Here is a 62,593-nt window from a genome sequence, read left to right on the forward strand (position 1 = left end):
TGCAATGTTTTTTCACAAAATAGTTTTGTCTTGTGGATTGCGGTGTATAAAGCGGACTCTATGAGCATTTTTATTTTATTTTTTCAGTTCGAGATTTTCTGAAAATGAGCATTTTTGTGTTACGCTTACTGAAACAGTTTAGAGGGTCAACTTTTTAATGGTTTACAATATGAACCCATAAAAAAACAAAATTGAAAAATCTCCACTGTTTTCTTTAATTTTTTATGAGTGAAAACGTCAAAAATCATCATTTTCGACTTTGTTTACATTTTTTGATTGATCACCAGCACCCGTCAGGACCAAATCACCAGCACAGCACGTTCTCTCGCAGGACAACCATACCCACCGTGACATAGGTGCCATATTACGCTAGCTGATATATGTCATGATAGAGTCATTTTTGGCATCGATTTTCAGAATTTGGCATTTTTACATGAATAAGTATCTAACAGATATGGAAAATGCAGTTTAAAGCATTTCACTGTAGGTGTTAAACATAACTTTACATCAATTATTCCATTTTTTTACACGCTTTTTAGCACGGCAAGTACTAAGATTGTCTTCTAAATATGATCAGCAATCTTATATAGAAATTTAAACTTTCATAGAAAAATTTACCCTTTCAAGACCCTGTTTAACATTTTATTTAAAGTTATCATCTCTTATGAGAATTGAGTTTGTGGGGATGAATAAAACGTTTACTACGTTTGTTCGTCAGTTTGCACGGTACATACATGTATATATATAAAAGTGGTATGCTTGCCAATGAAACAACTTTCCACAAGAGACAAAATGACATCACAGAAATTTTAAACAGCTAAACGGCCACAGTACGACCTTCAACAATGAGGAAAGCCCATACCGGATAGTCAGCTATAGAAGGCCCCGAAATGATAAACGAAAAATATTCCTAATTTATGTACAAACAAACGATCGAAAAACTAACATGTATATAACACATTAATTAACAAACGACAACCACTGAAATAAAGGCTCCTCCTGACTTGGGACGGCCACATATATGCAAAATGTGGCGGGTTTTAACATGTTAGCGGGATGTTGGTATCCTCCCTCTAACCTGGGACAGTGGCGTAACAGAACAACGTAAGAACGAACTATGCAAATCAGTTGTAAAAGGCTTGTTAGTTTTCTCGTTTGAATTGTTTTACATGGTCGTATCGGGGCCTTTTATAGCTGACTATGCGGTATGGGCTTTGCTCATTGTTGAAGGCCGTACAGTGACCTATAGTTGTTAATGTTTGTGTCATTTTGGTATTTTGTGGATAGTTGTCTCATTGGCAATCATACCACATCTTCTTTTTTATATTAACTCATTAGATGGGTACAAATATAAATACATATATGATCTAACAAGAAAATAGAGTGAACGTGCATGTGGGCGGGTACTTGTATATCCCAACAATAAAAAGACACTATAAGTACTGATCTGAGAGTATATATATCTAATATAGTACCATGCTGTTGATTAAAAATAACATCACTCCAAACCCTTTTGTTTTCCACCTAATTAATATTGCCAATAATTAAGAAGTTCCGGGTCGAATCGATACCAATAATATATTCACCTGTTAACTATTACATTATTTGTACGTTCCGCATCTGACAGGATCTGAAATTCGGCAGTTTATTTATTTCAAAAAATATTCGTGTATTGAAAAATTTGTGTAAATTAATTAGAATTATCAATATAGAAGTATGTTCTCCAGGTTGATCAACAATCTGTCATTCTTGTTGCTCGTTTTTGTGCAAACTTGTCATGCGCAAAATCTGTATGTTATTGTATGTAAAAATATCTTTCTTTGTACCATTTACTTTGTTTTATAAGAAATAAAGAATCTTGAATCTTGACAGGAGTACCACGAAACGCTGTATTTAAGATTTTGCTATATACACGGGTCGTAATCACAGGGTTGAAACTACTTAATTCAATCATTGTCACATTGTTCCCGATTGTAGTACTTTAATCAGTATGACTTTCTAAGATGACAATACGAATAATGAAAATCTGGACTTAAAATAAGGCGTATAGGTACAGCATGTACAGTTTTCAATTTGTTAGACGTAAAACAGCGAATCAAAGATTCAATTTTATTCATAACTCATAAAGGACAAAACTGTTGATTAAAAAATACTCCTTTCCAGAGACTCTTGTTTTCCAAACAAAATCAATAATACCAATATTAAATTGACAAGTTCCAGGTCGACGGGTTCAAACAGAAAGATGTTAAAAGCAGAGAAAACTTCATCTTATAATCGGCATGACTTTATCAGATGACAATACCAATATTAAAATAAGGCTTACGCATAGTTATATTCTTTAATTCAGTCCACAGACCCGCGATATCACGGATGTGTTCTAGTAAATATATATACATATTAAGTTGTGAATATGGTGAAACTAATCCTCAAAATAAGTTTTAAATGCCCTGGTGTGGAATAAACTTGGGTTAAATTGATCATACTTCTTAATTTACTTATTTCAATCCGTTTTAAATATTGTATACTGCCTTAATGATCACATATATAATAATAACTGTTTAAATTTGTTTGCTGGGCATTAATTTACCGTAATTTACCAATTATGGATTCGGTAATTTCCGCAAAAAAACGAAGTTTACCGAATGATCTCATCATTCATAAATCTCATCAAACATCAATCTCATCATACAACAAAAAACGTATAATGTTGTGAACACTTAATATAATGTTGTGAGCACTTAATATAATGTTGTGAGCACTTAATATAATGTTGTGAGCACTTCATATAATGTTGTGAACACTGCATATAATGCTGTGAGCACTGCATATAATGCTGTGATCACTTCATATAATGTTGTGAGCACTACATGTAATGCTGTGATCACTTCATATAATGCTGTGAACACTGCGTATAATGCTGATTATTAACATAAGGCAGTCGTGGCGTTCCATAAAAAATGGTTACCCTTCTATCGATAATTGTCATGCCACAAAATGACTTACATGACCCCGTCTTTGTACCAACAATACGGTAAGGTCAACGTTTAATGGTCGCACATGTTCTTTAAATTTTGAAACTGATATTACTTGAAAAACAAACAGCATTATTTTTACTCATATGAAACAAACCGGGATGCGGTTTTCAGTACGTAGGTGAAACTGGACGATATTTATCTAAACGGACGCAAGAACACCTGTATCGTTTTAAAAGACCCAATAAATTCTAAAGTATCATTTATCAGCATCTTAAGAAACACAATCAATCTATTAAATATTTGACAGTTCAACCTTTAGAAGTAGTAAATAAGCAGCCAGCTGGTGAATCTCATTCAAAGTTTGTACGATCACGTAAAATAATTGAATTAAATTGAATTAACAAATTACAGTCTACCCTCTCGGTCTTAATGATAATATCATGGGAATTGGTAATATATCAAGAACCGATTCTGTTAACATTTTGGATATAGTTTCTAAAACTGTTTGTAAAAATCGTTCTCATGGACGTAGAAAAAAACGCAATAAAAAAAAAATTCAGACCAATCATACAAATATTTCGGACATAACTTCTATTTCAAAATACAACGGCAGTCATTATCTGTTATTACCAAGCTCCGTTCTTTACCTATAAATGAATTAAATTAAATTATAGAGGTAATCAACACAATTTTATATTACAGTCCTAATCGTTCAAATTCTAATGGCATATTGTTATTCGAAACAGTTTCCCAAAATTGATCGCCCTAAAAATCATAAAAAAACATTTTTTTAAAATACAGTATGTCAATAAAGGTTTTTATTTTGTAAATATTGCCGGTATTTTTAACGACCATTCTGTTAAAGACCAAATTCCTGGATATTGTGATTATACTGAACTCCCTCTTATTTGTTATATTTACAAGAAATCTACCCGGAAATATATGTTTGATTATAGCCAATTGTGTAAAGATGTAAATATCATTGAAAATACACATATGTCATGTAATTGCAGTAATTCCTAATACATTTTTGGCCCCATTTCCCATGTCATAACAGGAGACATTAACATCGTTCGCGTCCGAGAGTTAAAATCATTCCTCAGTCAACTATTAATTGGAATGAGCGTCGTAATATCATCCACTACTCACTCCGTACCTACTGTTTGAAATGGGTAAAACGGAGAAAAGCTGACAAAAAATCTTTGGACTCTTTTTTTAATTCAGTAATGAAGATAGTTGATATTCGAATACAACATTTTAAAGAACATTTGACTCTTAACAACAACCATAAAACCCCTTTTTTGCGTATCAAACATAAACTTAAAGAACTAGCCAAGGAATTTATTTTTGTTCCGGCTGATAAAGCTGCTAATAATATCATTATTATTTGACTTAAATTTTTTATTGAGGTTCTGCAAAAGGACATGACCATTTCGCCAACATTCCTACTGACTTAATTTTCAGAAAACGACATCTGTAACAAACACAAACTTTTAGCTACTTCTTTACAAGCAGAACCAAATACAATGAAAGTCCCAACTATGTACTGGCTTCCGAAGCTACATAAAAAACCTTACAAATTAATATAGATTTATTTAATCTTCAAGCCATTGTTCCAGTACTAAATTATCTATTTTACTTACTATTACACTTGGTACATTACAAAACCTGATAATGAATTGTTCAAATAAGGCCTTTGAAAATAGTGGAATTAATTACTTTTGGAGCGACAAAACCTCGTTGGAAGTACTTGATAAATTGCGTGCATATATTGGTAATTTTACATCTGTTCAAAGTTTTGATTTTTCTACCCTATATACCACTTTGCCCCATATTCTTATATTCCTAAGAAAAAATCACATTCCTAATTAATTGGCATTTAAAAAGTCAGAATGCGAGTACATATGTTCAAACTCTTTTAGGTATTTTTTAAAAGCAATAGACAAAAGAACTGGCAATTTGGGTTACAATTTATGACTATAAATTAGCAAAGACCCATCGAAACAACATTTGATACAAAAAAATAATAATACTTTAAGATATTTGGATGATATATGGGTGCTCAATAATGACGTATTTATTCTTAAAAAATTTATCCTGTTGAACTTACTCTAAATAAAGCTAATACTATCATTGACCACTGCCCTTTCCTCGATCTTGATATCTATATCATTAACGGGAAGCTTACTACAAAAATTCATGATAAAAGAGATGATTTTTCATTTCCTATCGTAAATTATCCATTTTTAGATGGTGACGTTCCCTTGTCACCATCTTATGGTGTTTATATATCTCAACTTGTACGATTCATGTATCGTTCACGCTCGTGTATGTAACAAAGTATTAGATTTTAGCAAGAGAAAAGAAAAGAGGGACGAAAGATACCAAAGGGACAGTCAAACTTAGGTATTACTGAAAAATTATTACACCAGTGTTTTCGATATCACAAACTAGTCAAAAAAATTACTAACTTTTATCATCGGTATAAGGAAATAATTCGTAAATATAACTCAACATGCAGACATCTTATACGTTCAGGTATTTCACATCCCATCTTTTATGGTAATATACTTTGCACAGCACAACGATGTCAGTTTTCACCTCAAAAGCTTACAAAACCTTTGAACAGAATTATTAAGAAAGGGTATATAGTTACAATTCTGTTGCCAGGTCATTAAAGATTGCATATTTTGGCTTTAATATTGATAATAATAAAAATAAATGTATAAACAGAATATTTGTTTTCTTATCCCAGGCAAAGATTACCTTATAGCCGTATTTGGCACAACTTTTTGGAATTTTGGATCCTCAATTCTCTTCAACTTTGTACTTGTTTGGCTTTATAAATATTAAGATTTGAGCTTCACTGATGAGTCTTATGTAGACGAAACGCGCGTCTGGCGTACTAAATTATAATCCTGGTACCTTTGATAACTATTGTAAACGACATTGAAATTATGTCACAAGAAAAAAATTCTAAACGAAGAGAGACATTTCTATAAAAATGTGTACTCATTAAAAGAAGACCCTGATTAATTCAGAATCTGAGTGGGTTAAAGTTTTGAAAACATTTTAAAATAATAAAAGCCCTGGTACAGACGGGCTTTCTGCTGAGTTTTACAAACTTTTCTGGATTGATATAAAAAAAAATGTTTTAGAAAGCTATGAATATTCCTTCGAAACCAAAACCCTCTCAATAGACCAAAGACGGGTATTCTTACTCTTATTCCAAAGAAAGATCAAAATAGACCATTCCGAACTGGCGTCCCTTTTCTTTTTTTAAATTTTGATTATAAATTATTAGCCAAAATTATTGCGGAATGAATGAAATCATTTCTTCCAAAACTTATAGATTCGGACCAAACGGGATATGTGGCTGGTAAATACATTGGTGAAAATTTACCACAACTCATTGCTGATATTGTATTGTTAACTACTTTAAAGAATTATCCAGGGCTTATACTACTTGTCGATTTCGTATAGGCGTTTGATACGCTAGAATGGAAATTTATTCAAAAAGCATTGGTTTGTTTTAATTTTGGTAGAAATTTTCGGAAATGGGTCTTAACTTTATACTCAAATATATCTAGTCTTGTCGTTAATAATGGATTTAGTTCTAGTCCATTCACAATTAAGAGAGGTGTTCTACAAGGGTGTACTTTGTCTCCTTTTTTATTGATTTTGGCCGTTGAACTACTGGTATTCGTAAGAACAATCACTTATCTGGTATAAAATTTGGGGATACTAAATTTAAAATTTCACCGTTGGCTGATGATACCACTTGTTTTTGAAAGATGTATTTTCCGCGCAAATTTTATTAGATTCCTTTAACGATTTTGAGAAGTGTTCAGGATTAAAAGTATTTTTTTCTAAAACAGAAGCAACATGGATTGGAAGAAATAAATTTAACAAAGAAGGTTCCTTCCTATTAAATGAACTGATGGTTTTAAAACCTTTGGTTTAAAATTTAATGCTTTTGAAGAAATGGTTTGTTCAAATTTAGATCCATGCATAGACAAATTGGAATCAATAATTAAACTGTGGAGGATCAGAAACCTCTCCTTGATTGGTAAAATTGTAATTCTTGAATCACTTGCAATATCGAAGCTTATTTATGTCAATGCATCTACACATGTACCAAAATCTTATGTAATTAAAATACAACGTGATATTATTAGTTTTTATGGAATGATAGGACTCCGAAAGTTAAATCGGAAGTTATTCAAAAGTCTCCTAGCGAGGCGGGCTGAAAGCCCCAAATTTTTAAGTACAGCTGTTATCCTTTCGTATTATGTGGGTAAAAAGATTTCTGTCAGAACATGACTCCAAATGGAAACATGTTTCCAAGGTATTTCTCCCTTTTTGATTTAGAGGGTTTATTCATGAGCAGATGTGAATTTGAGTTTTTAAATTTGAAAGCACCTCTTTTATATATAGAAGTGCTATCTGCTTGGAAACGTTTTAAGGGTATTTTCATCCCTTTAAATGCATTTTTTGTTAGAAAAGGATTTGTTTGGTTCAATTTGTTTATCAAAATTGATCAAAAGAGTATTTTTTACAGATCTTGGTACGTGATAGGCATAAGGCTCATCAATGATATTGTAGATGATAAAGGCGAGTTTTTGTCTCATGACGCTATTAACAAAAAATATAACCTGAATGTCACTTTTGTAGACATTCTATCTATTAAGCTTGCTATACCAAATGACTGAAAAGATTTGTTATTACAACAACACATGTCACCTAACAGCAACTTATTTGGATTCGTTTTTGAGCATGAAAAAAAAAAAAAAATGCTTATCAGTAAATTATTTGCTAAAGATGAATATTCACTTTTTATCGATCGGGAAGTGTTTCTCCTATTTCACAACAAAGATGGGAAGAAAGTTTAAATATAGAAATTAGTGACAAACAATGGAAAAATATTTATTCACTAGCTTTCAAATGTAATATAGAAAGCAAACTACAAGCTTTCCAATATAAACTACTACACAGAATAGTCTCACATAATTATCTTCTTGAAAAATATAAACTTTCCTAACCTAATGAATGTGCCAGTTGGTTAGAAATAGAAACTATAAAGCATAATATTTTGAATGTACAGAAATAAAACAATTTTGGAGAGATTTATCTAATTGGTGGTATTCAGTTTTTGGAGTAAAACTATTTCTGAATCAACACAGTGTCATTTTTTGGCGTATTGAATTCTGATAATGAAATTTTAAATTAGTGCATTTTACAGGCAAAATATTACATTAATTATGTACAGAACACACAACTAGACAGACTGTTCATATCTGTGCAAGCTTTTCTTAAATTTTTAAAAAGACGTCTGGAGATATAAGAATATTTATATATTTCTAAAGACAAACACGAGTCGTTTGTCAACAGATGGGGGAATTTATGGAAGCTATTTAATAAAAATTATTTTCTAATATTGTTATATTATAATGTATTCCAAAGTATTCTTAATACGTATCATATACTCAATTCACACCACTAACTTTTAAATTTTTATTATGTCTTATTTGCATAATATCAATAGTATAACAATGCCATACATGTCATGTCATTCCCTTATGTCTTGTAAAAATGTATGTATGCACTGTAGTTTAAACACCAAAAATATCCAAAAAAATTTTTTAACACAGATAGTCTGGCAGTTCCCCGTGTAATAATTAAATCCCCACTACGAAGCATATCAATGATCATGATCTCAATACTAGCATATCCATGATCATGATCTCAATACTAGCATAACCATATTGTTCAATGGAGACCTGACCAAGTGTCAATTTCTTAGTAAACCCATCTGTACGAATTTGGTTAACATTGCCGATGTCAATTGCGTGCCTGCACTCTAAGAAGTCTAGGGGGTTTGGCCAAACAACGACTGTTATCTTACGGACTTTCTTACCTCTTACACTCGAGTTTTGCAGTTGTAACTAATTTATATGTTCTTTGACTTGTTCTGCCACATCAGAAGATGGCGAGGTAATTTTACGTTTACTCATTTATTTTTCCAGTCGAAGACGTTCAATTTCATATTCACGGGAATCATATTTTGACTGTAAATCTTTAAACATTTTTTTCCATTGCCTTTTATGGACCATGATCTTTTAACGGCCGCTGACGACTGAACCTGCCACTGGCAATGGGCTAGAAATTTCCCTTTTGCAATAGACGGGGCCTTCAATGATGATATGACAGTATCTAGACTATAAATTGCCTGTTGTTGCCCTACTGCTCTTCTTGACATTTTTTATGTTAAATTTAGTCCAGTCAAACTAGGATTTAACCTCAAACTAATTGCAACAGAAAAGGTTTTAGTTCTTATCTATAGCATTATGCCCTTTGTATACACAGAAATAAGTCCCATCAAATCTAACTTGAAGAAAACTCAAAATCAGCATTTATAATTTCCTATGGAAATTAACATTGGAAGGGGCGATAACTCTTGCAAAATTGGTTGTTTTTTTCTGGAAATTTATGTAAAGTATAATACTTTGATGGGGTTATAAGTTCGTATTTGACTAAATAAAATAATCTTCTGCTCATGAAATGTACAAATCCGAAGTGTTACGGGTAGTTTTATTTTTTTCGTTCATTTTTCATTAAAGAAAATGGAAATTTGAAGATTTGTGACCATTTTGAAAAAATAATTTGAAAATTTGGTATTGTTTATATCTGTATATTATATTTTTTCAGCAACTTACTTATCTTAAGAAACTTTAAACCACAAAAAGAAGAATACATGTTTAACTATTTTGATTAAATTTGAGATTCTTTGCATTGACTTGTTGAAAAATTCAATAAATGGTCAACTAATGTATTACGAAATATAGATTATAGCTTGTTAAAAGATATGAAAACACCTTTAGAGTTGTTTATTATACTCTAAAGACTGCTAAAAAATCAAGAATCAATACATTCTGATTAATAAAAGCCATAAAGTTATAATTTTGTATCAATTTTTATTGATATTTCTGCCTTTTTTGCAAGAGTTATCTCCCTTTTCAATGCAAATCTCCTTAGGAATTTTAAATAGTGATTTTTTTAATCTTCATCAAGTTAGATTTTATGTGACTTTTTTCTTTGTATATTTGGGATATAATACTGAAGATTAAAACTTTAAAATCTTCTGTTGCAATTACTTTAAGGGTCAAATTTATGCTAGATTGACTGGACTAATTGTCAGAATGCAAAAACTGTGCAACACGGCTGCTTATATCATTTATTAATAACTGCATATGCCGCTTACATTATTTATTCAATGGTTTAACTGATTACCAGATTATAAAAGTTACAAATAAGAATGGAGTACGTAGAAAGTACCATTTTGCATCAAAGTCGGTATTCACTGAATCCCTTATTTTGTCTAAATAAGGTTTGTCAGATGTGGTGACTACCGCTTGTTTAACCAGCGATGGCTACGATCAAATATACCAAACTGATAATTACATATGTATGTATGTCAGACGCTCTATTTGTCAATTTAAGGCTTGTCAGACGTGTTGACTATTGAGCTTGTTTGACCAGCGATGGCTACGATCAAATATATCAAACTATAAGTGTGTACGTCAGTAACAGTATATCCTGGATATCTATCAAATAAATGTTCCCGTGTGACACTTAAAATATTTTTATTTTTTTATCGAGAAATTTTGAAATCAATCATAGAGAAATATCACCAAAGAAAAGAACAGAAACATCAGATATTCCGCATGAAAATATTAATATAATCTAGGAAAGTCTTACTATACAAATCCTTGATTTGATGCAACATTTCCATATTATGGGATATACATCATTCCTCCAAAGAATAATCCCGAAAAATTCCATTTTTTAAATCGATATTTGACAGACTTTGACTTGCAATTAAACTGTTTTAAGTAGTATTTTCGCCAGGTTTATGTTTTAATATACTTAATCGATTTGCAAAGTTTGTTTTCAATGTACGGAATTTCTTTATTTGTTGTACAAGTAGACATGGGTATCGGTAATTTAGCATGGAGGCAACGGAAAAATGACGAGAAAAGTGTATGTTTTTACAAGTCTAAAATCACAGACTTTAATCAAAAATTAAACTGTTACATGTGTTAGGATCAACATTGTTTGATAGAATATCAAGAATTGGTTTGCAAAACTTAAAAAACGGGTCAGGTTTATGAGAAAATTAAACTTTATCGAAGCATTAATGCATTTTATATGGGGAAATATATTACAAAATGGCGGCAAGAATGCGTCACAAAAGTCACGTGATGTCTTACTTAGTTGGATATGGGCTTGTCAAATAAGTATGAATTAACATGAATGGAATTCGAAATCAGAAGCTAACTTGAAAGGTAAAGAAATGCATTTTGACGAACACGATTGAGGCGATATTAATTTTTCCGTTTGGGAGAACGTAATTTAGTATTCGAATAAAGCAAAATCATATAAGAATCTGTCAAGAATTTTTTGACACCACAGAAGCGCTGAATCCTGGGGTTGTGACATCAGCGGGTATGCAATGTCTGTCAATATAGAGACATTCACCCAGTGGTTGTAAAAACTCATCAAATGTACTAGGTTTATGATGATGTTAGAAGGAGGTGCGTAATATAACAATAGGCGGATTTTCAACTCATGAAAGAGTATGTACATGTCAATTATCCAAAATACTGTTTTGTAACCACAAATCAGGCAGGTTCCTCAACATGATCGGTTTTCGTTTTTTGCCATGGCATATTTTTTTTCTCGACTTTTCGGTTTGCATATAGATCCTTTTTGTATTTTCTATCCCTCTTTTGTAGTCAATAACACAAGTTCTGTCCAGCTCATTTTATTAGTTCATATCCAAAACTCTTAGCTGTCCTTAATGTGACGTAGTTAGGCTTTGTGTATTCTTAAGTTAGCAAACCCAAAATATATGGTGTCGTTTCACTGGCATTTATGGATATGTTAGATCTATTCATATTGCTGAAATCACGAATATGTTCCAATTGCCGGAACGACAATCTTTTTTTTCCTAATGTGTACTTACCAGGAGTAACACGACAGCGCCTACAGCAGAACCCAGAGGACTTATGATAAACCCTAGGTATTGTTGGGATTCGTGTGGCTCAGTCCTCAATGTAGTGTATTGTGAATTTGTTTTTTCGTCAAGATAGGTATTAATTCGTCGATATCAGTTTCTCTTCAATTAATTTGTTATGTTCCCTTGGTATCATCGCCTCTTTTAGAGTTGTCAGTTATCTTAAAAACCTTACTTGATGGGGAAAAACATACAAACTGTAGAAATATAAAACATGGATGAAATATCCCTGAACAAATGAGTTGATAGTCATCTATAAGGGATGACAGTGGTCAAACCGATGTTCGAATATTTCAAATCAATTTACAAACCAAATAAAAACTGATGGAATCACATACACTTTAAAAGAAGCGAGACCGAGTCTGTCGTTGAATAAGTCTCTACCTTTGTGCAATTATAAAAGAGCATGTATCAAACTCCTTTATTACATAAAACGAATAGTAAACAACAGTAATATTCCAGACTTGGTACAGGCATTTCCTCGTGTTGGAAATGGATTTAATGGGACTATGCATTTGTAAGTAGTGTCTGTGCGTACCCCCAACCTATTTTATAATAAACTGTCGCATGATCAGGAATGAAATGTGACAGATTCACGTCATTATAAATGCACGTTAAAAGGATAAAACTATACTGAATTTGAATGAGTCAACGAAGGCCAGTTTGGCTATGCATATCGCATGCGTGTACGGGGCGGGCAGACACTGTCGCACTTAATCTATTAGCAGTCTTTAAGCAATTTAGAATTGCGGTTAAAAAATCAACAAAAACCATTTTATTTCTAAATACAGGGGATTTCTTTGACTTTGCCCATTGTTGAACGACTTTCCATTTTGTATTATCCATGGAGTTTGATATTTTTGTTTTTTTTTACTTTTTATCATTATTCATGGGTAACCAAATTGTGTGGATTTCACAGGTTAACGTTAACCACAAATTTAAATGTTCAACACAGTGTACCATTTTTTTTAAATTTGTATGAAGAGGTTGGCAAAACCATGAAATCCAATATCTATAAAAAAAAAATAATAATAATAATTCCTTAATCACATTCATTGGTACAACTGTGAAAATAAAGGAATCCACAGTAGATCTAATTTAAAAAGATTAGATACCTGAAGATTCGTGGATAGAAATATTTTCAATCTGAATCTGAATAATGAACTATGTGGGTCATGTTTATGTCAAATAAAAACAAGAGTGCATACAATGAAATGTCTCGTCTTCTTTACTAATCATTGATATTATGTTGATAGTCCTAAATATAAAGCTTTATTACAACTGTCACATAAACTTAACATTTACCAAGAAAACTAACTATTGACCAATGAACCATGAAAATGAGGTCAAGGTCAGATGAACCATACCAGGCAGGCTTTAACAGCTAACACTTTTTTCATACATTATATATAGTTGACCTTTTGCTTATAGGTCACGAAAAACAGACCAAATCACAACACTTAATTATTCTTCCCCACTCTATTCTATTGATTGAATCATTCACAGTCGAGTCACTTCGGTTGGAAAACTGTCACACACAAAGATCAATGCAAAATTTAAGAAAACAAAAGCAATAAACTTTAATTTCCTATCAATGTTATCACAAATCATGGATATAAGAAAAGTTTTTGTTAAGTTAACATATTCACATTTTTAACACAGAAACTGTTCATTAATATTTGTATTTATGCTCTACATTTGTTCTAGATCACTTTAATATATTAAACAACCACAGTGAGCATCAGTGGCAGATCTGGAATTTTTCACAAGTGGGAGCAATTTAACTGCCTGAGAAGGGGGTCGCTGCAGTCATTTTCAGTGATTCCATATATAATCAATTAATTTTTCACCACAAGTGGGCGGGCTCCCTACCCTCTCCCTCTAAATCCGGCCCTGAGCATAATAAAAGTGAAATAGTCAATGTTATACTTACTCATTTGATAATTTAGCGAACATAGACGAAAAAAGATACACGTGGTGGAGACCAGGCGGCAAAAAATATTAGAACCAAAGTCATTCTCTTTTCTCTTTTATGGTATTCATGAGTTTGTTTTACAACCGCTTAGTCAATGCCACTACTCGTCGAGTTAATATTCCCGAGGGTATCGGCCCAGCAGCCAGCACCTCTGTGCTGACATGAATTATCATTGATATGGTCATATTTATAATGGAGGTGCGAAAGATACCCAAGCTAGGGCAGTTAAACTCATAGATCGAAAAATAAATTGTCAACGCAATGGCTAAAAAATAAAAAGACAAACAGACAAATAATAATAGTACACAAGACACAACATGAAAAACTAAAGACTATAAATCAACTGTTTACACAGTTTAAAATTTTTGAAATACTATGGATTTTCTACCTCACGAATATATAATAGATTAACTTTCCTGTATTTTTAAAAACTTTTAGGCATTTTGATCTTCAATGCTCTTCAACTTCGTATTTTATTTTGGATTCGAGCGTCACTGATGAGTCATTTGTAGACGAAACGCGCTTCTAGTGAATCCTTGATGAGTTTATTTACAATTTTTTAATAAATAAAATTGTGATCAAGGACACATTATAAGTAATGGCAAAAACTAAAATTGCAAAATGTAAAGTAAGCCAATGATGGCAAAACCTCAAATGCCTCAATGGGCAAAGTAAGCCAATGTTGGCAATAACTGAAATGGCCCACTGTACAAAGTAAGCAAATGCTTGTAAAAACTAAAAGCCAAATGTGCAAAGGAAGCCAATAATGACAAAAACTAGCATGAGCCAATGGGCAAAGTAAGTCAATGATGGCAAAAACGAACATAGCCTAATGTCCAAAGTAAATGATAGCAAAAAATAACATGTACCAATAGGCAGAGTAAGTCAATGATAGCCAAAACTTGCATTGTCAAATTGGCAAAGTAAGCCAATGGTGGCAAACACTAACCTGAGCCAAAGGGCAAAGAAAGCTAATGATGGAAAATACTTAAAATGCCTCAATGGAGAAATTAAGTAAAAAATGGCAACAACTAACATGGCCTAAAGTGCAGAGTAAGTCAATGATGGCAAAAGCTGAAATGGCCCAACAGGCAAAGTAAGCCAATGATGGAAAAAACTATCATTACCTAATGTGCAAAGTAAGCCGATGATGACAAACACTGCAATGGCTAAATGGGCAAAGAATGCCAATGATGGCAAAAACTAAAATGGCCCACTTGTGGAAAGTAATGCAATGGTGAAAAATAGTTAGCAAAGGTACCAGGCTAATGATTTAATACACCAGACGTGTGGTTCCCCTTACCTGGGACAGTGTTGAAACAGTACAACATATAAGAACGAACTATAAAAGTCAGTTGAAAAAGGCTTAACTCATCAGATGGATAGAAATAAAATACTACAAATAAGTGGACGAGGCCAGGTACTTGTACATCCCAGCAACAAAAAGGCTGAGAGTACTCGCATTTACTAACAGCTAGTTCAGAGCCACTAACAACTAAAAAAATTATGCATCTAAGACTAAATTGTCAATCAGTACACATCCAACATCCAATGGATTTAGTCACAAGACGTCAGAAATCGTCAGAGAAAACATGACCTTGTGCAATGCGAAGATACAGGTATCAACAGATTGCAGATTTATGAATGTGTATATATATGTATATAACAGTAATATTTAGTTTGCTTTTAATTTACTGATAACAAAATCAATATAAAGACCAATAAAAACAATATTCAGTGATTTAACTACAGTGTTGAATTGTAAACCTTTACAAAAAAGTTTATAAAAAGGATCGATAAGTTTACCAGGATCGTTTCTAAATTTCCGGGCACTGTTAACAACATTTCGGAAAAAGATCCTGGCTTAATATATTTTTAGTAATACAAAGATTACGATTGTTTAAATCTAACAAGATGCTCTCAAGAGCCTGAATTGCCCACCTGTTGTTCAGAGGAGATTTTTAAATGTTAGCAAATTTGATGAACAAATTGTGAAAAATTGTCTTTAAAGGGCCATAAATCCTTAATGGGTCAATTGACAATTGTGGTCATATAAACATTTTTGTAGATCTTACAGATCTTTGCTAAATATTATTGATGTTTACATGTTATATCTATGTATAAAAATATTCAAAATAATAACAAAAAAATGCAAAATTTCGTTAAAACTACCAATTCAGTGGCAGCAATCCAACAATGAGTTGTTCGATTCGTCTGAAAATGTAAGGGCTGATAGATCTTGGCCAATTGTACAAATTTACCCCATGACAGATTTGCTGAAATAGCTATAGTTTTGAGATATAAGCCAAAACTGTATTTGACCCCTATGTTCTATTTTTAGCCAGGCGGCCATGTTTGTCGATTGATCAAAATTTCGGATAAAATTCATAAACAAGGTACCCTACGGAAAATTAGGTTAAAGTTTGAAATTGTTTGGCCCAGTAGTTTCAGAGATTTTCGAAGTAGTTTACGACGATAGATGACGACAGACGACGGATGGTGACAGACGCAAAGTGAGGACATAAGCTCACATGGGGACCTTCGGGGCCTGGTGAGCTATTAAAACGTCACAACAAACGAGCATAGCGAACGAGTTGTGAAATATAAACACTGTAAGATGGTTCCAATGTAGTGAATTATTTGAAGAGAAACTAAATCGTTGGCAAAACATGTACTAATTACTTCTTTATATTTCTAAAAAAAAAAAATTACAGAGATTGAAATAAGTCCCCATTTGCCATGTTTGTTTTCTATTTGAAAATTATTTTATATTAGAAACTTGTATATTATTATTACAAGCATGATCGAATAAGGAAACAGACAAAAAATCATTTCCACAAATACATATATCAAGGTTAAAACTAAGCATTCTAAGGTTTATCATAAAATCTTGGAAAACAGGAAACTGGAATACTTGTCAAATGTAATCTATTTGAAACATCACAGATATGACTATACATGTAAAGGGAAACTCACAAAATCTCGTTCTAAGAAATAAATTAATTGAACCGTAAAATATGAGATGTTTGTCAAGTCTCAAAAACAGGAAACCAGAAAATATATCGAATACAGATAAACTTACAAAATATAACAAAATTTGAAACGACTGTCATTCAAGTGCGAGGTTTGGCCAGCTATAAAACCACATAACAAATGTCTGTAACAGTCAGGAATATGACAGTTTTTATTAATTCGTTTGATGTGTTTGGGCTTTTGATTTTGCCATTTGATAAGGCACTTTTCGTTTTGATTTTTCCTTGGAATTCTACATCTTTGTTTTTTTACTTTTATGTATCTAATGTTTCATATTCAATAACAAGTTATTTTATTCCTTTCGTTCATTCGATTGTTTTAAGTAATGTTGCCATTTCATCATCAGTAATAGCCAATGCCTTTGTCAGCTTCATTGCCTCAGATAGTTTTATAGCTAATACATGCTTACACTGTAAAAAAAAATGTATACAATTAACTTTAATATACATAATTATAAATAAGCTATAAACATGAATAATAAAAAACAAATAAACTAAATCTAACATGTCTGTATCTCTCGTTTTGAAACAAAGTGGTCAATTGATTAAGTGGTAACCTTACCAATCAAAGAGCTGATAGCTCTGAAGTGGAAGAAGGTGAATAAAAGGTAACTTGAATTACCATAAAAGCAGCCCCACTTACCCAGGCTGCTTTGTTCCATTATCGTTAAAATGTATTTTTTTTCTTCAAACAAGAAAAGGTCATAAGTACATGGATTTCCCATCCGTACAATAATTTTCTATGTTCAGTTGACTATGAAAATTAGGTAAAATCTTTAATTTGGCAGTAAAATTAAGAAGATCATATCAAGAGGAACACATGTGTACTAAGTTTCAAGTTGATTGGATTTCAACTTCATCAAAAACTACCTCGACCATAAACTTTATAACCAGAATCATGACGGACGGACAGACTAGAAAACATATTGCCCATAAATTGAGGATAAAAATAGTAAGACTTGTTACATACCCGCCAACTTTTGAAAGTTCCCATATGGGTTTTTACTGCACAACAACAATTTTAAAGGTTACAAATTTTAGCGACGTATTTTGCAAGATCTGGATTGTCTAGAAAAAGTGTCAAATTTGTATGATGAACTTACATGCCTTTTCCTTAAGTCTGTTTGCATGATTCTAGTTATATATTAAATCGGTAGAAAAAATATACATGGAGCTAGCAGACCAGGGTTTATTTTCCAGATTAAGAATATTAGATGCTTGTTGAAATTTCCAATTTTGAATTATGCACAAAGATGGACCTTTAACAGGTTGGGAACAACACTCCAAATGAGGGTAACCTAACTGGAAGATCATCACAACCCACTGTAAAAAATGAGCACAAAAAAAGTCATTTATATTCATAATATTTGATGAAACTTTTCCCCAAGAACTATGCATCTATTAAGTACTGAATAATCAAAACATCATGTTTTTTTATCGACATAAATTTTGTCGTAAATGTAACCAAATGATGTAGAAATTGTGTTTTTTCTTCAAATTTGCATCAAATTGGAATGTTTATAGTTCCCTTATTGCCTCTCTATTTGAATAAAATAAAATAATAAGAAGAATCTGTTTCTTGTTTTGTTTTGTTTTTGACAAATGATTGTTCACTGCTTGCAAATGAATCATTATATTTATATATCTTATCTGTATATGTTTTTGTTCATGTCTCCATCTCCTTATCATTTGTAAATGTATAGACAAATAAGAAAGAAATAAGCTCCACATGTATATTTGCAACATCGTAAATTAATTAAAAAAATAACATACACTAACACTTAAGTACTGCATGGATTTTAAGCATTATGAAAGTCATATTTATAGAAAGCTTAAAAAGACTTAAAAACAGTGTAAAATGTCTTGCTATTTCTTAGCTTACACAATAAAATCTAATATATACTAACATTTACTAATTTAAATTTCAAGATTTTACTATGATTTAATCTATCTACTAAACCTTTTATTAGTCTAGTTGCACATATTGTATGTTGACTACTATTCAATAATAAACAAATTTATGATATAAACTTCAATTTAATCCTTGAAAGGAGGTCTAGATTGCTAAAATAATTTATAAATTTTAATTTTTTAATTGTCCAAAATCATTTAAATTCATTTAATCAACATGTTTTTATGATTATTTGATTAAAATATTATTCATTTATAGTCTTTTTACAATTTACATTTTTAAAAGCAAAATAACTGAAAACAGGATAAAACAAAGGGAAGTAACAAAAAAGTATTTCAATATTCCCAATACACATCGTTTTGATAACACAACGGCAGTAAGCCGGAGGTAAACATCGTTGATTACCAGTATGTTTGACACCCAAGCTGTCAAGTGAAGCCATATAATTATACATCTTCTTTGATGTTCAGGTAAAATTTAACACAGGTGTCAATTACACCCGTACAGTAGTAAGAAATTATCAAATATGGCGTCTGAAAATTTTCATTCATGAAATATTTTATACACGGGAGTTTTTTCTCCTAAACTGGAGGACGGGAGGAGACCCCTGAAAACGGGAGGTTCACATGTTTGTTACGAAGGGCATCTAATTCACAGGACAAAACCATTAATAAAGACAACACTTTATATATCCTTTTTATTTATATAAAAACAAAATCTTCTTGTCTGCAGGATTGCAAATTCGTAACTTCAAGGGCGAACTTGTAAACAGGGCGAGTTGTCCCGATACCAAATTCACGCATGCGTAATACAAATATTTATAGTTAAAACATCCTGTTACAAGTAAACAAATAACGTTCATGTGGATGAGATGAAATCTAATAATTTACATAAATAAAAGGGTCATATTTACGATAGTGATTGTTTTACAATCATAATTTACAAATTAAATGATTCAGATGCCTAATCATGTGTAATAAGCGGTGTCAGGAATCTTAAGTTGTTTTGAAATTGTAATACACGAAATGAATGCGGCATACGGAGACTCAATGCCAAGGGTCAGCCCCTTGAGTCTTCAGAAGACTTGACGTCTTCTTCCACTAAAAACTGTTAAGTTTAATAATGTTATCTTAGATGTTTCAGATTTTCGTTCTTACTCATTTCTGGGAGATCATTGATCTAGTCTTTTTCTTATAAAATGTTTTCATAAAATAAAATATTGAAATCATTTGAAACACTAAGGTATACATAGCCTGTTATTCATGTTATTCATGTTATTGAAAATCATGTCTTCTTCATTTTTGTTTTGTTTTATACAACGGAATTATTAGTTTGATTTCGACATATTAGTTTAAATATTCTTGGGATATTTTCCAAATCTCTTCTACTAGACATATAAACGTACATGATATATACACATATAATCATTGTTAATTAAACTTACCATTAAATGATCATCTTTCATCAGAACTAAAATAAAAGATAAAGAAAGATTTTTGATGAACTTTTATTTTATTCAAATTGTCATTTCACAATATCAAATCAATCTGGGCTAAAAATAATAATGTTTAGATCCTTAGAAAATAATTGGGCAGTGATTCCCCTGATTTTTAAATGTACTGTGAACAAACTAATTGAGTATCTGAACTCTTTAGAGGAACAACACAATCTGGTAGTAAAATAGGTACATGTGTACAAGTTGTTCCAGAACTGGCAATAAGCTATGTATGTATGTGAATGTTGAATAGTATCAATATAGGTGAAATATGTGCGAGGAGTTCAAGAAATGCCTATAACCTACCTAAATATTTGTAGACTGGATAGAGTAATTTTAAATTTTTGCGCACAGGTTTCAAGTAAAAGAACTGTCAATAACCTCATCTTCTGAAACTTGGAATGGAACAATAAAGGCTTTCATTATTACTTTATGCACATTTCTTATACCATCCATTCATTTCATTTTGAACATGTGGCAATTGTTAATTTTTACTAACCTTTCATAAGGTTAGCTTCGACAACCCTTAGCCAAGTGCGTTAATGTCTAAAATTAACACTGTTATGAGCTAAACAAGGTTTGCCGATTTTGAATATTTAACACCCACTACAACCGAGGTTTACTGATCCTTATTTCTACATCAATCCATCGTTTTTCTTCTTATTGAAATAACTTAGACAACAAAAAATGACATTGGAACATATATCAGCATCTATATAAGAAAGCATAGCAAAGTGAACTTCATTAATTAATAGTATATATGCTTGACACAAAAGCTGTCAAGTGAAGCCATGAGTGGGTCACTTAATTTGACATTTTACAGAGCTATTTGAAATCTCATACATTAAGAATTACAAATTTCCCGGTAAAGCACTGAAAATGAAAATAAAATCAGTCTGAAGGCTCAAGAATCCCAGAATGGAACAATAAAGTCTGGTTATGAACCATGTTAGGAATAAATAAACTGCCTGTAACCCTGCATTTTGAATCCTAGAATTTTTTTTATAAAGGCTGGTAGTGAACCAGGTTTAAAATTATTACCTGTAACCTACACTTGTGACCCTGGAATGGAACAATAAAGGATGGTAGTAAACCAGATGGAGAGTTAATGACTGCCTGTAACCTACACTTGTGACCCTGGAATGGAAAAATAAAGGGGGGTAGTGAACCAGGTGTTCTGTAAATAAACTACCTGAGTATCTGAACGCTGGACAGGAACAATAAAAGCTAGTAGTAAAACAGGTATAAGGTGTTCCAGAACTTCCAATAACCTACAATATATTTTAATACACTAAACATGAATCTAATATTTTAACATCAACAATACAATTTCACTGCAACATGTTGGAAATATGTTGTATAACTTTTGAACTAATAAAATGTATTTTGAAATCATAACATCTTCGGACCCACAGCTAAAATTAATTCATGTTGGACACAAAGGAGCCGTTAAGAAGTTACTGATATAATTAATATTTTAAATATTTTCCCAATACATATTAAAGTCATAAGAAACGAGTGACCGGTGAAAAATAATGTTCTTACAATTCTTGAACTAATGCATACAAACATGATAAACTTAGTCTTCTGTGCACGAATTTATTATTTTTTTCGTGTAAATTTTGTATAATCGTCAATTTTTTTTTCAATCAGTCAGTGTTGTTGTGAAAATATGGCAGGTAATTAAAGTTCGTGTTTTGAAGCCGGAGTTTAACGATGGTCACCTGTTTGTCAACAATCGACAAAAAATAAACAAAAAAGCATGGAAGAGAGCATGTGTTTAACATGTAAATTCAGATAATAGTTTATTTTAAGGACATCCATGCGTATTGTGATCACCGGATTTTTACGAGATGGGTCACACTGAGGTCACTTTGCATACGGAAAATATGTCGGGGGAATAGCTTGCTGGAAGGAAGCAATTAAAATAAAGTAAACTTCTTCTAAATATGAATAAATTAAAGAATTTTCTTCAGAAAAAAGTATCTGTACATAAGTTTTATAATGAAAACTATCCATTAAGTTATAAAGAACATATGCATTAATTTTTTTTATTTGAGGTTTCTTATGACTTTAAAGTAGATGAAATGAAAGCTCACACAGAAACAGAATACACTGATTGATTTGAAAAGCTGGCTCCTCGATCAAAAATTAAGGGCAGGAAATCACTGATTCAAATGAGTACAAGCATACGTTGGAATAAAATTACAAGCTAATATATAGACCAATAAGCAAATCCAACCAGTCATTAAAACAAACACTTCACTTCACATGACAATGTTGATCCTTTGACAAGCATACTTATCACAAACCTTTATTGATATACACATCTGAGGTCAGAGTTGATTTGAGTTCATGCGACTGAAATTTCTATTACATTACTACTGCAGAGCTTACCTGGTATATAGACCTACCACTAGGTGAGGTCATGTGACTGACATTTCTATGATCCACTAAATCCAGAGCTGGTAGCAGAGAAGATTGGTATACAAAACTTAATCTGTAGATGATAAAATTATCATAGTTATCTGAAATAGTTAGAATGTTAGTACAGCTTGACATATATTGCTTGTGTCAAATCTTTTGTGTTTGTCTCTAATCTTTGTCATCAGTCTCTGATTTAGGTAGTCCATCTTTAACATCTATAGCACTGATCTGTTTTTGATATCCTACTAGTGTGTTAACCAGATGCTCCGCAGGGCGCAGCTTTATACGACCGCAGAGGTTAACCCTGAACAGTTGTGGCAAGTATGGACACAAAATTCAAACTGGATTCAGCTCTAAATTTTTGATTGTGATTAAATAGTTGACACAGCATAGGTTTCTGACACAGAATGAATGTGGTCTAATGAACTTAAAATTTTTGTTTTGCCTTTGAGCAATTCACTATGCTGTTGAATATTGATACTCTCAAAAAAATGTTTGATATTTTCTTTTTATTTATGAAATTTCAAGTGATAAAAATTGCACCCCCCCTCCCCCAATTTTTTTTCACATCCCCCTTTCCCTTATTCCAAAACCAATCTCAATTCAAATTTGTAATGGAGTTTGCAACAATAATTACTCATTTAAATACATCATAAAATATTAAAATGTTAAAAAAGTGCGTTATCACTGAATGGTAAAGATTGTTTTAATTTATCATTTGGTAGTAAAAGTGAATATACATTGTATATTGTATAAAACAATGATTTAAGTTGATTCAACTACTATTCTGGACAAAGAAAGATAACTCCAATTGAAATTTCTTGCTATTGCACAATATTGTGCAATTAGATATTTCTTGCTATTGTGCAATACTGTGCAATTGAAAATACTTACTATTACACAATACTGTGCAATTTAAGATTTCTTGCTATTGCACAATACTGTACAATTGAAAATTTCTTGCTATTGCACAATACTGTACGTGCAATTGAAGATTTCTTGTTATTGCTGAGTACTGTGCAATTGAAAATTTCTTGCTATTGCACAATACTTAATATAATAATTTTTGATCCTGATTTGGACAAACTTGAAAACTGGGCCCATAATCAAAAATCTAAGTACATGTTTGGATTCAGCATATCAAAGAAGCCCAAGAATTCAATTTTTGTTAAAATGAAATTAAGTTTAATTTTGGACCCTTTGGACTTTGATATACCAATTTGAAAACGGGACCAAAAATTAAGAATCTACATACACAGTTAGATTTGGCATACCAAAGAACCCCATTTATTCAATTTTTGATGAAATCAAACAAAGTTTAATTTTGGACCCCGATTTGGACCAACTTGAAAACTGGGCCAATAATCAAAAATCTAAGTACATTTTTAGATTCAGCATATCAAAGAACCCCAAGGATTCAATTTTCGTCAAAATCAAACTAAGTTTAATTTTGGACCCTTTGGACCTTAATGTAGACCAATTTAAAAACAGGACCAAAAATTAAGAATCTACATACACAGTTAGATTCGGCATATCAAAGAACCCCAATTATACAATTTTTGATGAATTCAAATAAAGTTTAATTTTGGACCTTTAGGGCCCCTTATTCCTAAACTGTTGGGACCAAACCTCCCAAAATCAAAACCAACCTTCCTTTTATGGTCATAAACCTTGTGTTTAAATTTTATAGATTTCTATTTACTAATACTAAAGTTATGGTGCGAAAACCAAGAAAAATGCTTATTTGGGCCTCTTTTTGACCCCTAATTCCTAAACTGTTGGAACCTCAACTCTTAAAATTAATACCAACCTTCCTTTTGTGGTCAAAAACATTGCGTTTAAATTTCATTGATTTCTATTTACTTAAACTAAAGTAATTGTGCAAAAACCAAGAATAATGCTTATTTGGGCCCTTTTTTGGCCCCTTATTCCTAAACTGTTGGAAGCAAAACTCCCAAAATCAATCCCAACCTTTCTTTTGTGGTCATAAACCTTTGGTCAAAATTTCATAGATTTCTATTTACTTAAACTAAAGTTATTGTGCGAAAACCAAGAAAATGCTTATTTGGGCCCTTTTTGGCCCCTAATTCCTAAAATGTTGGAATCAAAACTCTAAAAATCAACCCCCACCTTCCTGTTGTGGTCATTAACCTTGTGTTAAAATTTCATAGATTTCTATTCACTTTTACTAAATTTAGAGTGCGAAAACTAAAAGTATTCGGACGACGACGACGCAGACGACGACGCCAACGTGATAGCAATATACGACGAAAAAAATTTCAATTTTTGCGGTTGTATAAAAAGCATTGACAGAAATCCAAGGTACATTAAATAAGAGGATGTCCATAAAACCTAACAAAATTAAACACTCATCTATGTCAGGTATAGACATTTTCTGAGGTTTGGAGAGGTAAACTACATTACAAAGCCATGACAAAATGTGTGGTTAACTCTGATTAAGTAAGGAATAGACAGCAAATATAGACATATAGACTTATCAAATGATGCGTGAATAATTACATCCCTAGCCAATTCATTCCATCATGTCCATGTTGTGCATTTGTTATTTTATTTCCTGTTTTCTGACATTTTGAGACTACTTACAAATCTTAATGTTAAAAATATGTTGATTTATTTAAGTATAGTAATTTGAAATTAAATGCAAGTAGTGTAGTCAATTAAAGATTGTGAAATTGGTTTCATAATGAAAATAAAACTTACGCTGAAAGGATTTCATCTGTTACTGTAAAAAACATGAAAAAATAATTAAAAATATCAGTATTAAATGAGTGTACAGGTCTGAAAATGTTAGAAAAAGTAAAAAAAACAGCTGACCACTTAAGCCTAGGACTGACATATATGAATATCAATAATGTGGTCATTTTTATAAAGGAGTAGGGCAATAAGGCCCTTATTTGGCCCAAAAATTACTGCAAATTTAAAAGTTATCATATGTATTCTTAAACAACTAAAAACCGTACTACAGTACAAGGTACTCAGAGAAACAAAAACAAATTTGTCATTAAACAAGCTTCCCTGGCAACAAATCATGATTTATTTTGCATATTTTGTAAAATTTCGTGATTTATTAATTTCCTTGTTTTTCACCAAATTTTATGTATATTTTAGATTGAAAAAGTATGAGCGCACCCAAGAAACAACTAAGGATTTTCTTATTCCAGGCTTAGATTACCTTAGACGTATTTGGCACAACTTTTTGGAATTTTGGATTTTAAATGCTCTTCAACTTTGTTCTTGTTTGGCTTTATAAATATTTCGATATGAGCGTCACTGATGAGTCTTATGTAGACCAAAGTCGCGTCTGGCGTACTAAATTATAATCCTGGTACCTTTGATAACTATATATCCTACATAAACAAATGCATACCATATATCATTCTAATGCAACATCCTTTGTAACATTCCTTTTGATTGGATAATACCACTAAGTTATGTGGCATTAATTCACAATTGATGTTAACGAATTGACATGCAAGTACAGACGAGGTAAGGCAGACTTAAAATGTATGTTTTAATGTTGTTTTCAACCCGTTTCATTAGAATGAAGATAACAATATTATATTTTAAGCTCCGGGGCATCAATTGGTGATTTGATGGTCGCAAATACCCATTAAAATAAATGGCAACCTGTTTTAAATTGAATTTGGGACCATCAAATCACCAATTGATGCCGTCAGAGCTGGATTTGTTTCTTTTTAACGATTATTGAGTTTTGAACATTGGTATACTAGAAGAGGGACGAAAGATACCAAAGGGACAGTCAAACTAATGTTGCGGCTTTTGTTGCCTTTACTGAAAATACAAAACATTCATCTTCTAACTGACATGGCATATATATTTACTGAAGAGTGACATCCTGTTTACATGAAACTACAGAAGGCTCATATAATGCAAACAAATCCTACCCACCACTGAACATACAATATATTACTGACTTATATTGTTTAAATATGTCCTGAAGAAAATATGTGGCCTCCAATAAAAATTAGAGGCACAGCTGAGCCTTTATTACTCCCCTGTTGAAAAGTGTATGTCTGCTTATTGTATATATAAGTTGTTTTTTGCTGCTGAACCATTTTGCAATTGATAATTTTAATGTAGTTACAACAGTTTATGAGAGAAATATGAATAACCATGATAACAGCAAAAAACAGTAAAATTTTAAATTTATGGGGCAAGAACTCCAAATCAGGGTGACAGTTTTTATGAAATATTAAGTGCATATATCATGTATATATTTCTAAAGAAAACAGCGTAAAAACATCATTCAAAATGAATATATCAGGGACAGTAGCTCAAAAAAAGAAGTAGTAGTTAAATACATAGATGGATTTTTCACAAATTTCCAGGGTAGATTAATCCCACCTAGATGTCTTTCATTAATTTTCAGTAGCACTTTTATCCACGATTCTACAGGAAGGTCTAAAACGCTGAAGAAAAAAACAGGGCAGTGAAAATTGGTATATTATGATTAATATCTCTGGAACTGCTAAAGATAAATAAATAATGAAAACTGATTTTAGAAGCTAATAATAGTCTCTTAGCATGATAAGATCAAATGAAAAAGAAATTTATTTAGATAAGCATTATTATCAAAATGTGACTAGAAGCCTTGATAAACGTGACTCTGGCAATCCATTTTTTAACCTTAAAACTCAATTGCATGAAAAAGCATATGCATATATCCAGGTCAATAGGATAATAAATAATAATCCCCCAGATCAATCCTAATCTTTTTATCATGGTAAGAACATTGTTCTAAAATTTCATAGAAATCACTACACTTACTTCACTTATACTCAAGCTATTGTCTGGAAACCAAAATGTCTTTGGAAAACAACACAGACCTCACCATACCATACATGATATAATACATGTAATATGAATGCTCAAATTTAGCAATCAATTTTTTTTTATAAAAATTGTATGACTATATGACTATGTTATATGCTATGTTTGTGTAGATCACTGACACAATGATTGATTCTGGTTTGTTAATACATAAATGTATGACTTACTTTTACCAGAATCTGTGTAAGAATTCTCTACTTCTTTCCACAACTCCTCTCCAACAGACTTTATTACATCTCCCTAAATTAAAACAAGATGATAAAAATAGATTATGATATATATATGTCAATGTATGTTGTAAATGGTTATTCTGGCTGGTTCTACCTATGACAATATAAACACTTCTAACATTACAATGTATGTTATATCTGAATAATTTAATTTTGGATGTAACTTGTTTTCTGATTGGCTGACACTGTTTTGTTTATCAGTTCAGAAACATAATTTTGTCATCAACGTTTTTTCATGGTTTACTATGGTTTAAAATGGAATTTAAAATTAAATTATAAGAAATGACTGTAATATTTTTTCTATCTATTCCAAATAACATAAAAAATGTGGTGCACACTTAAAAATAACCCGCTATGCAAGCTATTCGGTGTGCACCACATTTTTATGTTATTTTTTCATAGACAGAAGAAATATTACAGTCATTCCTTAAATAAATTCATCATATATGTACAGGTGATATTATAACAAAAGATTTGATCAGGCTTGACATTTGTACCACCTGAACTTATTTCATAGGCACAGGAAATATGTCCCCTTGGAATCATATATATATATTCATCCAGAATAGTTGATCATCTCAACCAGATTGATTTTCTCCCTTGAGACAGTACGGCAAAAGTGAGAAAATCAATCAAGTTGAGATGAGATCATGACCAATGATAATCTGTTTATCTCTATTGTACCTATGACGTCAATTTCATGTCAATTTCATTAGCAACGCCATGTGCCTCCTTAGTTTCTAGCAATAATTTTCCATCTCAAGCGAGTAGCATGATATGAAAAATTATCACAAAAAAAGATCAAAGAAAAATCCACAAAATAGCGATAATACATATTATACATGTACATGTGATATGTATTTAAGGAAATATGTTCAAGCTTTGGAAAATTTGTTCAAGAACTAATTTTTTAACCAATAGAAATGTGAAATATGTTACAGAACATAAATACTGCTCCATGAATTTATTTCTGATAAAATGACAACTATATGTCATGTATGTCCCCATTCAAATGCATTGATCGTTTAAAAAAAAAAGGGGGGGTTCCATCACAGAAATCACTCCCCTCTCCCTGGATCCGCTACTGTTGTGTATTAACATTTTCCTCTATGTGAATGGAGATATGCCTTGATTGGCAGAAATTCTATTACAGATACATTATACAGAAGGATGGCACATACATGAACATGTAGCCTATTTTCATTGAATTTTAGTTTTATAGTATCTATCACAGCCTTCAAACCTAAGCTCATTTTTTTGAAAATTTTAGCTGAGTTTTGTTGGCTTGTAGGGAATTTTACAAGCCCTTAAGCAATTTCACAAGCCTGTGCAATAGAACTTGTGGTAGTATCATGTATTATTTCAAAATGTTTTCCACTGAAAATGTTGAACAATCATGACAATACATGTTTTTTCTTTTCTTTTTTTTTTTAGATTTTCTTCTTTTTTTTTTGAAAATGGGCATGATTTATGCTTAATTTAATTAAAGTTTCTTTGACTTTTTAAATATATAAATAGCATATATACAATATATATGATGCTGAAGACAATGAAATGAGGAAGGTTTATTGCAACTTTATGCATGTTATGAGTGCATGCCAGGTAAAATGGAAACTATACAAGTCGCAGATTAATATAGCACTGATTTTACAAGTGAAATAGACCCAATTTGTATTCTTTTATTTGAAACTGTTAAAGAATATTTTTCAACTTTTCTTTAAAAAAAATTAATTCCATCTTATAAATCAGAGGCACTCGTCTCAGAATTTTTTTTTCTTATATATACATATATACAATTTATTATGTTTATATAAAGGTATATAAGAATTTTTTTCTGAGACAAGTGCCTGTGTAATAAATCCATAATAATAATACTGAAATTTTCGATTGACTGATGCTTGACTGGTGCAGGCCCTCCATAAGGTCAGTCTGTGGACCCTCCACTATACTTTCCATCATTTTTACAAAAAGTTCTAGATCAGCCACTGATAATTTTTTGCTGATAATAGTAACGCATGTTTTATAGTATCAGTATTCTCAGATGTAATAGTCCCAGTTTTAGTATTGTGTGGGTCTCATTGGGGTCTAAGCGTGACGCTGGATTGCCAATTATTGTAAGCGTGACGCTGGATTGCCGATTTTTGTAAGCGTGACACGTGAAAGTCAAATTATTGCATGTGTCGTGAAAACAGGAAATGAGGTCTTGCAGGACCCGGGAAATGACAAAAAAATAAGAATTGCTTACGTATATAGTGTAAGCGGGATACAGGAGTCTGACAAAACAGAAAGCGGGATCCGGGATCGGACCCCCCCCCCCCCAATGAGAACCCCTATTGTGTGGATAAATGACTATGGCAAATATTAAAGAAAAATTGTCAAAAATATTAAAGACTAAAGATCACTATAAAAGAACATTTACTAAAAATAATATGAAGTAGCCCTAACACAAGAAAAATACTGTAAAAAAGGGGTTATATTCTCCAGAAGACATGTGCTTGACCTGTCCCTTTTTCGTGTATATCAATGTCCAAATAAGTGGGATTAAAAAAAAGTCTTTTCGAAATTCGTATTTATCTCCTCATCTTAATTTACCATTAGCTCATCTGTGGCTCAAACTGTTTCTATTTTTGGATCTTTTTGTATTTTCCCGGATTGGTCGAATCCATTATTCAGTAGGTATCACAAATATTTCTCGTTGATATTTAGCCAGTCTAATCATTTTCTTAATACTATTATACCTATCTTGTTTGCTTTCAATTTTGTTTTATTGTTGACTTATCATATTTGTATTAAAGAAATGTGTTTTAATTTGCAATTACTGGTGATTTGAATGTTGATAAATGATAAACACCCCTTTTGGAAAATGTAAACATATTGCAGCTTCTCGGAATCTCTTTCGACTATTCATCTTCTCTGTCAACGTGTATTCAGAACGATGGCTGCTGAGTTAGAAAGCTTGGAGAAATCCTTACAAAAGAATTTCCCACCTCAAGAATTGGCAGATGTGTGGAGAATTCTGTACGGAAAGGAACTTAGGTAAAATCTGAGTTTGTGCATGTTCAGATTCAATGCAAAACAACCTTACCGTAAATGTAAAGCAAAACATTAGTTACTAATGGGAAGAGGGAGAGAAACGAATCTTAATTCCATTTCTTTTTCCTTGGAGTAATTTTAAATTCCCATTATAAGAACAACAGGCTATTTGCCAATTCCCGTAATTGAGTCTTTAGAAGTGTCAACTTGACACTATAATCTCTTTGTAATTTTTGGATCACCCGGTAATTTTATGTCGCTATTGTATATAACTCATTAGTACATTTGTAATTTATGATGTGGCACTGCAGAGAAAAATAAATAAATAAATAACTAATTGAATAATTAATAAACAAAAAAATAAAATTCAAAATGAATAAATAATTAGTCCTTATAAAACCTTAACTATCTATTTTGTGAACCTTCCAGTATCTTTAATAAAGACCCCTAACAAATGTTGAATATCTTCTATATGATGTATATAATTATCATTTTCTGGTGTTGCTAATAATACTTCTGATTCAAGTGTTAGTTTTGATGTTATGAAGTAGAGTGCAGAGCGGAGTTTTTCTCTAGCCTCCTCATAATTTTCACAATCCCTTATACATGTTATAAGTACATAGGTAATCATTGGTAATGGTCAACTGTTTCTATTTGTCCACAACTGCATTTGTTGATGAGTGCTGGGCATATCATTGATTTGTACCAGTTTAAATTACAATATCCTCTTCTTAAAGTAGTAGTTATTCAATATATTTCAGGTTAACGGCTTGTCTTTTGAAAGTGTATTTTTCTCATTTTGTTGAAAGGCATAATATCTTCTTTCTTTATCACTGGTGTCCCATCGGTTTTGTCGTTTTAACATAACAAAGCCTTTTGCTCCTTTTTGTTTATATCTTGTTTTGTAAATATTGGAATGCTTTGTATTTTTTCTGCCTCCTGTGCTGCTTTTTTAGCTAGTTGGTCTGCTAGTTTATTACCTTGTATGTCAGCGTGTCCAGGGGTCCATTCAATGGAAACAATGATTCCTTCAGATTTTAGTGTCAATTAATATACCGATTTTAATATCATGAATAGTTTTGCCGTAATTATCTGATTTCCAATTTAAAGTTAAAATTCCAATTGCTGATTGGCTGTCTGAGACAATTTGGATGGATTCAGTGTTTTTTTTTGTTGTTTGGAATAATAGGAAAATTTATTACTAGCTTGATAGCTACTAATTCCCCTAATAAAATTAATCCTCTATTGGAAACGGGCTGTGTTAACTCCATATGTTCTGTGCTGTTTGATATTAAAATAGCTGTAATTAGAGATCCCTAATTTGGTTGTCTCCCTTATGACGGACATTATTTTTTACTTAAAATGGAGAGCTAGCAGACAGAGCAAATTTACCTGTGCGTAATGTGAGTAATCTATAAGGTTTTTAAATCTTTTAATTTCATAAATTTGTTGTTCAGCAAAATACTTTTCACATCAGAAATTATTTTTCATGAAAAATTAATTAAAACCACCGATACGTCACTTTCAAATCATCATGCTTTGCATTGGCAAAAGGGAATCTTGTCCGGTATGAAACCAGTCTACGATTGACAAAGGGAAGTAATTTGTTTTAAAAGTGTGTAATTATAGAATCAAATCGGTAAGTGGCAAATGGACTATTGCATGTATTGGCCCAGATGTTATCAACTTCAGGGGCCGATCCAGCCATTTTAAAAGGGGGATTCCTAACTCAGAACCTGATCCTAATATTATAAACGTTCAATTCATTCTGACAACACTGAGTTAACTGGGGAAAATTCAAACTCGAATTTGTTCCATAAAATTTTTTTACAATCCAAGCATTAAGAAAAGTACTGAAACCGCTCTTATATAGAACAGATGAATTAAGTTAAACTAAAGTCTACCGTTACTTTCTTTCACTTGCAGTACATTTGGTTGCCAACTTACATTTTTTTGGCGGCAGAAATATTCTTTAAAATTTGTCAGTTTATATATATTCTTATCAATTTATAACGCTTGAGCATTTGTAATACATGGGTATAATGTATACACATGCAAGAACTAGCTACGACATTAAATGTACAGTAATAGAAGTCAGTATAATATTATATTACTGCGTAGTTGTTGTGATGTTACCTGGTTACTGTATACATCAATGACATCGCCGGATATTTTTAATGTTCCGGCAAAAAAAAACTTTAATAAGGAGTAGCTTAAAAACTAGCTCGGTTACTAAAGACTTTCTTTGGACCAATAGATTCGTCTTTCATCAGCAGGGGACTTAGTTTAACATAGGACCCTATAGGAAATGCATACAAATGACTTCTTCTAGAGAACCACTAAATGGAATGAAACCAAACATGGCATGAATGTTCCTTATGAGGTGCTCACCAAGTGTTGTTACTTTGTAGCCGGTCCATTATCCAAGATGGCCGCCAGCAGGGGACTTAGTTTAACATAGGACCCTATAGGAAATGCATACAAATGACTTCTTTTAGAGAACCACTGAATGGAATGAAACCAAACATGGCATGAATGTTCCTTATGAGGTGCTGACCAAGTGTTGTTACTTTGTAGCCGGTCCATCATCCAAGATAGCCGCCAGGGGGGGACTTAGTTTAACATAGGACCCTATGGGAAATGCATATAAATGACTTCTTCTAGAGAATCACTGAATGGAATGAAACCAAACATAGCATGAATGTTCCTTATGGGGTGCTGACCAAGTGTTGTTACTTTGTAGCAGAATCATCATCCAAGATGGCCGCCAGCAGGGGACTTAGTTTTCCATAGGACCATAAGGGAAATACATACAAATGTTTTCTTTTAGAGAACCACTGAATGGATTGAAACCAAACATAGCATGAATGTTCCTAATGAAATGCTGACCAAGTGTTGTTATTTTGTCGCCAATCCAACTTCCTAGATGGTCGCCATAGAGGGGACTTAGTTTAACATAGGACCCTATGGGAAATACATACAATTTTCTTCTTTCAGAGAACCATTGAATTGAATGAAACCAAACATAGCTTAAATGTTCCTTTCCTTATGAGGTTCTGGCCAAGTGTTGTTAATTTGTAGCCAAATTTTTTCTTTTTTTATATGATTTCAAAAACGCAGGTAGAATCAGGTGAGCGATACAGGCTCTTGAGAGCCTCTAGTTTTATTTTTCATATATATATATGTGAAATTAAAAAAAAAATCTGTTGAGTAGTTTAATTATGTACACTCATGACTTCACCTTAATAATTTTTGTTAATTAGAACATAGATGTGAAATAAAAGTTTTTGTCTTCTATCTTGAACACGTTGAAAACTCTTACAGTATCAAAACCAAATTAAATTTGTTAATGTTTTACACAGACAACTAGAGTTTCCAAAGGAGGCCAGAGATTTAGCAGATAAAAGACAGTTTGAATTAAAAGGCAGTTGTTTTACTGCAGAAAAAGAATCTCTCCGTCAACCAAGAATTGTCAGAATTGGTGCTATACAAAATCAGATTATAATACCCACTACAGAGCCTGTACCAAAACAGGTAAGGTTAAATCCATGAACTGTCTAATACAGGGTCTGTACCAAAACAGGTAAGGTTAGATCCATGAACTGTCTAATACAGGGTCTGTACCAAAACAGGTAAGGTTAGACCCATGAACTGTCTAATACAGGGTCTGTATCAAAACAGGTAACATGTGACCCATGAACCGTCTAATACAGGGTCTGTATCAAAACAGGTGATATTTAATCTGTGAAATGTTTAATACAGGGTCTGTATCAAACAGGTGATATTTAATCTGTGAAATGTCTAATACAGGGTCTGTATCAAAACAGGTGATATTTAATCTGTGAAATGTCTAATACAGGGTCTGTATCAAAGCAGGTGATATTTAATCTGTGAAATGTCTAATACAGGGTCTGTATCAAAACAGGTGATCTTTAATCTATGAACTGTCTAATACAGGGTCTGTATCAAAACAGGTAAGATTTAATCTATGAACTGCCTACCACAAAGTCTGTATCAAAACAGGTAAGGATAGATCCATGAACTGCCTACCACATAGTCTCTATCAAAACAGGTAAGATTTAATCTATGAACTGTCTTTTACAGATTCACTTTCAAAACAGGTAAGATTTAATCAATGAAATGTCTAATACAGAACCTGTACCAAAACAGGTAAGATTTAATCTATGAACTGCCTACCACTTATTCTCTATCAAAACAGATAAGGTTAGATTCATGAACTGCCTACCACTTATTCTCTATCAAAACAAATAAGGTTAGATTCATGAACTGCCTACCACTTAGTCAAAATAGGTAAGATTGAACATGTTGAATCCATGAATCACCTCCTTCAGAGATGACAGTTAGTCAAATCAGGTATGATTTGATCTATGAACTGCCTACTACAGGGTCTGTATCAAAACAGATAAGGTTAGATTCATGAACTGTCTAATACAGGGTCTGTATCAAAACAGATAAGGTTAGATTCATGAACTGTCTAATACAGGGTCTGTATCAAAACAGATAAGGTTAGATTCATGAACTGTCTAATACAGGGTCTGTATCAAAACAGATAAGGTTAGATTCATGAACTGTCTAATACAGGGTCTGTATCAAAACAGATAAGGTTAGATTCATGAACTGTCTAATACAGGGTCTGTATCAAAACAGATAAGGTTAGATTCATGAACTGTCTAATACAGGGTCTGTATCAAAACAGGTAAGGTTAGATCTATGAACTGCCTACTACAGGGTCTGTATCAAAACAGGTAAGATTTGATCTATGAACTGCCTACTACAGGGTCTGTATCAAAACAGGTAAGGTAAGTTCCATGAACTGTCTACTACAGGGTCTGTATCAAAACAGGTAAGATTTGATCTATGAACTGCCTACTACAGGGTCTGTATCAAAACAGGTAAGGTTAGATCCATGAACTGTCTACTACAGGGTCTGTATCAAAACAGGTAAGGTTAGATCCATGAACTGTCTACTACAGGGTCTGTATCAAAACAGGTAAGGTTAGATCCATGAACTGTCTACTACAGGGTCTGTATCAAAACAGGTAACATGTGATCCATGAACTGTCTACTACAGGGTCTGTATCAAAACAGGTAAGGTTAGATCCATGAACTGTCTAATACAGGGTCTGTACCAAAACAGGTAAGGTTATATCCATGAACTGTCTTATACAGGGTCTGTGTCAAAACAGTTAAGATTTCTACATGACATATGCCATTGTACAACTCCTTTTATTCTTTTTACTCATGGTTTCTATATACCAAACATGGACTTTGCAGTTGCATATTAAATTATTCTTTTCATGTGTGTACATGGAGCAATAATATTGTGAATGGAAATGGGGAATGTGTCAAAGAGACAACAATCTGACCATAGAAAAAACAACAGCAGAAGGTCACGAACGGGTCTTCAATGTAGTGAGAAATTCCTGCACCCAAAGGCGTCCTTCAGCTGGGCCCTAAACAAATATATACTAGTTCAGTGATAATGAACACCATACTAATTTCCAAATTGAACATAAGAAACTAAAATTAAAATAATACAAGACTAACAAAGGACAGAGGCTCCTGACTTGGGAGAGGCGCAAAAATGCGGCGGGGTTACAACTATACCTCTAGCCAATGTAGAAAAGTAAACGCATAACAATACGCACATTAAATTCAGTCCAAGAGAAGTCCAAGTCTGTTGTCAGAAGATGTCACCAAAGAAAATAAACAAAATGACAATAATACATAAACATGATAAATAACAACAGATTACTAGCAGTTAACTGACATGCCAGCTCCAGACTTCAATTAAACTGATTGAGAGCATATGATTTCATCATAATATCAGGCACAATCCTTCCCATTAGGGGTTTAGTATCATACCATCATAACATATATGAGAAGAACATAACCTGTGTCATGCCAACAACTGTTTTTTGAATAAATGTGTTTAGTTCCAAGGATACCAATTTGCAAGCTTTTGAAAAAAACAGCGGAAATAAAGTGAGTGATGTGAGTACTGAAACAGTATGTGTGGCCTACTTATTTGTTTTTGACATTATCAGACAACTTCTATTTCAGATTTACTCTTAACATAATATCAGATACATAAAGCGAGTAACAGCAAGTTTATATTAAGTTGTTAATATTCTCCTTGGTTTCTGTTTCAGATTGAATCTCCACACAACAGAATATTAGAGATTATAGAAGTGGCTAGTTTATAAGTTGTTAATATTGTCCTGGTTTTGTTTCAGATTGAACCTCTACACAACAGAATATCAAAGATTATAGAAGCGGCTAGTTTATAAGTTGTTAATATTGTCCTGGTTTTGTTTCGGATTGAATCTCTACACAACAGAATATCAGAGATTATATAAGTGGCTAGTTTAAAAGTTGTTAATATTGTCCTGGTTTTGTTTCAGATTGAATCTCTACACAATAGAATATCAGAGATTATAGAAGTGGCTAGGTTATAAGTTGTTAATAATAATATTGTCCTGGTTTTGTTTCAGATTGAATCTCTTCACAACAGAATATCAGAGATTATAGAAGTGGCTAGTTTATGTGGTGTCAATGTCATCTGTTTACAAGAAGCATGGAGTAAGTGTAAATGTATTGAGAATCTTGTTAGTGCTCTTACTAGTACAATTCTTGCCAGATTTCTATAAAACTTATATGCTGTAGGTTAATATCATCAATATCTCAGACAAATATGTTTTTTGTATTATACATGTATTCTGTTATCATTAACATACCTGCCAACTTTCACGATTTAGGCGTGTACTACACGATTTTGACCCTTTGTCACGATTGCACGATCGTGTTCCTGAAAAACCCTCTAAAACACGATTTGGTGAAAATCTACACGAAAAATATTGTTGTTCCCGATTTTGAACTGTGTCCAATGGCGGACAATCGTGTTCAGCCAATCAAATTGTATGTTTCTCATCATAAAATTAATCAGCCAATCAAAAACGTTTTCTCTCAAGATTGTTCTAACATGCTAGATATTGAACTTGTGTTGTATTCCTCTGTTTGTTGGTGGTTAGAATAGCAAAAACGTGAACATGGCAAATGATTTTTCAACTGCAAGGAGGTTCTTACACAGAATAAGAATAAAAGCATGGCTGATTGACAAATTTCAATGATGCAGTACTTCCATGAAGATAATAAATAGTAGTTTATTCACTAATAAATTTATTGACATTACACTTGCTGTAACATAATTTTATTTATGTATTTAATCATCGCCGCAATATAGCCTTTTTGTGCTAATGTGGCGTAAAGCAACCAACAATCAATCAATCAATGTATTTAATCATTTAAAGTATAAATGTACTATTCATTATTTTTCACATGGACCCCCCCCCCCCACATCAACATGAGGAATCACTTAAATGAAGGACTACCCCTAGTCAAGGAGTCACTCTTGTAAAATTAATAAAATAGAAAAATGAAGATTTATTAACTTAAAAATGGGAAATTCAGACATTATATTTGGAACAGCTTTTCTAAATGAAGGGTCCTATTATTTTGAATAATAAAGAAGATATAAGGCAAAGAACATATCTACATGTAAATTCATGTGTTAACTATAATACCAGATAGAGCATAACATGTATAGTTCTTTGGCAAAGTTTCTTCAAATAATATGAATGTGTGCTCATCAGTGGTTTTTAATGTCCTTACATTGAGGGGGTATCCCTAGGTGTTAATACCAACCTGCAGCTGATAAAGGTCCTTCTTTGGGTATAATTTTGAATTGTAAAAGTCAACAACTATTTTGTATCCTTGCACATGAAAAACATTCTTGGTCTTACAGCTACTTGTCCATATTTTCTGCTGATATTGTAACCATAATCATGCAAATAAACTTAAGAAAAAGGCATGTAAGCTCATCTTAAAAATATGACACTTTTTCTAGACCACAAAATAACACGCGCAAAATAGTCGTCGCAAAGAATTGTAACCTTTGAAATTGTTGTCGCGCGCTAAAACCCCCATGGGCATTTTCAAAAGTTGGCAGGTATGCATTAAAATCATACATTTATATTTAAGCAATGCCATTTGCCTTCTGTACACGTGAGAAACACCCATGGTGTGAATTTGCTGAATCAGCAGAAGATGGAGCTACAACAAAATTACTACAAGAGGTATGAATTATCTCCCTTCCTCAACAACAACTTAAGAAAATGTATGATTTATCTCTCTTCCCTAACTAAATTTCTGCAAAAGGTATGAATTATCTCCCTTCCCTAATTAAATTACTACAAGAGGTATGAATTTACCCATTCCCTAACTGAATTACTGCAAAGGGAATGAATTATCACCCTTCCTCAACAAAAAATGTTACAATAGGTATGAATGATCTCCCTTCACTAACTAAATTACTACAAAAGGTATGAATTATCTCCCTTTCTTAACTAAATTACTACAACAGGTATGAATTATCTCCTTTCCCTAACTAAAATACTACAAAAGGTATGAATTATCTCCCTTTCTTAACTAAATTACTACAACAGGTATGAATTATCTCCCTTCCCTAACTAAATTACTACAAGAGGTATGAATTATCTCCCTTCCCTAACTAAATTACTACAAGAGGTATGATTTATTTCCCTTCCCTAACGTGGTATGAATTATCTCCCTTCCTCAACAACAACTTAAGAAAATGTATGAATTATCTCTCTTCCCTAACTAAATTACTGCAAAAGGTATGAATTATCTCCCTTCCCTAACTAAGTTACTGCAAAAGGTAAGAATTATCTCCTTTCCCTAACTAAATTACTACAAGGGGTATGAATTATCTCCCTTCCCTAATTAAATTACTACAAGAGGTATGAATTTACCCATTCCCTTACTGAATTACTGCAAAGGGAATGAATTATCACCCTTCCTCAACAAAAATGTTTCAATAGGTATGAATGATCTCCCTTCCCTAATTAAATTAACACAAAAGGTATGAATTATCTCCCTTCCTTAACTAAATTACTACAACAGGTATGAATTATCTCCCTTCCCTAACTAAATTACTACAAGAGGTATGAATTATCTCCCTTCCCTAACTAAATAAATACAAGAGGTATGATTTATTTCCCTTCCCTAACGGGGTATGAATTATCTCTCTTCCCTATCTAAATTACTACTAAAGGTATGAATAATCTCTTTCCCTAACTGAATTACTACAAGACGTATGAATTATCTCCCTTCCCTAACTAAATTACTACAAGAGGTATGATTTATTTCCCTTCCCAAACGGGGTATAAATTATCTCTCTTCCCTATCTAAATTACTACTAAAGGTATGAATTATCTCTTTCCCTAACTGAATTACTACCAAACATATGAATTATTTCCCTTCCCTATCTAAATAACTGCAACAGGTATGAATTATCTCCTTCCCTATCTAAATAACTGCAAAAGGTATGAATTATCTCCCTTCCCTAACAAAAATTTAACAACAGGTATGCATTATCTCTATATAACAAAATATTCTTTTGATCTTACTAGCTGATAATTTTATTTCTCAGCACAGAAAAGTGATGAAAACTTAGAAATATCTATAATCTAAAAATGCATGTGCCATTGTCAATGAAATTAACAATGTCGTCATAGGTGAAATAGCAATTAACAGATTATCATTAGTCATGACTGAACACAATTGCTTTTCTCAATTTTTCTATAATATTATTTTTAAAGTTCATAATTTGATAAATTTATGATTTTATTGTCTTGAAAAGTCATTCAAGCTTATATACAAATAAAATTTATTGAGATATGTGTGAGCTAGTTTGAATTTATAGAAATCCTTTAAATAATATATCTATGTAAACAGTCAATAAATATTAAAAAATCTTTTTCAGCTGGCAAAGAAATACAACATGGTTATAGTGTCCCCTATACTTGAACGTGACGCTGATCATGGAGATATTCTAGCGAACACAGCAGGTAATACAAAACTATGGCTTGTCACATTGTTATAAGAAAATTGTTTTCTTCCTTTGATTTCCATCTTCAGCATGGTTAGTGTGATGAACTACTTTTGGGACAAATTTTATCAAAATTATAGATAACTCAAAATATGGAAAAATTTCATATTAAGCCAGTCTTGAATTCAGTTTAACAGCATCAGACATATTAATTTTTAACCTTTCATCAAATCACTTCTTAACTTTATAATTCATGACCCATACATTTATTGCAGTATAGTTTAATCATGTTAATCATTTTTTTTGCATTTTTGCCTTATAACTTAAACATTATAATAGATATAGATAATTGTAGATAAAAACTTAAATAGCATAAATGATCAGCAAAGATTAGATCTACAATCATGACAATTAAGACAATATGAAGGAAATTGTATGACAACTCCATATTAGAGTTATTGCCCTTTAATGACTGTTTTTACCAAAAAAATTTATCCCAAATTTGATCAGCAAGGCAAAGTTTTCTTACAAGTCAAATTTCGCCTAAACAGACTGGTAGACTGTCTCTCTCATAGGAGTAAATGCTCTTCAACAATGTTAAATGACCCTCTTTAAAATAGTATGTCTTGAGAAAAAATTAAAAAGTGTAGAGAGAAACTAAACTTAAATGATCAACACTACAAGACCAACAAAACAAGATTTAGTTCATAAATTCTATTCTTGTCTACAATGTTGGAGAGTGTCCTTTGTTGAACATGCAAATAGACCAAAGTGAGTCACATGGTCTTTAGAGCTATAAATTAGCTAAGCTAAGGGCAGTGGCATGGTATTTCACAGTTATAAATGCAAAACTTCCCAGTTAATATAGTCTTTGCTAGTCTATTTTATGCCCTATTTATGGGCATTATGTTTTCTGGTCTGTGCATCCGTCCGCTCATTTGTTCGTCTGTTTGTTTGTCCGTCTGTCCCACTTCAGGTTAAAGTTCTTGGTCGTGGCAGTTTTTGATGAAGCTGCAGTCCAATCAACTTGAAACTTAGTACACATGTTCCCTATGATATGATCTTTCTAATTTAATGCCAAATTAGAGATGTCCCCCCCATTTTCATGGTCAACTGATCATAGAACATGAGAGTGCGGATAGGGCATCTGTGTACTGGGGACACATTCTTGTTTTCTTAATATTCCAGAAAAAATATTTTTGAAAACAAGACTGAAGATACCAAATCTAAACTCCTGATTTTGATTGATTGATATTATTTCGATTGGTTAATTTTTTCTAACATCCATGTATAGAACACTATATAGAAAACACAAACTACATTAAAAAAGAGGGTTGATTCCAGTTGCTAATGGATGATTAATAGAAACTGCTCGCCAGGTGGCGCTGTCTTGTTGTTTATGGTAATTAAGAATGTTGAGGAAAGTCAGGAAGTAATAATTTTGTTTATTTGACAATTTTCATTAATCTATTGATTGTATAGTCAATGATAGTTGAATAAAATGATTCCTAACAAAATCAGACTTCAAAATATGCATGTTTGTGAAATATTGACGATTTGTATAAAGTTCTTGTTTTTCCATTTCAGTGGTAATCTCTAACACAGGACAGTACTTAGGGAAGTCAAGGAAAAACCATATACCTAGAGTAGGAGACTTTAATGAGGTCAGAAATCGATCCAATTAAAAGTTTCACAATTTTCAATGCCTAAGGGAATGTCATTTATAAATAACACAAACAATAGAGGACAAAGTATAGAACCTTGGGGACAACAAATTGTACATGTTGTTGTCCTTGAAAACTGGAGTTACCTTTGCATTCCTTAGTAAAGAAGGATTATATACCAGTATCTTTTATTCTGTTTAATATATATGTGAGAGATGATGCAATAAAAAGCTGTGCTCTTAGGATTTAAAAACAACATTTGTTTGTTCGCTCATTTTTAGGATTTAAATGTCCAATTTATGGGCCTTATATATATGTTCATTCGCAGTCTGTCCCTCTTCAGGTTAAAATGGTCTTTGATAAAGTTGAAGTCCAATCAGCTTAAAAATTAGTACACATGTTCCTTATGATATGATCTTTCTAATGTTTATGCCTAATTAGAGATTTGACCCCAATTTCACGTTCCACTGAACATAGAACATGATATTGCGAGTGGGGCATTTGTTTACTATTTCTTGTTCAATTAATGTTACGAGATAAGTTAAGTATTTATCTACTATTCAATTATAAATTTGCTAGGACTTTTAGTAAAGAATGAGGTCAATACCTAATGGATGACCTTGACATTCATTCATGTTTTCGATCTCTCGATAAAATGAATAAAAAATACAAGAGGAGCTCTAAAGCTGACATTTACTTGTTATGTATATAAATGTTTGTGTTGATATTTGTTTTTCAGTCAACCTACTATATGGAAGGCAATACTGGACATAAAGTTTTTGATACACAGTTTGGTAAGTTAAACTTACTCTAGATACTGTAAGAATTGTTTTACTCTAAATACTGCAGTTATTAACATTGTTATACCTTACATATATGATAAACAATAATATATTATCAAGTGACATTGAATAATTTAGTTAATTTTCATGTAAATGCAAAGAAGTATGTATAACTAAAAATTTACACCATGCATTGAACAAGATTATTATTCACCGGGCAAATTATATATAGCTCCCTTTTGAACTTTTTGATTTGTACAAAAGTTATCTCCCAATAAAAATGATGTCACAGTGTATGTAGGTAAAAGGTGGCAATGGCCAGGTTAAAAGTCGAATAATTAATGAGGAAACAATATCAAATCACAATGAATAAGGCTTGGAATTCATATAGTGCAAAGGATATCTCTCGTAAGCAGTCCTTTTCAGGGCAAGCAATATTTTACAGAACAAGTCTAAGGCCATGAAAAAATGATTGTTGGTTTCCACCTAACCCTGTCTGGTCTGTTTTTACCCTCTGTGTTGATTCTTTTTTTTCATTTTTTAATATTTTTGGCAGATTAAAAAAAATAAGAGTTGTTTTGGTTTCTATTGACAAATATTTTCTAAAGTGTCTGATAATCTCTTAAAAGTGTTTCAACATTAAAATGTGAAACAAACATTAATTACAGGTTAACAACAAAATTTTCTGTAGAACAAAATTGAATTTTCACAAAAAAATAAAATAAATAAAAAAGTTTTTCCTGCCTGCGGGGCTTCATAATTTTCACATTTTAGGGGAAACCAACATTCATTTTTCAATGGCCTAACTTAATTGTATAGAGGGAAAATTCTGGGACACAAAATATTCTTTCAATACAAGTGTTCCAACAATCTTTTACTGTATTATACAAGTTCTTTTTTTTATGGTTCAATGGCCCTCCCACTGTCAGATTGGTAAAATTAAACTAATGCAGCCCTTAGAAGTTATGAACATTCAAAATTGTCAACCCTAAACAGTTATATTACTTCAGTGTTACTTCAGGCTTCTTACTTCTGTCAGCTCTCTGTTTTTGTATAATTTGTGTTCTAATAATGTTAAGATTTGAGATTTTAAATGTCATCTTTTATTATGTAGCATGTTTTATCCCATAACAAACTGTTATGAAGGTTTCAAACACTTTAAATTATATCAAATGAAAATAACACTTTAAAAATGTTATGCATCCAAAACCCTTTTCTCCATTTCCAGTAAAATTATGAACTATTTGTTATAGTTTGTTGGTAAAATTGTGTACTATTTGTAATTGTTAATAGGTAAAATTTTCTATAATTTGTAATTGTTAACTTGTAAAACTATGTTTGATTTGTATTATTAAAAGGAAAAAATATGTATAATTTGATTGTTTACAGGTAAAATTGGTATAAATATTTGTTATGGACGACATCATCCCTTAAATTGGATGATGTATGGGATAAATGGAGCAGAGATTGTATTTAATCCTTCAGCAACAGTTGGAGCTTTGAGGTATGTACTGATGTACTCAGTGGATAGAGATTGTATTTAAGCCTTCAGCGACAGTTGGAGCTTTGAGGTATGTACTTATGTACTCAGTGTATAGACATAATATTTAATCCTTCAGCCACAGTTAGAGCTTTGAGGTTTGTACTCATGTACTCAGTGTATAGAGATTGTATTTAAGCCTTCAGCAACAGTTGGAGCTTTGAGGTATGTACTCATATACTCAGTGTATAGAGATTGTATTTAATCCTTCTGCCACAGTTGGAGCTTTGAGGTATATACTCATATACTCAGTGTACAGGGATTGTATTTAATCCTCAAGCCACAGTGGGAGCTTTGATGTATGTACTCAGTGTAAAGAGATTGTATTTAATCCTTCAGCCACAGCTAGAGCTTTGAGGTATGTACTCATGTACTCGTGTATAGGGATTGTATTAAATCCTTCAGCCACAGTTGGAGCTCTAATGTATGTACTCATGTACTCAGTGTATAGGGATTTTATTCAATCTTCAGCAACAGTTGGAGCTTTGAGGTATGTATTCATGTACTCAGTGTATAGAGATTGTAGTTTATCCTTCAGCAACAGTTGTAGCTTTGAGGTATGTACTCAGTGTATAGAGATTGTATTTAATTGTTCAGTCACAGTTAGAGCTTTAAGGTATGTACTCATGTACTCAGTGTATAGAGATTGTATCTAACCCTTCAGAAACAGTTTGGGCTTTGAGGTATGTACTTCTCAAGTACTCAGTGTATAGAGATTGTATTTAATCCTTCAGTCACAGTAGGAGCTTTGAGGATGTACTCAGTGTATAGAGCATCAATTTTACTGTTCTTCAGTTATGTCCTTTTACAACTTTATATAATATACAAGCAGCATGGACACATTCCCAATTTATTCACATAAGTATGCTCAAAGGGATAAGTTAATGCACGAAGGAATTATTTGATTTGTTTAAGCTAAAATAATATAAATTTCACATAGAAATAGTTCTGATATTAGTAATTATAAAAAAAAATACTGCTTATTGGCACCTCACATTATACATTATGAAGGCATGACACCTTAATTATGCACTATTTGTGTTGTAATGTCAGGTTTGGTCTAGTTTTTCCATAATTTAAAACAATAATTTACTTTTGTCACCATCACTGATCTAGGAAGTTAAGATTTACTCATAACTTTGGCACCTTTTGGTTATGGAGCAATTTGGATCTTGTATGATAAAGGGGCCAATAAAAGCTAGAAATGACACTATTGCTAACTCTGCCACTGTTTATATTTTCAGTGAACCAATGTGGCCAATAGAAGCCAGGAATGCTGCCATTGCTAATCATTATTTTACAGTGGCTATTAACAGAGTTGGAACAGTAAGTTTTTCCTGATTTGATAATTTAAGCATTTAATTTTCTTCACCCACTCTGAGTGATGACTATATATTAAGATCATCTTGTTTGACCCTTCTGTCTTTCCTTTTTAGTCCCTGTACTCCCTACCGAGGAAGTCGCATGTTTCAAAGAACAACTACCTAACCAAAGCAGGCCCATAAACAATAGTGTATTGCTAGTTCACTGAGATGGTATTGTGTTAAATGTCTTGATCAATTGAAGTTTGTCAAGACATAAAGTAAGGGAATAAATTAGCAGTATAGAAACTTAAAATAAATATGAGATATTTTATTTCAGGAAGAATTTCCCAATGAATTTACCTCAGCAGATGGAAAAAAAGGTCAGTTATTTTTTTTTGTTTTACTATAGGTATAACTTCACTTAATTCATTCAAAACCCATTTCCTTTCTCAGCACAGTAGTGATATGAAAAATTACCACTAGAAACTAAGTAAAATAGCGATAAACAGATTATTATTGGTCATCTCAACTCTGTCGCTTTTCACACTTTTGAGATGATCAACGATAATCTATAATTTTTGTCATTGGTTTAACATCTATATTTTATTAGTTATATTAATGGCCTCATCTCTATCTTACCTAGCATAATGTATTCAGTTAAACATTCTTTAGATCCTGTCCATGCCCTTGTCAAGTAATATGGACATTGTGAAAAAATAGCTTTACTTTTAGATATGATCTGAAGAATTTAGTCGTCACAGCTGTGGTTATAAAGTTAAAATTGAGAAAGGAAATGGGGAATGTGTCAAAGCGACAACAACCTGACCATAGAGCAGACAACAGCTTAAGGCCACCAATGTGTCTTCAATGTAGCGAGAATTCCCTCACCCGTAGGTGTCCTTCAGTTGGCCCCTAAAAAATATGTATACTAGTACAGTGATAATGGACGTTGTACTAAACTCTGAATTATACACAAGAAACTAAAATTAAAAATCATACAAGACTAACAAAGGCCAGAGGCTCCTAACTTGGGACAGGCGCAAAATTGCGGCGGGGTTAAACATGTTTATGAGATCTCAACCCTCCCCCTATACCTCTAGCCAATGTAGAAAAGTAAACGCATAACAATACGCACATTAAAATTCAGTTCAAGAGAAGTCCGAGTCCGATGTCAAAAGATGTAACAAAAGAAAATAAATAAAATGACAATAATACATAAATAACAACAGACTACTAGCAGTTAACTGACATGCCAGCTCCAGACCTCAATTAAACTGATTGAAAGATTATGTCTTCATCATATGAATATCAGGCACAATCGCTCCCGTTAGGGGTTTAGTATCATACTATCATAAAATATATGAGAAAAACATAATCCGTGTCATGCCAACAACTGTTTTTTAAAAATAAATGTGTTTAGTTCCGATGCAAAGACCCTATAAGTGAATCAATATTAAAGCCAAAATGTGCAATCTTTAATGCCCTGACAACAGTATCGTAACTAATATCCCTTCTTTATAAATCTGTTTAAAGGTTTTGTAAGCTTTTGAGGTGAATACCGACATTTTTGTGCTTTTTAAAGAATATTACCATAAAAAATTGGATGTGAAATACCTGAACGTATAAGATGTCTGCATGTTGAGTTATATTTACGAATTATTTCCTTATACCGGTGATAAAATTTAGTAAATATTTTGACCAGTTTGTGATATCGAAAACCCTGGTGTAATAATTTTTCAGTAATACATAAATTTCTCTCGCTAAAATCTAATACGTTGTTACATACATGAGCGAATCGTACAAGTTGAGATATTTAAACACCATAAGATGGTGACAAGGATACGTCACCATCTAAAAATGGATAATTAACGATAGGAAATGAAAAATCATCTCTTTGATCATAAATTTTTGTATTAAGCTTCCCGTTAATGATATAGATATCAAGATCGAGGAAAGGGCAGTGGTCATTGTTAGTATTAGCTTTATTTAAAGTAAGTTCAACAGGATAAATTTCTTTAGTATACATACTGAAGTCGTCATTATTGAGAGCCAATATATCATCCAAATATCTAAAAGTATTGTTAAACTTTTGTATCAAATGTTGTTTCTATGGGTCTTTGCTAATTTTAGTCATAAATTGTAACTCATAACAATACAAAAACAGGTCCGCAATAAGTGGTGCACAGTTAGTCCCCATTGGAATTCCAATAACTTGACGATATACAGAACAAAAAATTCAAGCGCATATATAGTATCAAAGCATGTCCAATTGACATAGTTCTTTTGTTTATTACTACAAAATGTACTAAAAAATTACCTAAAAGAGTTTGAACATATGTACTCACATTCTGACTTTTTAAATGCCCAGTTAATTAGGGATGTGAATTTTTTCTTAATAAGAATATGAGGCAAAGTGGTATATAGGGTAGAAAAATCAAAACTTTGAACAGATTCAAAATCACCAATATATGCATGCAATTTATCAAGTACTTCCAACAAGTTTTTGACACTCTAAAAGTAATTAATTTCACTATTTTCAAAGGCCTTATTTGAACAATTTATAATCAGGTTTTTTATTGTACCAAGTGTACTAGTAAGTAAAACAGACAATTTAGTAGTGGAACAATGGCTTGAAGATGAAATAAATCTATATTTGTAAGTTTTTTTGTGTAGCTTCGGAAGCCAGTACATAGTTGGGACTTTCATTGTATTTGGTTCTGCTTGTAAAGAAGTAGCTTAAAGTTTGTGTTTGTTACAGATGTCGTTTTCTGAAAATGAAGTCCGTTGGAATGTTGGTGAGTTCCTGATTTCCTTTTGCAGAACCTCTATATAAAATTTACGTCAAACAATAACGATATTATTAGCAGCTTTATCAGCCAGGACAAAAACAAATACCTTGGCTAGTTCTTTCAGTTTATGTTTGATACGTGAAATAGGGTTTTTATGGTTGTTGTTAAGAGTAAAATGTTCTTTAAAATGTTGTATTCGAATATCAACTATCTTCATTACTGAATTACAAAAAGAGTCCAAAGATTTTTTGTCAGCTTTTTCCCGTTTTACCCATTTCAAACAGTAGGTACAGAGTGAGTCATGGATGATATTACGACACTCATTCCAATTAATAATTGACGGGGGAAGATATTTAGGTCCTTTACTGAGGAATTATTTTAACTCTCGGTCGCGAACGATGTTAAGATCTCCAGTTATGACATGGAAAATGGGGCCATAGGTGTATTCGGAATTTCTGCAATTACACGACATAGGTGTATTTTCAATGATATTTACATCTTTACACAATTGGCTATAATTAAACACATATTTCCGGGTAGATTTCTTGTATATATAACAAATGAGAGGGAGTTCTGTATTGTCAAAATATCCAGGAATTTGGTCTTTAACAGAATGGTCGTTAACAATACCGGCAATATTTACAAAATCAAAACCTTTATTGACATACTTTATTTTAATAAAATGTTTTTTATGATCTTCGGGACGATCAATTTTTGGAAACAGTTTAGAATAACAATATGCCATTATAATTTGAACCTTTTAAAATTTCTATGGAAAGAAAATTGGCTTAAAAACTTATTCCCAGTAAAATCACCTAACCAGTACTGGTATTAAGTGAAATAAAGCTTTGTGATGCATGGGGTAGTCGGGCAGATCCAGGATTTTTGAAAGGAGAGGGGCAAATTTCCATTAATCTAAAGCAGACATGAACTAAAAATATAAATTTTTCAATCAAGAGTTTTGGGTCATACTTTATTTGCTGTTTACTATACATGCTTGTTTGATAATCTTTAGTTGCTCAACATCTGAACAGAATCTACAATAGAATTGGTAGTGTTCTCAGCTATGGAAGACTTCTGATGAAGTTAACAGTCTTAACATGCTTTGAAATGTAATGCAAGCCACCATGGTCAACATTACAGTCCCTACTACATGAGTTTTACAAATATTATCTGTTAGACATTTTGGACACATTTTAAAAACTTAGATTTCTTTTTTCAGCTCATAAAGATTTTGGCCATTTCTATGGTAAGTTTATTAGATTTTCTTATTTTACAATTTCTTATTTGGTCGCCTTATAAATAAAGCTTCTTTTGTACTTTTGTACATAGTACTTTCAAACTGAAAAAAGCAATATCTTGTCATACTATATATATGTGAATAAATGAATAAACATCTTGATGTAGTAGAAATATCTTGATTATTTTAATTCAGTAACAGTATGTTGTCTTATCTGCAGGTCATATTAATAAAATAGTGATCAACTGTTAGTGTCCCTCACACAACACAATATTGCAACTGTCCAATCTTGTTAGTTCTCTCACATGCACAATTATTGACAGATTTTTATGAAACTTATATCAAAAGTGTATATCAGCAATGTCTTAATAGACAAGTTTGAAAATCAGTGCTGATCATTTTTTTTTTAAAAAGAGTTATGCTCCTTGGAAACATTTGTTATTTGTACAATTTTTTTTTTAAAAGAGTTATTCACCTGGGAAACATTAATTATACAAAAAGTTGTATTGTTAGCGCTCTAAAAGAGGCAAAGTTTGGTAAATACCCATGACATATTTGTATCAAATAAGTTATATTTAGTTTATGTTTTAGCCCAAAAAATTAATTCTGTTGACTTTTGTCTTTCTCAGGTTCCAGTTATGTGGCTGCACCAGATGGCAGTAGAACCCCGGTAAGATTACCTATAAACATGTAAAATGAAATAAAGTCTACTGTTAGTTTATAGCATGTTAAAATTTATTATGTGGTTTCCTTGCTTAATGTTTTCATTCAGTGTTACTTTTTTCTGTATGGTAAGTAGAGTTTGTGTGCTTGACTCATATAAAGCTTATATACATCTAGAATAAAAATGTCAAAGTTTACTTGATTACTCCATGATTCAAGCAAACAAATGTCATCATTACTAAAGATGGGGGTGAAAATGAACAATGGTTTTCGGATGATTGCCACATTTTTCCTTTGCTTGATTATAATAAAACTTTTACAAAAGGAGATACAGTTGTGGGGAATAAGTCTATAGAAGATTTTAGTTTTAAAAGTCAAGGTCATCCCTTCTAAAAATAGAAGTAAAAAAACAATGGTTTGCAGATTGTAACTAGAATATTCCTTGCTTGGTTAGAATGAAACCTATACAGTTTGACATTTGTCTGTGCTTAACATACAGTCAGACTATTGATACATACATTAAGGAAGGGTGTTGGATTATTATCATTGATACAGCAAGCTGTACAAAAATCTTGTTCAGAACAGAAAGAGAGAAAATAAGTAGTGGTATTATTACAGGATATACTGTACAATAATTGACCTGTTTATAAGAATTTTAACAATTTGTACTTTGTGTATCAAGGTCAGTATTTTGACAGTACAAGAATAATATGATGGCCAGAGGGAAAATATGACATGTCATCTGCAAGGCATGCTGGAAAATAATTATTGACCTGATGCTGTTGTACTATAGATATGAGATAAAACTTATCGCTTTGAAATAATGACATACATAATATATTTGTATTATATCAATTATCCAGTGACGTTATTGATGTCTGTCTGTCATTAAATCTGTTGTCTTTACAAATACCTAAATACTGTTGTTAGAATTGGTTTTAGTGTGTAATCATTTTTCAATAGTTAGTTATACATGTATTAAAAATTATATATCCATTAGATTATTATACACTAAGTAAGTACTTGTAGTAATATCATTTTTTAATAGTTAATTATATTAGTTTGTATTCATTAGATTATCATTTTCTTAATTAGTAAATTAACTTGTCTAATAAATACTCATTGTGATACAATAGAAAGTGGCTGAAACCACTATAACGGCCTTTTACTGTCAATCATGTCAGTTGAACCAATATTAAGGTATATTTCTGTCAATCATTTCAATTGAACTAATAGTAGGGCCTTTTACCGTCAGTCATGTCAATTTAACCAATATTAGGTAGAAATTAGAAGATGAGGTATGAGGGCCAATGAGACAGCTGCAACTGTCCATCTAAGTCACAACGTATAAATAGTAAACAATTATAGGTCAAAGTACAGCCTTCAACTAGAGCTGTGGGTAACGTCAGAATAGCAAGCTATAAAGGGCCTACAAAAGACAAATGAAAAGGTAAACCTATTGTCTAATGATACCATAATCTGTATAGGAAACAAGAAAGGAGAAACACTTATGACTAAGTTTATTTCAGACATCAAAGAATTAAGTGTGTTCTCTTACGGTGAGGAGTAGTTTCAATGTAACAGGATATAACCATACAACAGTGATTAAGTATGTATGTTCCTAGGCAACATAGAGTAATTAAGTGTGTGTCCATACAGCAGGCAGTAATTAAACATGCCCCCTCGTAGAAGGGAAATAATTTATAATGTTTCCTTGCAAGGTCCTCCTTAACAAAATATCTGGTTTTTTTTCCTTTCAGGGTTTGTCTAGAACAAAGGATGGATTACTGGTAGCTGAAGTAGATCTTAACTTATCTAGACAGATCAAAGATAAATGGGGATTTAGGGTGAGTAGCTTAGAGAATGAATATTATGCATGGAAAAAAGACAAATTGTTCTAAAAATGTGGCAAAAAACAGATCCATGTGATTCAAGCCTGGAGGCAATTTAGGTACTACTAATTTTGGAATCTTTGGTCGTCTAGAGGTTCAAACTTCTGTCTGTCTGTCTGTTCGCCTGTCTGTCCATTCGTTCCGCTTCAGGTTAAAGTTTTTGGTCAAGGTAGTTTTTGATGAAGCTGAGGTCCAATCAACTTGAAACTTAGTACACATGTTCCTTATGATATGATCTTTCTAATTTTAATTCCAAATTAGACTTTTGACCCAATTTCACGGTCCACTGAACATACAAAATTAAAGTTCTAGTTTCAGGTTAAAGTTTTTGGTCAAGGTAGTTTTTGATGAAGCTGAAATCCAATCAATTTTAAACTTAGTACACATGTTCCTTATGATATGATCTTTCTAATTTTAAAGCCAAATTAGACTTTTGTCCCCAATTCCAAGGTCCATTGAATATAGAAAATGAAAGTGCGAGTTTCAGGTTAAATGTTTTGGTCAAGGTAGTTTTTGATGAAGTTAAAGTCAAATCAACTTGAAACTTAGTACACATGTTCCCTATTGTATGATCTTTTTTCTTTTAATGCCAAATTATATTTTTTCCCTATTTCACGGTCCATTTGAACATGGAAAATGATAATGCAAGTGGGGCATCTGTGTACTTTGGACACATTCTTGTTTGAATCTAATTCAACGTGAGTGATAAAACTGTCAAAATACTGGGTATGTGCAATTTGGATACAACCATTTATAGTGATTGATTGAGGTAAAACTTCAGATTTTACAGATGCTGAAACTTAACAACGAAATAATCTTGTCATTTCAGTTCCTTTTTAACGTGGAAGGTGTGATTCTCAATTAAGTTACTTTAAAATATTTTTTTATCAGATGACACAAAGACTGGATATGTATGCAGCAGAAATGACTGAGGCTGTTAAACCTGACTTTAAACCTGATATAATCAGAGAGAAATAACTTGGTATGTATAAAAAACACTTGATGTTAATGTGTTCAAAGTCATAGGAAAGATTGATCGATAGTTGGTTAATAACGCTTGTTTCAGCACACATGGATATTTTATGGTGGACAGTTTTAGGGTAAAGATCCTATGAACGTAATTAAAACCCTTATGTCACTGACTTGATATTTACACATACCTCATCCGTACAAATGAGAACACAGAAGGTAGGAAGGTGACCATTATTTAAAAGCTAACCATGTACATAACAGAAATTATGGATAATGTATACTCAGATGTTCAAATTACTAAATGGTGGGCATGACTGACCATACTAAAGTTGTGATGAGTAAATCTATCTAATCTATAAAAAGGAAAATCATGAAAAATAATTTTTAGATTGGAGTTATCTTTCTTTTGTCCATAATACAATATAAAAAAGAAGATGTGGTATGATTGCCAATTAGACAACTGTCCACAAGAGACCTAAATGACACAGACATTAACAACTATAGGTCACCGTACGGCCTTCAACAATGAGCAAAGCCCATACCGCATAGTCAGGTATAAAAGGCCCCGATAAGACAATGTAAAACAATTCAAACGAGAAAACTAACGGCCTTATTTATGTAAAAAAATGAAAGGAAAACAAATATGTAACGCATAAACAAACGACAACCACTGAATTACAGGCTCCTGACCTGGGACAGGCACATACATAAATAATGTGGTGGGGTTAAACATGAAAGTTGGTTTTGACTTCCATTGCTTAATAAGTTTAAATTCACACTATAAAAAATAGCAATCTTTACCCTCTGGTGCTCAATAGCACTCAGAGTAATGAGTGAGCTTAAGTACCCAGAGAGAGAGAACCACACACCTGAATATGGAAACTGGATGTACTAGACAATCAAAATCAGAGCAAAGAATCATGCTGTTTTAAATTTTCAAATAATATTTTCTTATCTAGACCGAGAAAATAATTGAACGTATGAAAAAAAAGTAAAATCACAAAAATACTGAACTCCAATTGAAATTCATAACCGCAAGTTTAAGTCCGTAATCAAATGGCAAAATCAAAAGCACAAACACATCAAACGAGTGGATAACAATTTTCTTAATCCTGACTTGGTACAGGTATTTTCTTATGTAGAAAATGGTGGACTTTACCTGGTTTTATAGCTAGCTAAACCTCTCACTTGTATGACAGTCTCATTAGATTCCATATATATGTTCCAAAGTATTTTTCATAACAAAAATGTTTACTCAAAATGTTTTTTAAAAATTTTGTTGGATTTTTTTTCAATTTTTAAGTAACATTACCTTTTGAACAGTCAGGAAGGCTCATTGGAGCCTCTTGTTTTATTATTATGTAGTGAATTAAACTATTTGACTTTGTTTTTAAGATAGAGGAAGTGTCACACAGTATCTAGTCAGGATCATTCATCAACATTGATAGTTGGATGTGTGAATATATTTAGAATAAATACAGTCTGGGAAATTTTCGAAATTAAGGCCTTGTTTAATACAGCATTTATATAAAAAAAAAAATTGAAAAAGAAACAATATTGTTTAGTATATGCACACCTATTATGTATTCAGATAATTTTTTTTACCTATTTTTCAAGTTCTATTTTATATGAATGATGTATCAAACAAAATAAATTATAAGTTAAATTTATAAGTAATACCTCACGGAAAATTGCTAAAAAAGACCTTAATTTTAATTATTTTATTTTATCAATGTATGTCAACTTGGTGAAGAAAAATTAAAAAAATGAAAAGAAGACGATTACTTCCATAACCAAAACCGATTAATTGAGTGGCATTTTGATAATGTTGATACTCTGTACTACCGAGCTACCGAGCCATACTCAAGTATTAGATACCTGTTGACATCCCTTATATTATTGTATCAATATAACCAAGTTAGGGGCAATTTTTCTTTCTTTCCAATAACAAAGTTTATCTTAGCATTAATATGGAAGTGATTTTTTGAAGTGAAAATACTGAAGAATAATAATTGTTTTATGTTTTGTATGTTATATTAAACCTATTAATCAGTTCATATTCATTTTTGCTTTCCATTTTAATTAAAATACACTTGATCTGTTTTGGAAAACGCCAGAGAGTAATACATTTGGTATAAAACATACATATTGCTGGCAATTAGATTAAACTATCTTATTGATTACAATGTCAGTTATCAGCACCTGATTTTTGTCCTGGGAGGAAATGTGACACAAATAAGACAACATTAACAATAAATAACTCTAAATGAGATTAGCTTTCTCCAGCTGATATAATTAATGTAGGTCGGCAGAAATAAGGCAATCATTTTATATCAAGTACATGTAATAAAAATGAAAGCAATATCTCTACTTAATAGATACGAGGACATGGATGTGGATTTATTTATTAAGTTATATATATGTAGTCTTCAATGGCTCTATGCGAAACAATATGTAACTTTACCCTGGTCTGTGCGCAGCACAGGATTTATAGTCTTTAATGAGTCTGCAGCGCACAGGATTTATAATCTTGACTTGGTCTGTGCGGCGCACAGGATTTATAATCTTCATTTGGTCTGTGCGCCGCACAGGATTTATAATCTTCACTTGGTCTGTGCACCGCACAGGATTTATAATTTTGACTTGGTCTGTGCGGCACACAGGATTTACAGTTTTCACTTGGTCTGTGCGCCGCACAGGATTTATAGTTTTAACAGGTCTGTGCGCCGCACAGGATTTTTTGTCTTCACTTGGTCTGTGCGCCGCACAGGATTTTTAGTCTTCACTTGGTCTGTGCGCTGCACAGGATTTTGTTTTCAACAGGATTTATAATCTTCACTTGCTCTGTGCACTGCACAGGATTTATAATCCTTACTTGGTATGTGTGGTGCAAAGGATTTATATTTACCAATAGGTCTGTGTGCTGGATGGGATTTTTTTCCATGATGTGATATTTAATTGGTTGTCTATTGTTTCCATGGTAACAAGTTCTGACATGTTAATATCCATGAAATCCATGATTTAGTTAAATTCCATATTAAATAATTACTCCAAATTTAAATAATACAGTGTTTAACATAGTATTTGGAGAAACATAGCTTGCGTTCTGACCATCTGTCAGTACATCAATAAAGTTAATCTAACAATTGACCTTTTGAATAGAATGACAGAATTATACTAAGTCAAGTTGTGTAAAGTTTATTTTCATCCTAGATCATTTGTTTATAATTTAATTTAGAATGTAACGCGTCTTCTGATTAGCTGACGTTATTTTGTTATCATCCCATAGACATAATTTAGTCATGTAACCGTGACGTCATCAACGTTTTTCATGGTTTTCTACGGTTTGAAAGGTTTGAAATCGAATTTAAATTTAAATTATAAGAAATGACTGTAATATTTTTTCTGTCTATTTGAAATAACATAAAAAATGTGGTGCACACTGTAAAATAACCCACTACGCACGTTATTCAGTGTGCACCAAATTTTTTATGTTATTTCTTCATAGACAGAAAAAATATTACTGTCATTCCTTAACTAATTTCTTGTTGTACAGAAAACTGTCTATGAAAGACCTCTTAGGGTTCATTATTATAAATAAATAACTTAATGAAAGTAAGGGCCATATGTTTATTGTGTTGATTTGTTTCATTATTATATAAAGGTATCTTTCTCAATGGAGTCTGACATTCAATAATTAACCAGGTGTAGGTTCACAGGATTCAGGCGCGGATCCAGAGGGGGGGTTCCGGGGTTTGAAACCCCCCTTTTTTTTGGACGATCAATGCATTTGAATAGGGACATGTAATTGGAACCCCTTTGTCCTGGGTTAGGAACCCCCCTTTTTAAAATGGCTGGATCCGCCCCTGGGATTTAGATTAATCTAATAACTATATTCATATTTAAGTAAGACAATCTTTATATTTAGTTTATTATTATTTTGTATCTTCTAGCTTCACTACTTGGTTTGTTTAGAAAAAAATACATATTCAACTGTTTTTTGAAAGGTAGACTGAACAAACAAGATTCATTTATGTAAGAAGATCTTGTTATATACTATGGATTGATTTATTTTCGTGGGTACAAATTTTCGTGGATTAAGAAAACTTGTATGTTCGTGGATATTTAATTTCGTGGTTTTGCCAAAGGGCTGCATAAACGCCTATAGAAAAAATGTTTTTCACTGAACATTTAATTTCGTGGTTAACCTGTACCCACGAAATCCACGAAAATTGGTATCCAACGAATAATAATGAATCCACAGTAGTTATATTATTATCAGGGTTCTTTAACTAATTTGAATTTTTCATAATCTAGTCCATTTTTCATTTGTAAGATGTATATAGTCATCTGAAATATTGAGATATTGACCTTAGTTTCATGGTTCATTGATGATATAGAGAGTTTAATAAATGCTATAACTGAAGTAAGATTGAGATAGTCAGCATAAATTTTAGATTTAGTAAAGCAGGAGATACATTATTTTTGTGTGTTTACTCATGCTGTATCATTTCTGTAGGATTGTTAATTTATATCTGTAAACTCAGGTCACATATATTGATGTCTTACAGTAATTCTTAAACAAAACGTCTATTCTAACAGTATACATTTTGTAATAGTTTAGCGGAATCAGGAAGCACTATAGAGTATAATTTGTTTATATAATTAGTATACAGGTTATACTGTTTTGTTATCTATATTCTTATGTTATATTGCATGATCGTCAATACCCAATAAAAAATACCTATATCCACTGGTGTTTAATCTTTATATCAGCAATATTCTCTGTATTTATATTCCTTACAACAGGTTCAGTGCTTTTATTGAGGAATGCTTCCCAGAATGTCATTTGTCTTTGTAACGTGTTTGCTCAGAGCTTCATTTGTTTTTGTTAGGAACTTGCCCAGAGTGTCTTTCGTCTTTGTAACGTGTTTGCTGAGAGCTTCATTTGCTTTTGTAAAGTACTTGCCCAGAGTGTCATTCGTCTTTGTAATTTGTTTGCTCGGAGTGTCATATGTTTTGTAAAGTACTTGCCCAGAGTGTCATTCGTCTTTGTAATTTGATTGCTCGGATTGTCATATGTTTTGTAAAGTACTTGCCCAGAGTGTCATTCGTCTTTTTTTTATAATTTGTTTGCTCAGAGCTTCATTTGTTTTTGTTAGGAACTTGCCCAGAGTGTCTTTCGTCTTTGTAACGTGTTTGCTGAGAGCTTCATTTGCTTTTGTAAAGTACTTGCCCAGAGTGTCATTCGTCTTTGTAATTTGTTTGCTCGGAGTGTCATATGTTTTGTAAAGTACTTGCCCAGAGTGTCATTCGTCTTTGTAATTTGATTGCTCGGAGTGTCATATGTTTTGTAAAGTACTTGCCCAGAGTGTCATTCGTCTTTGCAATTTGTTTGCTCAGAGCTTCATTTGTTTTTGTTAGGAACTTGCCCAGAGTGTCTTTTGTCTTTGTAACATGTTTACTCAGAGTTTCATTTGTTTTTGTAAAGTACTTTCCCAGAGTGTCATTCGTCTTTGTAATTTGTTTGCTCAGAGCTTCATTTGTTTTTGTTAGGAACTTGCCCAGAGTGTCATTCGTCTTTGTAATTTGTTTGCTCAGAGTTTCATTTGTTTTTGTTAGGAACTTGCCCAGAGTGTCATTCGTCTTTGTAATTTGTTTGCTCAGAGCTTCATTTGTTTTTGTTAGGAACTTGCCCAGAGTGTCATTCGTCTTTGTAATTTGTTTGCTCAGAGTTTCATTTGTTTTTGTTAGGAACTTGCCCAGAGTGTCATTCGTCTTTGTAATTTGTTTGCTCAGAGCTTCATTTGTTTTTGTTAGGAACTTGCCCAGAGTGCCATTCGTCTTTGTAATTTGTTTGCTCAGAGTTTCATTTGTTTTTGTAAAGTACTTGCCCAGAGTATCATTCGTCTTTGTAATTTGTTTGCTCAGAGCTTCATTTGTTTTTGTTAGGAACTTGCCCAGAGTGTCTTTTGTCTTTGTAACATGTTTACTCAGAGTTTCATTTGTTTTTGTAAAGTACTTGCCCAGAGTGTCATTCGTCTTTGTAATTTGTTTGCTCAGAGCTTCATTTGTTTTTGTTAGGAACTTGCCCAGAGTGTCATTCGTCTTTGTAATTTGTTTGCTCAGAGTTTCATTTGTTTTTGTTAGGAACTTGCCCAGAGTGTCATTCGTCTTTGTAATTTGTTTGCTCAGAGCTTCATTTGTTTTTGTTAGGAAATTGCCCAGAGTGTCATTCGTCTTTGTAATTTGTTTGCTCAGAGTTTCATTTGTTTTTGTTAGGAACTTGCCCAGAGTGTCATTCGTCTTTGTAATTTGTTTGCTCAGAGCTTCATTTGTTTTTGTTAGGAACTTGCCCAGAGTGTCATTTGTCTTTGTAATTTGTTTGCTCAGAGCTTCATTTGTTTTTGTTAGGAACTTGCCCAGAGTGTCATTCGTCTTTGTAATTTGTTTGCTCAGAGCTTCATTTTTTTTTGTAAGGAACTTGCCCAGAGTGCCATTCGTCTTTGTAATGTGTTTGCTTAGAGCTTCATTTGTTTTTGTTAGGAACTTGCCCAGAGTGTCATTCGTCTTTGTAATTTGTTTGCTCAGAGCTTCATTTGTTTTTGTTAGGAACTTGCCCAGAGTGCCATTCGTCTTTGTAATGTGTTTGCTTAGAGCTTCATTTGTTTTTGTTAGGAACTTGCCCAGAGTGTCATTCGTCTTTTTGATTTGTTTGCTCAGAGCTTCATTTGTTTTTGTTAGGAACTTGCCCAGAGTGTCTTTCGTCTTTGTAAAATATTTGCTCATAGTGTTGTATATTTTGGAAGGTGTTTGCTCAGACTGTCATTTGCTTTTGTAAAGTGTTTGCTTAGAGTGTCATATATTTTGAAAGGTGATTGCCTATGGTGTCATTTGTCTATGTAGCGTGTTTGCTCAGTGAGTCATTTGTCTTTGTACGGTGTTTGCTAGAGCTGTGTCATATATTTTTGTAAGGTGCTTGCCCAGAGTTTAATTTGTCTGTGTTACATGTTCGCTCAGAGTGTCATATGTTTTTGTAAGGGGCTTGCCCATATATATTCATTTCTTTTTGTAGCCTTTTTGCATAGTTTTTCATTTGTCTTTGTATCTTTTTGCTCAAATTCATTTGTCTTTGTCATGTGTTTGCTCATAAGGTCATATAATTTGTAAATTGCTAGCTCAGAGTGGCATTTGTCTTAATAGCGTGTTTGTTCGGAGTGTCCTATGTTTTTGTAAGGTGCTTGCTTATAAGTTATATAATTGGTCTTTGTGACTGATTTTCCTTGAGTTTCATTTGTCTTTGAAAAGTTTTCTGAGTGTCAAATGTGTGTATAAGGTGCTTGCCCAGAGTGTCATTTGTCTTTGTAACGTATTTGTAATATGTCTTTGTTACGTATTTGCTCATTGTCATGTTTCTGAAAGGTGATTGCCCAGTGTCATTTGTCTTTGTAACGTGTTTTCTGAGTTATTTGTCTTTGTTGCTTGTATGAACAGAGTGTCATGTTTTGTAAGGTACTTGCACAGAGTGATATTTGTCTTTGTATGTGTTTGCCTAGAGTATCGTATGTGTAAGGGGCTTGCCCAGAGAGTCAGGTGTCTTTATATGTGTTTGCCTAGATTATCGTATGTTTTAAGGGGCTTGCCCAGAGTGTCATTTGTCTTTTTATGTGTTTGCCTAGAGTATCGTATGTTTTAAGGGGCTTACCCAGAGTATCAGGTGTCTTTATATGTGTTTGTCTAGAGTATTGTAGGTTTTAAGGGGCTTGGCCAGAGCGTCAGGTGTCTTTATATGTGTTTGCCTAGAGTATCGTATGTTTTAAGGGGCTTGCCCAGAGTGTCAGGTTTCTTTATATGTATTTGCCTAGAGTATCGTATGTTTTAAGGGGCTTGCCCAGAGTGTCAGGTGTCTATATGTGTTTCCCTAGAGTATCGTATGTTTTAAGGGGCTTGCCCAGAGTGTCGGGTGTCTTTATATGTGTTTGTCTAGAGTATTGTAGGTTTTAAGGGGCTTGCCAAGAGTGTCGGGTGTCTTTATATGTGTTTGTCTAGAGTATTGTAGGTTTTAAGGGGCTTGCCCGGAGTGTCATTTGTCTTTGTATGTGTTTGCCTAAAGTATCGTATGTTTTAAGGGGCTTGCCCAGAGTGTCAGGTGTCTATATGTGTTTGCCTAAAGTATCGTATGTTTTAAAGGGCTTGCCCAGATTGTCAGGTGTCTATATGTGTTTGCCTAGAGTATCGTATGTTTTAAGGGGCTTGCCCAGAGTGTCAGGTGTCTTTATATGTGTTTGCCTAGAGTCTCATATGTTTAAGGGGGCTTGCCCATAGTGGCAGTTGTCTATATATGTTTCCCTAGAGTATCGTATGTTTTAAGGGGCTTGCCCAGAGTGTCAGGTGTCTTTATATGTGTTTCCCTAGAGTATCGTATGTTTTAAGGGGCTTGACCAGAGTGTCAGGTGTCTTTATATGTGTTTGTCTAGAGTATCGTAGGTTTTTAGGGCCTTGCCCAGAGTGTCGGGTGTCTTTATATGTGTTTGTCTAGAGTATTGTAGGTTTTAAGGGGCTTGCCCGGAGTGCCATTTGTCTTTGTATGTGTTTGCCTAAAGTATCGTATGTTTTCAGGGGTTTGCCCAGAGTGTCAGGTGTCTATATGTGTTTGCCTAAAGTATCGTATGTTTTTAAGGGCTTGCCCAGATTGTCAGGTGTCTATATGTGTTTACCTAGAGTATCGTATGTATTAAGGGGCTTGCCCAGATTGTCGGGTGTCTTTATAGGTGTTTGCCTAGAGTATC

General features: G+C 32.5%; 2 protein-coding genes across 3 annotated transcripts; one reads left to right on the top strand and one right to left on the bottom strand.

Annotated features, from left to right (window-relative positions):
- Positions 1-17,346: 17,346 nt before the first annotated feature.
- LOC143074712 (zinc finger SWIM domain-containing protein 7-like) lies at positions 17,347-30,639 on the bottom strand. Of its 2 annotated transcripts, none has more exons than XM_076250042.1 (7): positions 30,587-30,639; positions 27,932-28,004; positions 25,614-25,635; positions 22,863-22,965; positions 21,658-21,736; positions 20,415-20,440; positions 17,347-17,469 (listed from the first exon to the last, which is right to left on the bottom strand). In XM_076250042.1, the coding sequence occupies exons 1-7, from the start codon at positions 30,587-30,589 to the stop codon at positions 17,365-17,367; spliced, it is 411 nt and encodes a 136-aa protein (XP_076106157.1). In that variant the 5' UTR covers positions 30,590-30,639; the 3' UTR covers positions 17,347-17,364. The 2 variants fall into 2 exon arrangements, with proteins under 2 accessions (XP_076106157.1, XP_076106156.1); XM_076250041.1 differs by having other exon boundaries at positions 27,932-28,005; positions 30,563-30,630.
- A 233-nt stretch (positions 30,640-30,872) lies between these two features.
- Positions 30,873-55,861, top strand: LOC143076347 (beta-ureidopropionase-like). Its single transcript, XM_076252071.1, has 15 exons — positions 30,873-31,030; positions 34,390-34,561; positions 37,543-37,630; positions 39,089-39,183; positions 40,893-40,977; positions 42,546-42,622; positions 43,362-43,416; positions 44,794-44,908; positions 46,189-46,270; positions 46,586-46,628; positions 50,260-50,286; positions 50,907-50,947; positions 52,701-52,787; positions 53,724-53,814; positions 55,200-55,861. The coding sequence occupies exons 1-14, from the start codon at positions 30,930-30,932 to the stop codon at positions 53,808-53,810; spliced, it is 1,155 nt and encodes a 384-aa protein (XP_076108186.1). The 5' UTR covers positions 30,873-30,929; the 3' UTR covers positions 53,811-53,814; positions 55,200-55,861.
- Positions 55,862-62,593: the final 6,732 nt, after the last annotated feature.

This window comes from Mytilus galloprovincialis, chromosome 5 (assembly GCF_965363235.1).
Source record: "Mytilus galloprovincialis chromosome 5, xbMytGall1.hap1.1, whole genome shotgun sequence".
Lineage (NCBI taxonomy): Eukaryota > Metazoa > Mollusca > Bivalvia > Mytilida > Mytilidae > Mytilus > Mytilus galloprovincialis.

Excerpts from the sequence above, each read along its gene's own strand:
- LOC143074712 (XM_076250042.1), bottom strand. Across the intron at positions 25,636-27,931 it reads TTACACAGATTCTGGTAAAA|TAACAGATGAAATCCTTTCA; the intron begins GTAAGTCATACA and ends TGTTTTTTACAG. Across the intron at positions 21,737-22,862 it reads GTGGTAGGTCTATATACCAG|GTTATTGGAAGTTCTGGAAC; the intron begins GTAAGCTCTGCA and ends AATATATTGTAG.
- LOC143076347 (XM_076252071.1), top strand. The coding sequence starts at position 30,930 with ATGGCTGCTGAGTTAGAAAGCTTGGAGAAATCCTTACAAAAGAATTTC. Across the intron at positions 44,909-46,188 it reads GCAACAGTTGGAGCTTTGAG|TGAACCAATGTGGCCAATAG; the intron begins GTATGTACTGAT and ends TTATATTTTCAG. Across the intron at positions 50,948-52,700 it reads CAGATGGCAGTAGAACCCCG|GGTTTGTCTAGAACAAAGGA; the intron begins GTAAGATTACCT and ends TTTTCCTTTCAG.